The following is a 72,089-nucleotide window of genomic DNA, read 5'->3' on the forward strand; positions in this document are numbered from 1 at the left end:
CGAATGCCCAACCGAACACAAACCCACTCGGTCCATTTAGTGGACTCGAGACCATGAGAAAACCCATGTGGGGTTTCGGCCCACATCCCTTGTACGCATATATATACACATGCACATTATAGGGTTTTAGTTTTTACAATCTTTGCAACCACACACACACAAGCTCTCTCTCTCTCGAATCGGAACCAAGAACCGCCGAACACCTATTCAAGCTTTTGGATTCAGAATCCTTCTCTCCTTGTTTCGGTTAGTATCAAGTTAATGAATTCGTGCTTACATGATCTTGCTAGAATTCGAATTTGCATGATAGTAATCTAGGGTTGCTTGATGTACGTTTGATTTACAAGTTTGATAGTGTTTAAACGATTCTTGAATGCATATCGGGTATGATGTTGTTAACCGGCTAGATACTTGTGATCATTGGATATATAGATGTATGATGGATCGGCTGAATTGATTGTGCTTGTAACCGGCCATGTGTGTATGTGACTTAATCGGATTAATTGATTTATCTTGGCTATATGGTTGTATAAATTGCTATGATTTCTGCTCTTATGTAAAGACGTGTTCATATATGTTTCGGTTAGGGTTCTTGTTAAGAACATGTGAATTATGCTCGTTTGATCGGATACTGATCATGATAGAAACTGTTAATTGATATGGTCAAACTTGGAAACTGATAATGTGAATTGATTTGCATAAATGCGTATAACTAAATTGCATGAAATCAGGAAAAACTGTTACACACGGTTGCGACTCGGTATCACTCGTTGCGAGTCGGAACCCCACTCGAGACCACTAACAGCACCAGCCGAGACCACGGTTGCGAGTCCCGTTGCGACTCGTAACCAGACCATGATGAACCGAGATCACCATTGCGACTCGCAACCAGCTGTTGCGACTCGTAATCTCCGGTTGCGACTCGAGATCTCCGTTGCGACTCGAGACCATCATTTACACGCACACTGTTTGGGCCTCCACTGTCACGGGCCCAACCTTATAACTGTTATGCTATTGGACTTGTTTACATAGTTGCTAATTGGACTGCTTATGTTAATTGGGCCGACTACTTGGACTCGTTACTTGATATGAACTGCTGATACGTTTATGTGATTTGCCATGATCATACTTGATACCACACGTGCTACAAACGTGCTACATACGAACCTAACTTGCATAGTAACCATGATAGGACGTGGTTGATTCCTTACTTGTATACTTGAGCATTATACTGTCTGCCGAGCAAACCCAGGTGAGTTCACACTCCTACTAAGGCATGGGATTCCCGGGTCGTGGGAATGGGTTAAAGGTTACAATTGACTAAGAACGTACATATGCTTTTCCTAGACTATCACCTACCATGATCCTCGGATGTCAGGACGGTTCCGTAGGTTAGGATAACACCTACGTGGTCATATGCCAATTACTGCCTCGGATGTCAGGCACGCACGTAAAACCTACGTGTACGCATTACTTACTTCTATCCTCGGTACAAAGGATACGTACGTGAAACCCACGTACACCCCCGCGTTTCCTATCCTCGGTTATGAAGGATACGTACGTAAGACCTACGTACACCCCATACGCGCTACTGTTCTCGGAAGAAGAACATGGATGATACGAGTAGTTGATACGAATAGTCTAGTGGTCACATAACATGGGAAGCCCCCACCTATATAACTTGCTATCGGCCCAGTAGTGCCACCCGTTACTTACTGTTACGCACTTACTTACTGTGAACTCGCTCAACTAGTTTGTTGATCATTCTGTTACATGCCTTGCAGATCGTTAGGTACATGGAGCTTGCACAAGGAGGAGCCGGTCGTTGTGGACAAGGATCGTACTACCTTGATTTGACACTTATGACATTTCAGTATTTTAACTTGGGTTTATAACAATGCTTCCGCTACTTAAAAATGCTTGGTTTTGAAACATCGATCATGTCATGATGAACTACTTTAATGACTTTTAATATTATTAAATGCTATGTTTGATATGATTGATGGCTTGATCCTGGTCAGTCACGCTCCCAAGCGGTGGTACTCCGCGTGTGGATTTTGGGGGTGTGACATGAAAGACATTCACAAAGACGCATGAGGAACAATTATAAGATAGTAAATTAGAGTAAAGTATGTAAACACATCAAGCCAAAAATAATTAGGTCTCTTACTTTAATTTAAACCACCAAGTATATTACCAAAACTGAGATATTACCGATTATCAACAAACATTCATCACAAACCCGGGTAGAAAAATATCTAGCCAAGAATCATAATCAAGAACAAGAAACAAATATCAAACCATAAAAAATCCATAGTATCAAGTTTAAAAAACACAAAGTAAAAACAAACTGAATAACTAACGGATTGTAGTTGACCCGATTCTTCGATAAAGCTTGATTCTTGATCCGTATGATTTTTCCCTCCTAAATCGCCCTTTGTAGCTTTCTGCTCGTAACAGCCGCTGCTGTCAAAAAAAATCTCCTGGAGCCGTCATCTGATGTGACTAAAACACAATTTTTTTCCATGTGGGCTTCATCTAGCGAGTTTCAAAAACACATGATGCGGCCCAAAGCAACTGATGTCCAATTCTCCTTTATATATTCTGTTTTTTAATCTTGTCGCCCTAATTCAGAATTCACGTATGAATTCTTGTTTGCATGTGATGTTAGAATTAATTTGAAGTTTCATATAATGTGCACTTTAGCCCCCTTAAGTTTCATTAACTATTTTTTTAAAGAACTTTTCTTTAATTGCGATTTAGCCCTTCGTCTTTCATCTTCATTTAATATTTCTCGATTCTTCGTGCATTGATCGTTTAAGCTCGTTTTTTATTTCTTTTCGCACCGGGACCTGTAATAATGACAAATAATAAAAATATATGTCTAAATATTATAAAAATGACTCTAAACTATTAAAAGTATAATACAAAATACACGGGTAAATGACTGTGTTTTTCAACACATCAAATATCCCCACACTTAAACCTTTTTCGTCCCTGAAAAAGAATCTATGCATACGGAATCAGAGATGGATAAATACTCGGGTCAACAACTTATTTATACTTGTTAAGATCAAAACTTGTGTTAGCCGCGATTGCAAATATGCTTGTCCCTTTAAACCCAAACTCAGTTCTAAGCCCCTTATCATGCAAATTTAGTTCAAGTGCGGTCAATCTACCTAGGGTCTCACGCTAGAAGCTACGTTCCACCTAATCCCGCCTCAAGCTTATAGAACAAAAGGAACGATCACTGGACCAATTCCCAACCGTCTTATATCAAAACCAAGAGAATTTAAAATCAAATATTTTTTTCTTTTTTTTTTCCGCATTATTTTTTTTTTCTTTCTTTTCATTTTTTTTTCTTTTAATGAGCGTAGACGTTGTTTTCCCTAACCCAGAGGCATTCCGGCTGTAGAGTCGCTATCCCCAACTCGGATTACTTAGGCTTCGGTACTTTTTTATTTGCAAGCTCGAGTTCACACATCCTAGAGGTATTCCGGTTGTAAAGTCACTATCCCCAACCAAGATTACATAGGCCTGCGCTACTTTCATTCAGTTTCTAGCTCATTTTTTTTTCTATTTTTTTTTCTTTTTTCAAGATTAAAAATTCTAACGGTTTTAACTTATGACGGTGTTCCTTATACTCTTATTGGCGGTTTCAATTTCCCATTTTCCTAGATGAAAACTCACTAGTAGACCGACAATTAAGGTAATATTAACTCAAAGGGACCTAAAACCAAACCGGACCTATTCACATATCCCAAACTAGACACAAGCTCGACTTAATTAATCTCATATTATCATTATTTGAACCCGAACAAAAACCCGTCTTTTCTATCATTTCCCGTAATAATTTTGCAAACTTCTTTATTCAAAAGACATTTTTTGTATTTTTTTTTTTTGAAATTTAAATTTTGAATTTTTTTTTTTTATTTTTTAAATTTTTATGACTCAAGACTCACTAACTAAGACCTAAACGACAGTTTCCCATCTCCACACTTAAACTCTACATTACCCTCAATGTAGGATGGAAAGCGACTCAAAAGACTAAAAATAAATAAGAAATAAAAAGACTAAGCGCATAATTGGAAAGGGCTTAGCTGGTTTTATAACGCGTATGATCCATAACTCTCGTCCAATCCAGCTCGATCGTATAGCATTCCATTCGGGATCGGCTTTGACTCTAATTGGTATACTTGGAAAATGCATGATATTCGAAAAGCAGCTCCAAAATCACCCAAATGGAGATTGAGTACGGGTGGTACGATTCAAACCTGCATAAACAAAAAACAAGCAAAAACCAAAGCAATACCGACTCTAAACAAAAACTGACTGAAAAACTACAACTCTATACAAACTCTACAAAACCTCCCCACACTTAAACTTAATCAGGAGGTTTCTCCTTTATCCAACCTCGGTCTAACCCGTTCAATTTTAATTGTTCATCATTGTTTATTAAGAAATTAATGATGAAACTATAAAATATCTTAAGACATGCAAACGGGTCGCGCCACCAAAATTTAAATTTACCTGGACCAAACCTGATATGTGACATATAGTGAGGATGGTGGTTGTCTCCGCACTTCAATGTTCCATTATGCTTCCTTTTGTACCATCTCTGCACCCTCAGACTATGTTGGTCCAAGCTTCTCCGTTGCTTCTCCCGTGTTAGTAATTGTGGTGGTGATGTATCTTCTAACTTCTCCACTGGCCAACCATCAAATTCCTCAGCCACTTCATCTTCTTCTTCATCGTTTGGTGCTTGTTTGATCTCCATTGTTGGCTTCTCCACAAGTAAAGTCTCTAAATACATAATATCACCAACATGGTCAAATTCTTCTTCTACAAGTGTTGGTAAACCAACCAACTCATCACCAAACTCCTCCTCCCAAGATGGTATATGCATCTCTCTCTCATTCTCCATCTTGTCAAGTGGCTCTTTCACGTCTTCCCCACCACCATCATTCCAGAAGTCGTAATCAGTGGGTTCAGGACCATAATACCATGGCGTGGAATACCAATTAGGCGTCACGTCCTGTTGAACCGAAGGTGGGACTGAATCGTCCGTTGTCATCTCCAATTCTACATCTGACAACTCTGGATCACCGGGAAGCTCTTCTTTAACCTGTTCTTCCTCAACTTCTTCTTCCTTCACCCCTTCATAGCTCTCAAAGTCAATATTATCAGCATAGTAATCATCCCATGTAAAGCGTATTGTACTTTGATTTTTCTTCTGATTCACGTAAATCGGACAATCTTCGTACCGATGCGGTCCACCACAGTCCTCACACCTTGGATGTACGTGCTGATTCATGCTTTCCTTAATCATTTGACTCAGTGTCTCGATCATTCGCTGAAGAATTGTGAACATTTCGGGAAACCTCGGATCTCCTTGGTCCTGTGCTGTTGTCGTTATCTGAGCGAATATTTGACATGATTCCACGAACTCCCAAACATAGGGAGGGTACTCGCTATGATAACCTGCCATGAAGAAAGTAGCAAAAACAGCACAAAGTAGATAGAAGAAAGAAAAAAAAAACAAAGAGTAAACTGCCAAAATGGACCTTGAGGTTTGGTCACTTTTGCCACTTTAGTCCAAAACTCAAACCTTTTGAATTTGGGTCCCCGTGGTTTCAATTTTGTTGCCATTTTCATCCAAAATCAAAATCTGATCAGATTTTTCAGTTAACATCCAGTTTTTTTTTTTTTTTTTGTCTTTTTCTTCCCTTTTATTAAAAGGCAAAATGGTAAGATTTTTTAATTTGTTATAAAAAACGGTAAAAGCCCATTTTGCTCTTCATTAAAAGGGAGAAAAAAAAAGACAAAAAAGCTGGATGTTAACTGAAAAATCTGATCAGATTTTGATTTTTGATGAAAATAGAAACAATATTGAAACCATAGGGACCCAGATTCAAAATGTTTGAGTTTTGGACTAAAATGGCAAAAGTAACCAAACCTCAAGGACCATTTTGGCAGTTTACTCAAAAACAAATTATCTAATAAAAAAATTATTTACAAAAATAAAGACTCGACTCACTACTACTAGACACAAACTCTAGAACTCAAACCCTACAACCCAAATTACAAATTAAGACCAATTAAACAAATAAGATCAATCAAAGCTAATAACGCAATCGCCTAAGTGTCCCCGGCAACGGCGCCAAAAACTTGATGTGCAGAATGTGGTCTTTAAAAAACTACTAACCTAATCTAGACACCCTAGTTTTAAATTTATAAACTAAGACTCTCTAAATGCTAGACCACTGACAGGCAAGTGTACCTATCGTACGTAGTAAAGCCTAATGAAGTCCGAGTATCAAACCCACGAGACACTAGCTACGCTAACTAGACTCTGACTCAACTAATTACTTAAATGGTTTATTTGATTTGATTGGATTTTGGGGGTTTAACTAATTAATCTAAAGGAATTAACTAAGACGAACTAGACTACCTAGACGCAGGCTGAAGGCTACTAAGGTGAAATCAAGGATGAGAAAGTACTACCCAGGTTTGGAATCCTATTCGTGACTCTCAGTTTTCTCCCGGTAATGGTAACTATGATGGAACCAGGTTCTAATAATACGACACTCTAGACTAAAGATAAGATGAATCTCCTCCTGGTCTCATCAACTTCTCCTAAGGTCCTAAAGGTCAAATAAAGCTCACTAGTATGGGTTGGATCACCTCCCGGTCTCTCCAACAATACTAAAGTATCCAAAGACTAGATCTCCTCTCGGTCTCACTAATCACAATACACCCTAGAGTGCACGGGGTAACCTAAAAACACTTGACAAGACTTAGGAAAACAAATAATACTAGGGAACTTAGACAGATCTCCTCCCGGTCTCACTGCACCTAAATACCTAGCACCAAAGACAATCCTAACTATTTATCTCCTCCCGGTCTCAAGAATAGGTAGAACACTAAACTCCTCTAAATTATCAAACAAAGTTCCTATGGGTTACAAGCTCGGTAAACCATAAACTAGTTACAAACACAAAGTAGGTAACCTAACATGCATATGCATGAAAGACATTCACAAAGACGCATGAGGAACAATTATAAGATAGTAAATTAGAGTAAAGTATGCAAACACATCAAGCCAAAAATAATTAGGTCTCTTACTTTAATATTAAACCACCAAGTATATTACCAAAACTGAGATATTACCGATTATCAACAAACATTCATCACAAACCCGGGTAGAAAAATATCTAGCCAAGAATCATAATCAAGAACAAGAAACAAATATCAAACCATAAAAAATCCATAGTATCAAGTTTGAAAAACACAAAGTAAAAACAAACTGAATAACTAACGGATTGTAGTTGACCCGATTCTTCGATAAAGCTTGATTCTTGATCCGTATGATTTTTCCCTCCTAAATCGCCCTTTGTAGCTTTCTGCTCGTAACAGCCGCTGCTGTCAAAAAAAATCTCCTGGAGCCGTCATCTGATGTGACTAAAACACAATTTTTTTCCATGTGGGCTTCATCTAGCGGGTTTCAAAAAAACGTTTGGGCCATGGTAGCAACACATGATGCGGCCCAAAGCAACTGATGTCCAATTCTCCTTTATATATTCTGTTTTTTAATCTTGTCGCCCTAATTCAGAATTCACGTATGAATTCTTGTTTGCATGTGATGTTAGAATTAATTTGAAGTTTCATATAATGTGCACTTTAGCCCCCTTAAGTTTCATTAACTATTTTTTTAAAGAACTTTTCTTTAATTGCGATTTAGCCCTTCGTCTTTCATCTTCATTTAATATTTCTCGATTCTTCGTGCATTGATCGTTTAAGCTCGTTTTTTATTTCTTTTCGCCCCGGGACCTGTAATAATGACAAATAATAAAATATATGTCTAAATATTATAAAAATGACTCTAAACTATTAAAACTATAATACAAAATACACGGGTAAATGACTGTGTTTTTCAACACATCAGACTGTAACAGACTTGGCAATGGATTTAAACCTTTTTCTCAATTTAAAAATCAATAGCAATATATATGTATTTAAAATTCAAATACAGTTAAAATTCATTGTACAATTGCGATTTGAATCTCATGACAACTTGATTGTCAAAACCAATTGAAATCCCCCTGACTTGATATACCCCATCAAACACATAGCATGCCCAAAATTTACAACAAAATTAAATACTTTTAATTGAAACCCTAACTGTTATTACAGCACGGTTGATAGAGGATAAAAAAACATACCTCTGCATAGGGCTAAAGTGAGGATTGAAGAGATGAAGTGTCTGGCGGCAATGATTGGTCGTCTATTGATGTAGGGGTGGTTCATTTGTCATTCAGCCGCGATTCTTCACTGTTGTAGTGGTGAAAATTGATAGGGGGAGAAGGAAATCTGAGTATGAGAGGGAAGTTATAAAATTTTGGGGAAGTGGTCAAATGAGGAATTATGGGATACTAAAATTAAAGTAGTTATTATTATTATTATTATTATTATTATTATATATCTATACTACTTTAATAAGCATATAGGAAGGACAGAAATGGTCATTTGCCACTATACAACCATTTGAAGCACATTGTACAAACATCTCAAGCACAAATGTGTTGAAAGTACCTTTTCAACACATGCAGAACTCTTGGGCGGTATATCTAATTTGTGGGCGGGATTTCAAAATTCAAACACCGATTGTCAGATCTATCTTTTCTTCATCTAATCACGCCTCTCTCTCCTTTTCTCTTGCTTTTTCCTCTTTTCTCCTAAATCTCAGGCTTTTTCCCTTTTGTGTTGAACACCGATGATTTGAAGAAATCTCATTCGATTCGCAGCTCATGAACACTGATTTGAAGAAATCCCCACCGATTTGCAGGTTTGTTCTCGCACGTGGCACTTTCAGCACCGTCACCTCCTCTCAAATTTCACTTTCGGTACAGTTTCATCCAATTTTGATTCTTTGTTAAGATTAATCTTATAATTTATCACTAGGTTTCTCTTTTTGGTTTTCGTTACAAGGTTGAACAGCGGCAGTGACAATTAGGGTGTTAAGATATAGGGTTCCAACAAAAACGGAGATGGTTACCGCTGGATTTCATATAGATCTGGTGGCGATGACTAGATTATTGATGAGGTTTTGGTTGGAATTCGCGACTGCATGCTCAAGTTTAGGAAAACAAGGGTTTGGTAAGTAGAGATTCCGGAGATATATGGCATAAACAAGCTTTCTATAACAACAAGGTAAGAACCAACACCAGTAAATCATTTATTTTCTTCAATTTCAGGTAAAATAGGGGACTTTGGTTGCTGTTTTTTTTTTTCAGAAGTAGAAGGCGGAGGTGCTGCTAGGCCCCAACACCAGTAAATCATTTATTTTCTTCAATTTTGTGAAATTGATCTGGGTATTGTTATTGTTAGTCTACCTGTACAGAATCCGATTAGGTGTTGATGTTGAATTTGAATTGGGGGTAGTCTTTTTTTGTTTGTTTGATTGTTGATTATGATAGAATTATTAAATTTGCAAGTTGTTATGTTGTTATAGATTGTTTATTTTTTCTACTTTTTGATTAGATCTGTGAATTTAAAGTGTAAACTTTTATATATCTGCTCTGTTGTAGTTCATAAAACTACTTTTGATTGAGATTTTATTCCAAATAGTTGATCTGACTGCTCTTTTTGCTATTTTTATGTTTGTGTGTGTGTTTAGGTGTGTTTATGTGTGTTTCTTTTTGTTTCAAGTTGCTTAAGTTCTCTGTTAAGTTTTGTGACAACTCGTATTTCAGAATCTATCTTTGTGCTTATTGAAACTTGTATGAACGTTGCGTGACTAGTTGATATGTGTGATTGCGTTGAATGTTATAAATTTTATTATGTTACACGTTATCAAATTTGGGCCGCTGATGTGCTCTAAAATATACATATTTTATATAAATATTTCCTACACTTTTGAATAAGTTTTGAGTTAATTTTGATTGAATATTACTAGTAGTTGATTCATATTTAGAATGTGTAAGATAAATAAATATATGAAGTAAATTAGTTGAAATGAATTGAATCGTGTGAGTTTAATAGAAGTTAATTGTGTTAGTAGTGCTCATTGTATGAATTGATGATTCTTACGTGATGTTTGGAAGAAAAAAAAAGACATTAATGTGTTTTAATTAAGTGGTCTTGGGCTATATAATGAACTCATTTAAAAAAGGTTTTTGTGAGCTAAAAAAATGCAACTAAAATAGAAATGGCTTCCTATGTAGGTTATGGAGCTATAGAAATATGAGTTACGTGGATATGTCTTGGTGAAAAGTGGGCTCTACTAATCTTGTGGGCTAAGCCATTAAGCACAAAAAGAAAATTATAAAACAAGAGGAGCAACAGCAAGTGGAGGAGTTCTTTTGGAACGCTATTGATGGCATCGAAGGACAAGACCAGCCCACTTGTCCATTGAGCATGCAGCAAGAAAGATAAAGGCCCATTCGTAGAATTGTACTCCAATTATAATACCTAGTAGTGCACCAAACGAAAAAAACATACATCAGACGGCAATTTATTACAATGGAGTTGGACGGAGGACACAGCAACATCGACAGACGGCAGCACGCAAACAGTAAGGGAACAAGAGAAAGAAAAGAGTGGTTCGAGTGTTCAAGTCGTGATTAAGATTCTAGTCCGGGTTTGATATTTATTAGTATTCAATTTTGTTAAGACTTTGTGTTTCAGATATGATACTATGACGTATTTATTATTTGAGACTCGTTTCTTGTTCTTGAATATGATTCTTGGCTAACTTTTCATGCTACTGGGTTTAGATGAACTTGATGATTGTAATGCGATTTTGACATGATTATGGTTATTTGATGCGATTTACATAACTTTTCTTTGATATTGATCTTGATATTGCATGTTGATATGTTTTGGTTATTTTATTAGTCAATAAATTCAGCGGTTTAGGCACGAAGAAATTCCCCCTAGACTTAGGATTTAATTTAATTCGTTGATCTTAGGATTTTCGGGTTGAATATTGTGTTGAGAAATTGACCAAGTTGACTAATAATTGAAACCACTATATTAAAACTTGCATCCTCATCTTGTGACTCGAAAGACGATTAGGGTGAACTAGGTTATTAGCTAATTATTGGTGGGTAGATTGGGTGACCGATAGCTCGGGCTCGTTTATTGCATCTTAATTAAGGTTTCCTAGGATTTCCATTATCAAAGTTGGGTTTGCTTTGCGATTTTGGGATCTTCTCTTAACATAACTGTCTCTGAGGTCAAAAGGATTCTATTTTCGTAGGATTTGGTATCGATAGGTCGAGCCGGTTCGTTCTAGCACTTCGCATTTCGTCCTTATCTTTCGTTTGATACATCTCTAGCGGGGGGTTAATCGAGGGAGTAGGATATTTAACCATTGCATAGTCAAGATAGCGTTGCATGATTCTAGGGATTCGACACCTAGGTAGTCTTTTCTCATCATATTTGATTTACACCTAGCCCCCGAGTTCGTGTTTGTTTCACGTTGTTTGTCGTGTCTGCCATTTTCTTAGTCATTTAATTTAATTAGTTAAAACCTCAAATTCAAAACAAATTAAAACCAGTTAAGTAGTAGTTGAGTCAGAGTCTAGTTTAGCGTCGCTAGTGTCTCGTGGGTTCGATACTCGGACTTCATTAGGCTTTACTACGTACGATAGGTACACTTGCCTGTCAGTGGTCTAGCATTTAGAGAGTCTTAGTTTATAAATTTAAAACTAGGGTGTCTAGATTAGGTTAGTAGTTTTTTATAGACCATATTTGCACATCAGCCGCACACTTTGTTCTTGACCGCACATCTTTCTCTCGGCCCAACCCCACTCGCAAACCATGTACCCAACTCGAGACCTCAAGGGCGGCCCAATGATGGGTTCGGCCCACTTCAATTACACGCATAACACTAGGAGGTTGGGGTATACTCCTCATTGTTGCAAAACACTTTACACACACACAAACCCTAGGAGCTCTCTCTCTCTCTCGGACCCGACGGCAACACCTTCACCATCGAAGTTCTTTCGGATCACGGCTTCCATCTTGATCTAGTTAAACACTTCACACATCCGGTTAGTGTTTATGGTTAGTTGTTTTATACATGATATTGTGATATTTATACATGCTCTACATGATAATAGTATTATAAATTGTTAATGATGATGTGCTTGAAATCGGCTCATGTGTATATATCGGATAGTGTTTGTTTAACTCGAACGGATTGAAAAACATGTTAACAGATTTGATGAACACATAAAATAGGGTGCATGCTAATTTAGAATCGGCTGGTTTAAAGATCTGATTGTATGTTCTACATGATAATGGATTGATTGTTCTTGCTTAGATCATGATTAGGGTTGCTAAATGATTATGATTGTTGTTTTGATTCGTTTGAAAACATGATAGAAACTGTTGATTGATCTGATTTGAAACTGCCAAAACTGTTAGCAATTGTTACGGAAATCATGAGCTGCAAATCAGGAAATCGGTTACACTTCATAGTCTCGACAAGGGATTGCGAGTCGAGACCCCACTGTCTTGACTCGAGACCACAACACCGACATAAACAGCATAACTCGAGACCATGGTTGCGGGTCCGGTTGCGACTCGAGACCGTCTAGTCTCGAGTAGTACATGCATAACTCGAGACCTCCTTTGTTGCGACTCGAGAACTCCGGGACTACAACTCGAGACCGCACTGTCTCGACTCGAGATCTCTAGTCTCGACTCGAGACCATTTACACGGGCACACTGTTTTGGACTTTGCACACTGTTACGAGCCCAACCATTTGGGCCGCATACTTGGACTTGGTTTACGTGACTGTACTGTTGTTGAACTGCCATGATTATATTTGTATGCTATGATCGTTACTTGTGTACAATACGTGTAGAACATACATGCACTACTTGAATACGAACCTAACTCATATGGTAACCATGGTAGGACGTGGTTGACCACCATATAGCTTAATTGAACTTTTCTGTGTATCTGCCGAGCAAAACCAAGGTGAGTTCACACCCTTACTAAGGCATGGGTTCCCAGGGTCGGGAATGGGTTTGGAAGATCTCTTATACTTAAGTTATTATCGGGATTATGTACTTTGGGCCTCGGGAGAGGAAGGTTATTGATAGGTACTGCTAGACTAGTGATACAAATACTTCTCTTCGCGCACACGCCGGGAATGGCTGCGATAATAGAACTAACCTTCGCACACATGCCTGGAACGGCTGCGAACCATACACTAAACTTCGCATACATGCCGGGTGGGCTGCGATACAAATATAGCTAGTCTAGAAATACTTGGGAAACTCCCACTTGTCACACCCCCAAAATCCACTTGCGGAGTATCACCGCTTGGAGGCGTGACTGACCAGGATCCAGCCACCAATCATATTGAACAATATAAATTAAGTAAATAAAAGTCCAATCCAATCAATATAATTGGTGTCAAAACAATTCAACCAAGTTAAAGTTATCAGCGGAAGCATAAAGTTTAAAACCCAAAACATAAGTTAAAAGTTCATAAGTTTAACATGGAACTCAACAGTCCATGTCCCACAACGTCCACGCCTCCTCGTGCAAGCTCCTGAAATACCTAACTACCTGCAAGGCATGTAACAACGAGTCAACAACAAAGTTGAGCGAGTTCACAGTTGGTGTTTATTATTAAGTTGTTTCAAAACCAGGAGTTCATTTGTAAGTTGTAAGTAAATCCGTTTACCCTATTTCCCAAACATATCCATAGTTGGTGGGGGCTTCCCCATGTTAACCACTAGACCCGTTTACCATATCGACCACTGACTAAAGTAAGTTGGTGCCCTGACGTCAATGTCTATCATCATTGACTAGTGCCCATATCCATTAGTTCACGCCCGTCCTCTGCGGCACGGTGTGAGGCTTGTCAAACCTAAATAGCGCTATCTAACTAATGACCCGCTCGCCATTGGCCCGGCGATTAAGTCGATATAAAAGGAGGGACTTCATGATAGAGAGTTTTGGTCTAGTATCCGTGTTGTCACCCTTCAATACAGAGGGTGTGTACGAAATCCCCAAACCAGGAGATTACATAGGTTCCAAATTAATTCCTTATCACATGTTGTCACCCTTCAATAAAGAGGGTGTGTACGTGTTCCAAACCAGGAGATCACGCAGTTTCAGTTTAAATCCTTTACCCATTCCCAACCCTTGGGAATCCCATGCCTTGTGGAAAATGTGAACTCACCTTGGTTTGCTCGGCAGGTATTTCACTTGTTAAAATTCTTTAGTCAATCACGTCCTATTATAGTTACCATGTTTCGTTAGGTTCTAATAAAATACCAAGTTCCTACGCGTATTTAACACGTATTTGTCAAGTAGTGTACACAAATCCGCCAAGTAACAGTTTACACCAAGCATGCACGTATTTCACATTTATCACGTAGACCATAAGCACTGTACAAAAAATAGCCATCATGTATTTTATATCGTTATGTGTAGTATCACTTTCGCGTATCATTGCAGTAACAGTTAAACATAAATGCAATGAAGAGTAATTATGCCCGCATAGATTTAAATAAACATTCATACATTACCCTAAACCCATATATACTCATAGAAGCTTACATATACATCTTGTTTAACAGGTTCTACTTCTATAAGGAATTCTGTACACACCCCTAAACATGCACGCACAATCACCCATCCCACAATACTTATTCCCTTATACATACACCCACTTTTACTTATAAAATATATTGAACAACATATATACATATATATATTCGTTTACCTGCTTGCACAACATCACAAACCATATGCATCAACAACTAGATTTGTTTAACAGTAGCACCATAATCAACGAATATCCATTATCAACATAACCCTTACACTCAAATAAATCCTAGCCATCACTTACTCGAAAAACAAACAACATCCATTATTATTAATCTAATTCGATCCACTAACAAGTTTCCATGTAGAAATCGTGATCCAAGAATAACCAGACCCCAATTATCTTTTTCTTCACATGTGTTCGTATATATGTTCAATTTTTAAATCATTAAGCACTCTATAACTACCAAAGATCGACCAAAAATGATACCCATATCATCACATACAAAATCTCATGTTCATACCAAACATGTCGATCCGTATCCGCGTTCATATTAGTATGCCGAAGTCAAACTGAAACTATCATTCAAACCTACTCCCTAAGTTTTCTTTCGGATACAACATATGATATAGATATACGCAGTTAGTTACGTACACATGTATTACTAGGTTTCATGTACAATTTTTCATGGCTTTAAAACAAAGTCGACCGATATGAGTAAAGCGAACCCCGACATCATATATTTCACATGTATTACGTGCAAACTAAACACTTATCATCCATAACATCATGTATAACATCGAGTATAAACTGTTCATATACATGTCATCGCACAATACGTACTTTCCTATAGTTTCATCAAGCATGCACAATACATACACAGATCATCGAACAAGTATATATATTTTCATATAGTTTCATGAAATCATTCAATCACAGGCATCAAACGATGCTAAGGTTGGACCGAAACCGAGACAACACGTTCGAAACTAATAACGATATTTGCGGGGCTTACCGGTGATCGGTGACGGAGGAGTGGTGATGTGCTCCGGTTGCCGAGGGAGAGAGAGACGAGAGGTGATGTTCGTGAAGGTGAAGGAAGCAACCGTCGATCGCCGTAGGGTTCGGTGACATGCGTGAGGGCGTACGTACATGTATATGTATATATACTTTTGGCTGAATATTGGCGGTGGAATGCTTGTGTGGGCCGGTGTTAAGGTGGGCTGGGGGTTAGGGTTTTGCATTTGTTGTGTACGAAGTAGGTTATTGAAACTGTACGTATTATATTAGATTTCATGTTGGGCGATTTGAGTTTTCGGGCCGATAACACACAAAGAAACGAATATAAGGGGTGGAGGTTATGGGCCGTGAGGTGAAGTGTGGGCTGCAAAAAGAGATGGCAGCTATCCAACGATGTGCATGATATTGCTATTGTTGTTATTTTATTTTTTTTATTTTTTTTATATATAAATAACTAATAAAGATTTATAATAAATCAACTAACATGGATGTATAATATTTACGCTAAGGGTTCGGGCCTCAAAAGTTTCGAGTTAAACGAGTGGGTTGAATCTACAAGCGAGACATGTGCTTTGGTTTAAACGGTTCGGGTTGGTTCAATGCAATATGAATTTGGTTTCGACTACACGTTTGCACACTATAAAAGAAACCGTTTTCACCTCAAAGTTACGGGTTGTCACATCATCCCCAACTTGAAAGAAATTTCGTCCCGAAATTTAGCACGTAGTCACTGAGGAAGCTAGTTGTGTTGCGTCGTTCCTGGTTTTCCTGGGGTGTCACATCATCCCCCTGTTGATTTGGAATTTCGTCCCGAAATTCCGCAGAACGATAGGAATGAGGTTGATAGAAAAGGTCTGATTAGCAAGAACAAGATTGCAACCCTAAACTATGTGTGGCCTCTAGACCTTTTACCGCTTGCTAGTCCTACTATGTGCTTGGTGTTCAAAAGTGTTGGGGTACGATTAAGCATTTGACTAACTTTTAAAGACACGAAACTAGTATCGGCACCCAAATAAAATAAAACAGTAACACAAAAGTCGTCAAGTAGGAACTCACCTTGACCGATCACGAAGGCACGTCCCCTAGCACCATTGTCGTCGTTGTTACCCCCATTGTTGTTCCCATTTCCTTGGTTGTTGTTGTTCTGATTCTGATTCAGTTGGGGGCAGTTTCTTTTTAAATGGTCTTCAGCACCACACTGAAAGCATCCTTTGTTGTTACCCTGCTGCTGCTGGTTCTGTCGTCGCTGATTCGCAGGGTAGAGACTCCTGCAATCCTTGGCCGCATGGCCAGGTTTGTTACACCTCTGACAAGTGCCCTTAGTACACGGTCCGCTGTGATGGAAACCACATTGATTGCATTTGGGGTGGTTCCCTTTGTACCCACTCTGCCCTTGACTACCAGAAGACTGCTGACCAGGGCTCTTGTAGTCGTCAGTCTTTCGCTGCTGAGACTGAGACTGGGCTGATGTCGAACCCTTGCTAGAAGTTCCATCCCATTTTCGCTTGTTATCACTGGGAGTAGCGGAAGTAGTAGCACCGGTAGCACTGATACGTTTAGGCAGCCTGTCTTGTTCCACTGCCTGATCTGTGAGACGATGAGCAAGTCGCTGAATATCCTGGATGTTATTAAGATTGGCCGACGTCACGTGGCTTTGAATTTCTGGTGCCAGCCCCTTGAGATACAACTCTATACGCCTGATAGGAGGGTCCACCATAGTTGGACACAGCACGGCCAGCTCGTTTGACCTTTTAGTATAGGCTTCAATTTCCGACCCAGTCATCTTCAAATGAAAGAACTCCACCTCTAACTTGTGGATGTCGTCTCGCGTGCAGTATTCCCGTTTGATCAGCTCTTTGAAATCATTCCAAGGAGTGGCGTTAGCAGCTGCCAATCCTAAGAGTTGAACTTGCGCATTCCACCAAGTCAGCGCGATTCCTTCCAGTGTTCCAGTGGCGTACTTCACCCTGCGAGCCTCAGGGCATTCACACATTTCAAACACCGACTCGAGCTTTTCGAACCAGTGGAGGAGTCCTACTGCTCCCTCCGTGCCACTGAAGGTACTTGGACGACAGTCCATGAAATTCTTGAAGGTGCAGACAGGTGGCTGAGCATGTTGGCCTGCTTGTGCGGCTGCAAGCACCGCAGCAACCTGTTCGTTGATGAGAGCCGTCAACTGGGCTTGTATCAAGTTAATACGTCCAGCCATTGATCTTCATAACAAAGGCAACATAAGTGAGAAAAGTTCGCGAAAGTGTGATGACAGAAGAGAGCAAGCACATAAGTGTTTTCGAGCAATAGCATATAATAGGCAATGTAATCTAAGCATACCACAAGCAAAGTTCTATGTTATTCTAGCATGTAGGCAATAAACATAAACCATATTACCTAGGATGTTGAGTCTTGCACGTGGAGCGAAGCGTCGTTGTGGATCGTAGAGCACTGTTCTGGTTATAGTCTGATTTTAATAAAAACTTTTTCCCTTATTAAAACCAAGTTCACTATAACCAATGGCTCTGATACCAATCTGTCACACCCCCAAAATCCACTTGCGGAGTATCACCGCTTGGAGGCGTGACTGACCAGGATCCAGCCACCAATCATATTGAACAATATAAATTAAGTAAATAAAAGTCCAATCCAATCAATATAATTGGTGTCAAAACAATTCAACCAAGTTAAAGTTATCAGCGGAAGCATAAAGTTTAAAACCCAAAACATAAGTTAAAAGTTCATAAGTTTAACATGGAACTCAACAGTCCATGTCCCACAACGTCCACGCCTCCTCGTGCAAGCTCCTGAAATACCTAACTACCTGCAAGGCATGTAACAACGAGTCAACAACAAAGTTGAGCGAGTTCACAGTTGGTGTTTATTATTAAGTTGTTTCAAAACCAGGAGTTCATTTGTAAGTTGTAAGTAAATCCGTTTACCCTGTTTCCCAAACATATCCATAGTTGGTGGGGGCTTCCCCATGTTAACCACTAGACCCGTTTACCATATCGACCACTGACTAAAGTAAGTTGGTGCCCTGACGTCAATGTCTATCATCATTGACTAGTGCCCAGATCCATTAGTTCACGCCCGTCCTCTGCGGCACGGTGTGAGGCTTGTCAAACCTAAATAGCGCTATCTAACTAATGACCCGCTCGCCATTTGCCCGGCGATTAAGTCGATATAAAAGGAGGGACTTCATGATAGAGAGTTTTGGTCTAGTATCTGTGTTGTCACCCTTCAATACAGAGGGTGTGTACGAAATCCCCAAACCAGGAGATTACATAGGTTCCAAATTAATTCCTTATCACATGTTGTCACCCTTCAATAAAGAGGGTGTGTACGTGTTCCAAACCAGGAGATCACGCAGTTTCAGTTTAAATCCTTTACCCATTCCCAACCCTTGGGAATCCCATGCCTTGTGGAAAGTGTGAACTCACCTTGGTTTGCTCGGCAGGTATTTCACTTGTTAAAATTCTTTAGTCAATCACGTCCTATTATAGTTACCATGTTTCGTTAGGTTCTAATAAAATACCAAGTTCCTACGCGTATTTAACACGTATTTGTCAAGTAGTGTACACAAATCCGCCAAGTAACAGTTTACACCAAGCATGCACGTATTTCACATTTATCACGTAGACCATAAGCACTGTACAAAAAATAGCCATCATGTATTTTATATCGTTATGTGTAGTATCACTTTCGCGTATCATTGCAGTAACAGTTAAACATAAATGCAATGAAGAGTAATTATGCCCGCATAGATTTAAATAAACATTCATACATTACCCTAAACCCATATATACTCATAGAAGCTTACCTATACATCTTGTTTAACAGGTTCTACTTCTATAAGGAATTCTGTACACACCCCTAAACATGCACGCACAATCACCCATCCCACAATACTTATTCCCTTATACATACACCCACTTTTACTTATAAAATATATTGAACAACATATATACATATATATATTCGTTTACCTGCTTGCACAGCATCACAAACCATATGCATCAACAACTAGATTTGTTTAACAGTAGTACCATAATCAACGAATATCCATTATCAACATAACCCTTACACTCAAATAAATCCTAGCCATCACTTACTCGAAAAACAAACAACATCCATTATTATTAATCTAATTCGATCCACTAACAAGTTTCCATGTAGAAATCGTGATCCAAGAATAACCAGACCCCAATCATCTTTTTCTTCACATGTGTTCGTATATATGTTCAATTTTTAAATCATTAAGCACTCTATAACTACCAAAGATCGACGAAAAACGATACCCATATCATCACATACAAAATCTCATGTTCATACCAAACATGTCGATCCGTATCCGCATTCATATTAGTATGCCGAAGTCAAACTGAAACTATCATTCAAACCTACTCCCTAAGTTTTCTTTCGGATACAACATATGATATAGATATACGCAGTTAGTTACGTACACATGTATTACTAGGTTTCATGTACAATTTTTCATGGCTTTAAAACAAAGTCGACCGATATGAGTAAAGTGAACCCCGGCATCATATATTTCACATGTATTACGTGCAAACTAAACACTTATCATCCATAACATCATGTATAACATCGAGTATAAACTGTTCATATACATGTCATCGCACAATACGTACTTTCCTATAGTTTCATCAAGCATGAACAATACATACACAGATCATCGAACAAGTATATATATTTTCATATAGTTTCATGAAATCATTCAATCACAGGCATCAAACGATGCTAAGGTTGGACCGAAACCGAGACAACACGTTCGAAACTAATAACGATATTTGCGGGGCTTACCGGTGATCGGTGACGGAGGAGTGGTGATGTGCTCCGGTTGCCGAGGGAGAGAGAGACGAGAGGTGATGTTCGTGAAGGTGAAGGAAGCTACCGTCGATCGCCGTAGGGTTCGGTGACATGCGTGAGGGCGTACGTACATGTATATGTATATATACTTTTGGCTGAATATTGGCGGTGGAATGCTTGTGTGGGCCGGTGTTAAGGTGGGCTGGGGGTTAGGGTTTTGCATTTGTTGTGTACGAAGTAGGTTATTGAAACTGTACGTATTATATTAGATTTCATGTTGGGCGATTTGAGTTTTCGGGCCGATAACACACAAAGAAACGAATATAAGGGGTGGAGGTTATGGGCCGTGAGGTGAAGTGTGGGCTGCAAAAAGAGATGGCAGCTATCCAACGATGTGCATGATATTGCTATTGTTGTTATTTTATTTTTTTTATTTTTTTTTATATATAAATAACTAATAAAGATTTATAATAAATCAACTAACATGGATGTATAATATTTACGCTAAGGGTTCGGGCCTCAAAAGTTTCGAGTTAAACGAGTGGGTTGAATCTACAAGCGAGACATGTGCTTTGGTTTAAACGGTTCGGGTTGGTTCAATGCAATATGAATTTGGTTTCGACTACACGTTTGCACACTATAAAAGAAACCGTTTTCACCTCAAAGTTACGGGTTGTCACACCACTAATCTTCGCTCACATGCCTAGAGGGCTGCGATACAAAATGCATACGATATATGGATTACTAAACGAATATACGATTTACAATACAATTACTTTAACTGAACAAACCAATGTGAACTCGCTCAACTAGTTGTTGACTCTCTGTTACATGCCTTGCAGGACCTTTGGTATACATGGAGCTTGCACGGGAGGCACAGTCGTTGTGGACATGGATCGTGGACGTTTTGATAAACACTTATGACATTTGAAAACTTAATAATTCCGTTGGATTTTTATACTATGCTTCCGCTACTTAAACTATGTTATTTGAACACCTTTCATATTGTGGGTTGGTATACATTTACGTTTATTATTACTTATTATGTTCAATATGATTGGTGGCTTGATCCTGGTCATGTCACGCCTCCAAGCGGTGATACTCCGCGTGTGGATTTTGGGGGTGTGACAGATTGGCATCAGAGCCATTGGTTATAGAGAACTTGGTTTTAATGAGGGAAAAACGTTTTTATTAAAACCAGACTATAACCAGAACAGTGCTCTCAACGACCCACAATGACGCTTTGCTCCACGTGCAAGACTCAACATCCTAGGTAATATGGTTTATGTTATATTGCCTACTTGCTAGATTATATAGAACTTTGCTCCGGGTATGCTTAGATACACATAACCACTATTGCTTGAGAACACTTGTGTGCTTACTCTCTTCTGTCATCGCACTTTTCGCGAACCTCTCACTTATGTTACTTTTACTATGAAGATCATGTCTGGACGAATTAACATGACCCAAGCCTAGTTGACGGCTCTCATTAATGAACAAGTTGCTGCGGCACTTGCAACCGCACAGGAAGGAGGTATATCCTGCAGTCATAACTCACACTAGGGTCTTTAGATCCTACACTTCTAGACCAACTCTTGTGTTTAACTTTGTCCTATTCGTACACAATAGATCAACACGTTCAGCAACCTGTTTGCACATTCAAGAACTTTATGGACTGTCGTCCAAGCACGTTTAGTGGCACTGAAGGAGCAGTGGGACTCCTCCATTGGTTTGAGAAGCTCGAGTCGGTGTTTGAAATGTGTGAATGCCCTAGGCTCGCAGGGTGAAGTACGCCACTGGTACTTTGGAAGGAATTGCGCTGACTTGGTGGAACGCGCAAGTTCAGATATTAGGGTTGGCAGCTGCTAACGCCACCCCTTGGAACGATTTTAAGGAACTGATCAAGCGAGAATACTGCACACGTGATGACATCCACAAGTTGGAAGTGGAACTTTACCATCTGAAAATGACGGGATCGGAAATTGAAGCCTATACGAAACGGTCAAATGAACTGGCCATCTTGTGTCCAACCATGGTGGACCCTCCAATCAAGCGCATTGAGTTGTATCTCAAGGGCCTAGCGCCAGAAATCCAGAGCCACGTGACATCGGCTAATCTCGATAATATCCAGGATATTCAGCGACTCGCTCATCGCCTCACGGTCAAGCAGTGGAACAAGACAGGCTGCCTAAACGTATCGGCGCTACTACTATCACTACCACTTCTGCTACTCCTGCTACTCCCAATGACAATAAGCGGAAATGGGATGGGGATTCCAGCAAAGGTTCAGCTACCGTTCAGTCTCAAGCACAGCAACAGCGCAAGAATAATGATTACCAGAGCCCGGGTCAGCAAACCTCTGGTGGTCAGGGGCAGGGTGGATATCGGAGAATTCACCCACTATGTAATAGGTGCAACCGACACCACAGTGGTCAGTGCCGCAAGGGCCGCTGTCACAGATGTCTCAAGATAGGGCACAAAGCTAAAGATTGCAGGAGCTCACGACCTGCGAATCAGAACCAACAACAACCACCAGCTCCTCAGAACCAGTAGCAGCAGCAACAGCGAGGCAACAGAGGATGTTTTCAGTGTGGTGCTGAAGGTCACTTCAAGCGGGATTGCCCCCAGTTGAACCAGAATCGCAACAACAATAACAATCAGGGCAATAGCAACAACAACGGTGGAAACAACAACGGCAATGAAGCTAGGGGACGTGCATTTGTGCTGGGGTAGGGAGAAGCAAGGAATGATCCCAACGTAGTCATGGGTAAGTTTCTTCTCGACGACTTTTATGTTACTGTATTGTTTGATTCGGGTGCGGATACAAGTTATATGTCTCTAAAAGTTAACCAAATGTTAAAATGTGCACCAACTCCCTTAAACACCAAGCATGTCGTAGAGCTAGCTAACGGTAAAAGTCTTGAGGCCACACACATAGTTCAGGGTTGTAATCTTATCCTTGCTGGTCAGACTTTCTCGATCGATCTCATTCCCATAGCTCTGGGTAGTTTCGACATCGTCATTGGAATGGACTGGTTATCCCAACAGCACGCAGAGATCTTGTGCAAAGAGAAGATTGTTCGTATCCCTCGTTCCGGTCGGGAACCTCTCGAAATTCAAGGCGACAAGAGTGGTGCAGTGGTTGGCATCATCTCCTTTCTAAAGGCTCAGAAGTGTTTGCGTAAGGGCCACACTGCCATTCTAGCACTCGTTACCGATACATCAGCCAAAGAAAAGAAATTGGAAGATATTCCAGTTGTACGCGACTTTCCTCAGGTGTTCCCTAAAGATTTACCTGGTCTACCGCCTCATCGCGAGGTCGAGTTTCAAATCGAACTAGCACCAAGAGCAGCACTGATAGCACGTGCACCGTATCGCTTAGCTCCATCAAAATTGGAAGAACTATCGACACAACTACAAGAACTATTGGATAAGGGATTTATCCGACCTAGCTCTTCGCCTTGGGGAGCTCCAGCATTGTTTGTGAAAAAGAAGGACGGTACCTTCCGCATGTGCATTGACTACCGTGAACTGAACAAGGTGACAGTGAAGAACCGTTACCCTCTTCCACGTATTGATGACTTATTCGACCAGTTGCAAGGGTCGAGCTACTACTCCAAGATAGACCTGAGGTCAGGTTACCATCAGCTAAGAGTCCGGGATGAGGACGTCTCCAAAACAGCATTCAGAACTCGTTACGGCCACTACGAGTTTCTAGTCATGTCATTTGGGCTAACGAACGCACCGGCAGTCTTTATGGACCTTATGAACAGGGTGTGCAAGCCCTACCTAGATAAGTTTGTGATTGTATTCATCGACGACATCCTGATCTACTCCAAGAGTCGGGAGGAACACGAGCAGCATTTGCGACTTATTTTGCAGCTTCTTCGAACAGAACAGTTGTACGCCAAGTTTTCGAAATGCGACTTCTGGCTTCGTGAAGTCCACTTTCTAGGCCACGTGGTGAACAAGGATGGGACCCATGTTGATCCATCCAAGGTAGATTCGATCAGGAATTGGCATGCGCCACATACACCAACGGAAATACGCCAATTCTCGGGTTTGGCGGGTTATTACAGACGATTCATTAAAGATTTCTCAAAGATTGCACAACCGCTTACGCTACTGACACAGAAGGGTGTCACCTACCGTTGGGGTAATACTCAGGAAACCGCTTTTCAACACTTAAAGGATAGGCTCTGCAGCGCACCTATACTCTCATTGCCAGAGGGCACGGACGATTTTGTGGTCTATTGTGACGCATCGATACAGGGGCTTGGTTGTGTATTGATGCAACGGGATAAAGTTATTGCTTACGCTTCGCGCCAACTCAAGGTTCACGAACGGAACTACACGACGCACGATTTAGAGCTGGGAGCTGTTGTTTTCGCGCTTAAGATATGGCGACACTACTTGTACGTTACCAAGTGCACTATCTACACCAATCACAGGAGTCTCGAGCATATCTTCAAGTAGAAGGAATTGAACATGCGTCAACGTCGATGGGTTGAACTACTTAACGATTACGAATGCGCCATCAAGTACCATCCAGGCAAAGCCAACGTTGTGGCTGACGCTCTCAGTCGAAAAGACACTCTACCTAGACGCGTACGAGCACTACAACTTACTATTCAGTCTAGTCTTCCTGCACAGATACGAGATGCTCAAGTGGAAGCATTGAAACCAGAAAACGTCAGGGCATAAGCCTTACGCTGCTCAAGGCAACGATTAGAACAGAAGGAAGACGATGCCTACTACGTAACGGGGCGTATTTGGGTCCCACATTATGGAAACTTATGCGAGTTGGTAATGGACGAAGCTCATAAGTCTCGATACTCGGTACATCCAGGTTCGGATAAGATGTACCACGATATCAGAACAACGTATTGGTGGCCTAGCATGAAGGCCCACATAACAACTTACGTCGGCAAGTGTTTGACCTGCGCGAGGGTCAAGACGGAATACTAGAAACCATCAGGCCTACTTCAGCAACCCAAGATACCACAGTGGAAATGGGAGGAAATTTCCATGGATTTTGTTATTGGCCTGCCTAGATCACAGCGTGGGAACGATACTATCTGGGTGATCGTGGATCGACTCACAAAGTCTGCACACTTCCTGGCTATTAAGGAAACGGACAAGTTCTCCACTCTAGCAGACGTTTATCTCAAGGAAGTTGTCTCAAGGCATGGGGTGCCAACCTCTATTATTTCGGATCGTGATGCACGATTTACTTCAGAACTGTGGCAAGCAATGCACAAATCTTTTGGCCCTCGAAACTAATAACGATATTTGCGGGGCTTACCGGTGATCGGTGACGGAGGAGTGGTGATGTGCTCCGGTTGCCGAGGGAGAGAGAGACGAGAGGTGATGTTCGTGAAGGTGAAGGAAGCTACCGTCGATCGCCGTAGGGTTCGGTGACATGCGTGAGGGCGTACGTACATGTATATGTATATATACTTTTGGCTGAATATTGGCGGTGGAATGCTTGTGTGGGCCGGTGTTAAGGTGGGCTGGGGGTTAGGGTTTTGCATTTGTTGTGTACGAAGTAGGTTATTGAAACTGTACGTATTATATTAGATTTCATGTTGGGCGATTTGAGTTTTCGGGCCGATAACACACAAAGAAACGAATATAAGGGGTGGAGGTTATGGGCCGTGAGGTGAAGTGTGGGCTGCAAAAAGAGATGGCAGCTATCCAACGATGTGCATGATATTGCTATTGTTGTTATTTTATTTTTTTTATTTTTTTTTATATATAAATAACTAATAAAGATTTATAATAAATCAACTAACATGGATGTATAATATTTACGCTAAGGGTTCGGGCCTCAAAAGTTTCGAGTTAAACGAGTGGGTTGAATCTACAAGCGAGACATGTGCTTTGGTTTAAACGGTTCGGGTTGGTTCAATGCAATATGAATTTGGTTTCGACTACACGTTTGCACACTATAAAAGAAACCGTTTTCACCTCAAAGTTACGGGTTGTCACACCACTAATCTTCGCTCACATGCCTAGAGGGCTGCGATACAAAATGCATACGATATATGGATTACTAAACGAATATACGATTTACAATACAATTACTTTAACTGAACAAACCAATGTGAACTCGCTCAACTAGTTGTTGACTCTCTGTTACATGCCTTGCAGGACCTTTGGTATACATGGAGCTTGCACGGGAGGCACAGTCGTTGTGGACATGGATCGTGGACGTTTTGATAAACACTTATGACATTTGAAAACTTAATAATTCCGTTGGATTTTTATACTATGCTTCCGCTACTTAAACTATGTTATTTGAACACCTTTCATATTGTGGGTTGGTATACATTTACGTTTATTATTACTTATTATGTTCAATATGATTGGTGGCTTGATCCTGGTCATGTCACGCCTCCAAGCGGTGATACTCCGCGTGTGGATTTTGGGGGTGTGACAGATTGGCATCAGAGCCATTGGTTATAGAGAACTTGGTTTTAATGAGGGAAAAACGTTTTTATTAAAACCAGACTATAACCAGAACAGTGCTCTCAACGACCCACAATGACGCTTTGCTCCACGTGCAAGACTCAACATCCTAGGTAATATGGTTTATGTTATATTGCCTACTTGCTAGATTATATAGAACTTTGCTCCGGGTATGCTTAGATACACATAACCACTATTGCTTGAGAACACTTGTGTGCTTACTCTCTTCTGTCATCGCACTTTTCGCGAACCTCTCACTTATGTTACTTTTACTATGAAGATCATGTCTGGACGAATTAACATGACCCAAGCCTAGTTGACGGCTCTCATTAATGAACAAGTTGCTGCGGCACTTGCAACCGCACAGGAAGGAGGTATATCCTGCAGTCATAACTCACACTAGGGTCTTTAGATCCTACACTTCTAGACCAACTCTTGTGTTTAACTTTGTCCTATTCGTACACAATAGATCAACACGTTCAGCAACCTGTTTGCACATTCAAGAACTTTATGGACTGTCGTCCAAGCACGTTTAGTGGCACTGAAGGAGCAGTGGGACTCCTCCATTGGTTTGAGAAGCTCGAGTCGGTGTTTGAAATGTGTGAATGCCCTAGGCTCGCAGGGTGAAGTACGCCACTGGTACTTTGGAAGGAATTGCGCTGACTTGGTGGAACGCGCAAGTTCAGATATTAGGGTTGGCAGCTGCTAACGCCACCCCTTGGAACGATTTTAAGGAACTGATCAAGCGAGAATACTGCACACGTGATGACATCCACAAGTTGGAAGTGGAACTTTACCATCTGAAAATGACGGGATCGGAAATTGAAGCCTATACGAAACGGTCAAATGAACTGGCCATCTTGTGTCCAACCATGGTGGACCCTCCAATCAAGCGCATTGAGTTGTATCTCAAGGGCCTAGCGCCAGAAATCCAGAGCCACGTGACATCGGCTAATCTCGATAATATCCAGGATATTCAGCGACTCGCTCATCGCCTCACGGTCAAGCAGTGGAACAAGACAGGCTGCCTAAACGTATCGGCGCTACTACTATCACTACCACTTCTGCTACTCCTGCTACTCCCAATGACAATAAGCGGAAATGGGATGGGGATTCCAGCAAAGGTTCAGCTACCGTTCAGTCTCAAGCACAGCAACAGCGCAAGAATAATGATTACCAGAGCCCGGGTCAGCAAACCTCTGGTGGTCAGGGGCAGGGTGGATATCGGAGAATTCACCCACTATGTAATAGGTGCAACCGACACCACAGTGGTCAGTGCCGCAAGGGCCGCTGTCACAGATGTCTCAAGATAGGGCACAAAGCTAAAGATTGCAGGAGCTCACGACCTGCGAATCAGAACCAACAACAACCACCAGCTCCTCAGAACCAGTAGCAGCAGCAACAGCGAGGCAACAGAGGATGTTTTCAGTGTGGTGCTGAAGGTCACTTCAAGCGGGATTGCCCCCAGTTGAACCAGAATCGCAACAACAATAACAATCAGGGCAATAGCAACAACAACGGTGGAAACAACAACGGCAATGAAGCTAGGGGACGTGCATTTGTGCTGGGGTAGGGAGAAGCAAGGAATGATCCCAACGTAGTCATGGGTAAGTTTCTTCTCGACGACTTTTATGTTACTGTATTGTTTGATTCGGGTGCGGATACAAGTTATATGTCTCTAAAAGTTAACCAAATGTTAAAATGTGCACCAACTCCCTTAAACACCAAGCATGTCGTAGAGCTAGCTAACGGTAAAAGTCTTGAGGCCACACACATAGTTCAGGGTTGTAATCTTATCCTTGCTGGTCAGACTTTCTCGATCGATCTCATTCCCATAGCTCTGGGTAGTTTCGACATCGTCATTGGAATGGACTGGTTATCCCAACAGCACGCAGAGATCTTGTGCAAAGAGAAGATTGTTCGTATCCCTCGTTCCGGTCGGGAACCTCTCGAAATTCAAGGCGACAAGAGTGGTGCAGTGGTTGGCATCATCTCCTTTCTAAAGGCTCAGAAGTGTTTGCGTAAGGGCCACACTGCCATTCTAGCACTCGTTACCGATACATCAGCCAAAGAAAAGAAATTGGAAGATATTCCAGTTGTACGCGACTTTCCTCAGGTGTTCCCTAAAGATTTACCTGGTCTACCGCCTCATCGCGAGGTCGAGTTTCAAATCGAACTAGCACCAAGAGCAGCACTGATAGCACGTGCACCGTATCGCTTAGCTCCATCAAAATTGGAAGAACTATCGACACAACTACAAGAACTATTGGATAAGGGATTTATCCGACCTAGCTCTTCGCCTTGGGGAGCTCCAGCATTGTTTGTGAAAAAGAAGGACGGTACCTTCCGCATGTGCATTGACTACCGTGAACTGAACAAGGTGACAGTGAAGAACCGTTACCCTCTTCCACGTATTGATGACTTATTCGACCAGTTGCAAGGGTCGAGCTACTACTCCAAGATAGACCTGAGGTCAGGTTACCATCAGCTAAGAGTCCGGGATGAGGACGTCTCCAAAACAGCATTCAGAACTCGTTACGGCCACTACGAGTTTCTAGTCATGTCATTTGGGCTAACGAACGCACCGGCAGTCTTTATGGACCTTATGAACAGGGTGTGCAAGCCCTACCTAGATAAGTTTGTGATTGTATTCATCGACGACATCCTGATCTACTCCAAGAGTCGGGAGGAACACGAGCAGCATTTGCGACTTATTTTGCAGCTTCTTCGAACAGAACAGTTGTACGCCAAGTTTTCGAAATGCGACTTCTGGCTTCGTGAAGTCCACTTTCTAGGCCACGTGGTGAACAAGGATGGGACCCATGTTGATCCATCCAAGGTAGATTCGATCAGGAATTGGCATGCGCCACATACACCAACGGAAATACGCCAATTCTCGGGTTTGGCGGGTTATTACAGACGATTCATTAAAGATTTCTCAAAGATTGCACAACCGCTTACGCTACTGACACAGAAGGGTGTCACCTACCGTTGGGGTAATACTCAGGAAACCGCTTTTCAACACTTAAAGGATAGGCTCTGCAGCGCACCTATACTCTCATTGCCAGAGGGCACGGACGATTTTGTGGTCTATTGTGACGCATCGATACAGGGGCTTGGTTGTGTATTGATGCAACGGGATAAAGTTATTGCTTACGCTTCGCGCCAACTCAAGGTTCACGAACGGAACTACACGACGCACGATTTAGAGCTGGGAGCTGTTGTTTTCGCGCTTAAGATATGGCGACACTACTTGTACGTTACCAAGTGCACTATCTACACCAATCACAGGAGTCTCGAGCATATCTTCAAGTAGAAGGAATTGAACATGCGTCAACGTCGATGGGTTGAACTACTTAACGATTACGAATGCGCCATCAAGTACCATCCAGGCAAAGCCAACGTTGTGGCTGACGCTCTCAGTCGAAAAGACACTCTACCTAGACGCGTACGAGCACTACAACTTACTATTCAGTCTAGTCTTCCTGCACAGATACGAGATGCTCAAGTGGAAGCATTGAAACCAGAAAACGTCAGGGCATAAGCCTTACGCTGCTCAAGGCAACGATTAGAACAGAAGGAAGACGATGCCTACTACGTAACGGGGCGTATTTGGGTCCCACATTATGGAAACTTATGCGAGTTGGTAATGGACGAAGCTCATAAGTCTCGATACTCGGTACATCCAGGTTCGGATAAGATGTACCACGATATCAGAACAACGTATTGGTGGCCTAGCATGAAGGCCCACATAACAACTTACGTCGGCAAGTGTTTGACCTGCGCGAGGGTCAAGACGGAATACTAGAAACCATCAGGCCTACTTCAGCAACCCAAGATACCACAGTGGAAATGGGAGGAAATTTCCATGGATTTTGTTATTGGCCTGCCTAGATCACAGCGTGGGAACGATACTATCTGGGTGATCGTGGATCGACTCACAAAGTCTGCACACTTCCTGGCTATTAAGGAAACGGACAAGTTCTCCACTCTAGCAGACGTTTATCTCAAGGAAGTTGTCTCAAGGCATGGGGTGCCAACCTCTATTATTTCGGATCGTGATGCACGATTTACTTCAGAACTGTGGCAAGCAATGCACAAATCTTTTGGCCCTCGAAACTAATAACGATATTTGCGGGGCTTACCGGTGATCGGTGACGGAGGAGTGGTGATGTGCTCCGGTTGCCGAGGGAGAGAGAGACGAGAGGTGATGTTCGTGAAGGTGAAGGAAGCTACCGTCGATCGCCGTAGGGTTCGGTGACATGCGTGAGGGCGTACGTACATGTATATGTATATATACTTTTGGCTGAATATTGGCGGTGGAATGCTTGTGTGGGCCGGTGTTAAGGTGGGCTGGGGGTTAGGGTTTTGCATTTGTTGTGTACGAAGTAGGTTATTGAAACTGTACGTATTATATTAGATTTCATGTTGGGCGATTTGAGTTTTCGGGCCGATAACACACAAAGAAACGAATATAAGGGGTGGAGGTTATGGGCCGTGAGGTGAAGTGTGGGCTGCAAAAAGAGATGGCAGCTATCCAACGATGTGCATGATATTGCTATTGTTGTTATTTTATTTTTTTTATTTTTTTTATATATAAATAACTAATAAAGATTTATAATAAATCAACTAACATGGATGTATAATATTTACGCTAAGGGTTCGGGCCTCAAAAGTTTCGAGTTAAACGAGTGGGTTGAATCTACAAGCGAGACATGTGCTTTGGTTTAAACGGTTCGGGTTGGTTCAATGCAATATGAATTTGGTTTCGACTACACGTTTGCACACTATAAAAGAAACCGTTTTCACCTCAAAGTTACGGGTTGTCACACCACGAATCTTCGCACACATGCCTAGAGGGCTGCGATACAAATGCATACGATATATGGATTACTAAACGAGCATACGATTTACAATACGATTACTTTAACTGAACAAACCAATGTGAACTCGCTCAACTAGTTGTTGACTCTCTGTTACATGCCTTGCAGGACCTTAGGTATACATGGAGCTTGCACGGGAGGCACAGTCGTTGTGGACATGGATCGTGGACGTTTTGATAAACACTTATGACATTTGAAAACTTAATAATTCCATTGGATTTTTATACTATGCTTCCGCTACTTAAACTATGTTATTTGAACACCTTTCGTATTGTGGGTTGGTATACATTTACGTTTATTATTACTTATTATGTTCAATATGATTGGTGGCTTGATCCTGGTCATGTCACGCCTCCAAGCGGTGATACTCCGCGTGTGGATTTTGGGGGTGTGACAAGTTTGTACAATAAAAAGAATCTTTTGATCATAATCGAAACAAATACGAACAAATAAATCTTTAAAAGACCATTTTGAAGATAAAGTTTGATACTTTAATGTTCATTATGTTTAGTTTAGTTGTCTGTTGTTCATAAATCTGTATTTTAGTCTCATGGTGTTCGTTTCATAGTTTTCGGGCCTTAAAGCTGAATATTTTAAGCCTAAGAAGATTAGATATGATTTTGATTATTACTCTTATCAGAACTAATCTGGTTCTATTAGATAAATCATGAATGATGTGATTTCTAAGTTGATTTTGTGTTTTTTTCAGGATAGAAGGTATATTCGCTTGACGGTTGATGATCCTGTGAGTAATTAAGGTGGTATTAATTGCATACTTTCTTGATTTGGGTTCATTGTGATCCATGGGGATCTTCGAAGAAATGGGATTTAAACGGAAATCTTGATTTCCTTTCGGCTCCCAACTGCGATGGAGAACGGGCTCCTGAAACCGAACAAGACGCACCCATGGAGGAAGATTACAGTGAGAAGAAATGGACGTTGATGAGCTCGAAAGGAGGATGCGGCGAGACCGGATGCTTTTAAGGTGGCTCAAAGATCAAAGCAAAGGTAAAGACGTCGATAACACCAAACAACGTCAGTCTCAAGAACAAGCGCGACGCAAGAAGATGTCGTGTGCCCAAGATGGGATCTTGAAGTACATGCTTAAAATGATGGAAGTTTGCAAGGCTCAAGGGTTTGTTTACGGAATCATTCTGGAAAACTGGAAGCCCGTTAGCGGGGCGTCTGATAATCTCCGGGCCTGGTGGGAGGAAAAAATCTAGCATTTGATCGTATGATTAGATACTCTTATCTAGCATTTGCCCTTTATATTAAACATGCTCAGCTTCACCCTATCGTATGATTAGATACTCTTACGGAATCAGTTTTTCTCTTTTGATCGTATGATTAGATACTCTTATCTAGCATTTGCCCTTTATATTAAACATGCTCAACTGTTCGTTGTTTTTTGATAGGGAGAAGCTGAGCTAATCTCATCTATTGTTACATTTTTCAAGTGGATTGGGATAACTGCTAAAGATGTTGGCTTCAAGATATCTAGCAGAAAGGTGTCAGATTGTCTTCATTTATTTGGCTGTAATTATGACATTTTTATTGAATCTGTTTTGTTTCTTTCACCACAGGTTCTACAGGAAGTGCTAAGTTTGTATTCTGTACCAGAAGCTTCGTTTGCCAAAGCTTGCATCATCATAGATAAGGTCAGCACTTAAATGCAGAACTGGATCCGCTTTTGTATGTTTTTGTTTTTAAATGATTTATTTTAATTGGAAAAAGATGGGGAAAATACCCATGGAGGAGATCAAGAAAGAGCTGAAGTTGGTTGATTTATCAAATGAAGCTATTGAGGATCTATTGCAAGTTCTTTCCATGAAGTCTTTAACGGAGTTGGAAGGTACTTTTTGTTGCTAAATAGCAAGTAGGGGTGAACAAATAAGTGAATAACCGAATTAACCAAATTGTAGCTGACTTAACCGGATCGAACTTCTAACCGATGGTTCGGTTAAGTCACAACAGATTAACTGAAAGTTATGACTTATGGTTTTGGTGTGTGGCATAGCCGCATAGCTGAATTAACCGAACCGAACCAATTATACATATAGCCCAACTGTTTAACAAATTACTTATGAATCGCTTGAATTTAAGAGTTAAATTTCTTAGTTTAAAAATTTTAAAATGTTGTTGGTTAACTGAACATAAAACCGACCGTGTGTTAAAAGCCAAAAACCGATGGTTAATAAGTAACTAATAACCGAAAATTTCGCTTTCGGTTTTGGTGGGGTCTTAAAACTGAACCAAACCATCCCATGCACATCTCTATTAATAGGGGTGGCAATTCTTGTTGGGTCTGGGTTTGTATCGGTGTAGCACTGAACTTGAACACGACCCGTTTAGTTAGATGTGTTAAAAACTCAAAACCCTAAACTGGACACCCTTAGCCACTGTCTGTAACCTGCAAACAACCTGTGTAATTCGTTTAATTCTAATTATAAACGGATTGGTTGCTTGACATAGTTTATGGTGGTTCTGGAGCGGAGCTTTATCAGCATTATCGCAGACCTGCTGTTCTGTCTCATGAAGAGCTTCTTTGTGTGGTAGTCAAGGTGTGTATGTTATTTAGTTTATTGTTATTATTTTTTAGTTTTGGTACAACAAAGTAAGGTCAGAATAGCTGGAAACTGGAAGTTAACAAACCTTGAGATTTAAAAAAAAACAAATTAAAAACAGTTCTTTAGATCTTCATAGTCCAACTTTAGTTATATCTTGAGAGAAAAATTTGACTTTTTGGGAATAGAAAAAAAGTGTTAAGTTTTCATTGGTTATTTTTTCATGTAGATGATTTTACATCAATGATCTGGGATTTGGGGACTAAAGATATAGCGCGGGCCAGTTAAAGTACACCTGACCATACTTGATTGAACTCGTGTACTTAGACGGCATTCAAATATCAAATCTTACTCTGATCGATTCTCCTTCGTGGAATGTTCATCCAATATATAGCAGGTATGGCCGAAATGCTTTAATCGCGTGTCGTTTGTGGTTTTCGTTTATAGAATATAATCATTTAGTCCTGTTGATGCAGCAATATAATCATTCAGGAAATTACCATTCATGCACCAGTTAGATCTCGGAATACTGATGGAATCAACCTCGGTAATGACTTATGTATACTTTGACTTTTTAAGTTAAACTTAACTTAGCTTTAATTGAAATATGTTATGCATTTGATCTCAAATGTCACCTGATCAGATATTTTTAGAGATGTCTATGACGCGTAGACTACGCATCTCCTTTTCTGAAATTTTGATCGAGTTAACTCGGATTATCTTTGAAGTCAAACTCAGTACGTTTGACTTGAATAATGCTTTCACTTTCGAGATTAAAAAATATGATCTTGGTAAAGTTTGCGACAAATATTTTTAATAATTATCTAACTAAATTATTTTTCTTAAAGTAATGTAAATTAACTAAGCTTAATTTCAAAGTCAAAGAGTAATATGTTTGACTTGAATGAACTTCTATTCTTCCAGATTCTTGCACAAATACACGAATCGAGGACTGTTACATTGTGTCCGGGGACGATTGTGTAGCCGTGAAGAGCGGTTGGGATGAGTACAGGATCGCATACGGTATGCAGACCCAACAACTTGTAATCCGACGGCTCACGTGCATTTCACCAACGACTGCGGTCATTGCTTTAGGAAGTGAAATGTCGGGCGGCATTCAAGACGTCCGAGCCGAAGAAGTAGCCATCAACTCCAAGTCAGGAGTCCGGATCAAAACCGGTGTCGGAAGAGGAGGGTTCGTGAAGGACATATACGTAAAAGGGTTCACCATGCACACAATGAAATGGCCGTTTTGGATGATGGGTAACTACGGGTCCCACCTTGATGACAATTGGGACCCGAATGCGATCCCCGTTATCTAAAACATAAACTACCGAGACATGGTGGCGGAAAATGTCACCATGGCGGCTAGATTGGAGGAAAAGTTGCCGAAGATGTTAAAGTTCATATGTGTTATTACAAACCAAACTACAATTTGAAATGTAAACTTTTGATTTCAGTATAATGAATTTGATCGTCATTAATCCGTTTGATCAGTTTGATGTAACTTGTGCATTAGACCTTGGGGGTTAAAACCTTGTACTTTGTACCTCAGGGTCAAAATGATTTAGCACCTGGTAAATATTTTCAACAGTGAAAGGGAAAAAAAGGTGATCAACCGAATTGGTGCGACTGGCCGACACGTATTTAAAATCACTTGTTACGATCAAACTCATTCTGACTCGAGCCTGTTTCAAATCGCTATCCAATCTTAGGCTACTTGGTGTGGGAGGAGGCAAGTCCTTCGAGGATACCCTCCTTCAAGCTTGTTTCAAACCACCACGAATCCTAGATAAATGTTGTTGCCCATGGCGCAATGGTTTGACGGTTTAAAGGAATGGTCATCACTTCCTTCCACAGGGAAGGACTTGGACTGTTAGTCAACTTCAACTTCGGTTTGAACCCAACCGATCTGAAAACTCATCATTTTTATTACAAAAGTAATAATAATGCAGTATGGCTTGGTATGAATGTATGATTTCTTTTATTTCAACTTCATTTTAATCAAAATTTGAATTTAGATAAAGATGGTTGAAACTAAAATGTGATGAAGTACATTCGATTATAAAATTCATTCTCAAAGCTACAAGTTACATAACCAAACAATAGTTGCTTATGACTAAGTGTTGTGTTTTCCGTTGCATCATGAACTTGGTTTTGATTATGGCTCAAAACCGAACCGCCCCGTACATAGCCCTAAACTCACCAACCTAAGTGATATGTTTCCCGCCGCATCGCGCGGGTAAACGACTAGTTATATATAAATATAATTTAATTATATAAAAACATATATAAAGAAACTACAAATTGTAAAAATTATTAAACGTTAATATAAAATTTGATTTAGATATCTTAGTTATAAATACAAATATTTTCAACCTGTGTGTACATATATATTATATATTATTTAGGTATAACAAGGATAACTAGTAGGAATTACTAGCGATTTGTATCAGTTTAGTTCAGTTCGTTACACATAAGAATTCAATTGGTATTATGTGACACATGTGCCTCTGCGACCATCAAACAAATAAAAAATTAGTGAAATACTGTGTTTCATACTTGGGATTTGTAAAAATATGTGTATCGTTTGCACATATCAGTTCTTGTTCGATTTCAAGCTTTAAATCGCTTTCTGGAAGGTTATACGCGATCTGATGCGTAAACATAACCAGTTTAATGCAACAAACACTCCGGAACAGTGACATAGGCTTAACATACCTTAAATAACCTTTACATAACTTAGAAATAAGTTTTGGAAGGTTTGGTATGGCGAAATCAAGTTTATTCGCTTACAGGGACTAATTTCGACAAACTGTGAAAGTATGTCGATTTGTACTGTAACGAACATTCCGGAACTTGACCATAATTTAAATATGCCCTAAATATCCTTTACATAGCTTAGAAATAGGCTTTGAGGTGTTTGGTGTGCAAAAATAAACTTTCTTGATCAATAGGGACTAAAAGCGTCAAAAAGTGCATAAGTTTGCATTTTCGCTCATATCTTACGTTCTGAATATATCCAGACATCCAAAAATTTAAGTAATCATTAAAATATTTTATTTTAGTGATTGGCATGATAAAATTCCATTCGTCGCGTAATTTGGATCGTTTTTCGCGTCCGTTCGTGTTTCGTTGTAATTAACCGAACAACGCAATCGTACGACTAAACGAACCGACATCCGAGATATTTTTAAGCACATTTCAAGTTCCCTATACTTTAACTCCATTTTAGAGCCTTGAAATGAGGTTAACGGGGCTTAAACTTGTCAAAAATGCTTGAAAATCAAGTTTGGAGTAACAGGGGCCTGTTCTGTCAATTTTTGAAAGTTGCTGGTCTGCAGACCACATAGGGTCCGTAAGCAAGGGACCATACAGTCCGTAAGCCTTACCAGTAACAGCAAAATTGCAGAAACATTGAATCTGGCCTGTTCCAGCTGTTTTGATGGTTTTAATCCCTTGTTTTCAATACCATTTGATGGTTTTCATGTTCCCATTTTATTCTAATACCTTGGGCCCAAGTGGAGGGTTGAGATTCAAGCTTGGTTTACGAGGAACGATCTTAAAGGTGGACCGAAATCTATAAATACCCACACCTCCATTCCTTGCAATTCACAAATCTGATTCTTTTGCTCTAAGTTGGGGCTTAGCACCACATAATTGAGCAATTTGAATCATGATTACCTTGCTTGGACCCTTTGTAAGTATTCTTTCGTTCTTTTATCGCTTTTCGAGCGTGAAAGTCAAATAGTGTTTGACTTTCTGCTTTGACCAGTCAATGGTCAACACGAAGTTCGTTTGAACTTCGCAACATGAGCGTAATCACGATGGTTATAGTCCCTAGTGACTATACCTACTGATTACCACGTTGATTAGGAGTAGTGACGAGTCATAGTTTCGGCCAAAATGCGTATTTAAGCGTATTTTGTAACCAAACTATTCTTGGGTATCAAAACCGTTTGTTTTGATATCTAACTTGTTTTCAAACCTTGTTAAACATGTTTAGCTCGTCACTTTTAGATTAATGCTTATGTAGAGTCGTAAGTTAAGCGGTCTAAACAACCGCTTAGACTTTCGAACTAGACCTGTTTGGTCGATCATTAGGATCCGACCAAACATGTTTTGTGACCATAGTTGTATAGGGAATGACCTTCCGAGGTTATACCTTATGGTCCCTTCGTTTAAGTGGTTATATGACAGGTAGTTTATATGCCTTAGGAAAATGACCAAAATGCCCTTTTTATGCATAATTGATATTTATGCATATGTAACCCAAACTTTTGTCACTTAACTGATTATGCAACATAATTAAACATGTTTAGGCATATAATACTTGTCATAGGACTAGTTAGGCGTTCCGAACGCGTTTTACGCGAATGACGCGTTAAAGTAGCATAAGCTACCTAAACGGGTTGTAATGGGTCGTAAGCACTTAGGTTAGGTTTCATTTTAGTATGTAGGCTTTGTTAGACCATATCATATGAGTTCCAATACTCATTTGGTTTACGAAACCTCATACTATCCGATCTTCCGATTTAGGTCTGTTTATTAACTTAGTTACCTATATTAGGTGTCGTTTCATTTCCGTGATCCCTCTAGCTTTGCTTGGTTGTTAGTCAAGACTTCTAAGCATCCTCAAGTGAGTACATAGTCCCCTCTTTTACTGTTTTTCAAACGTTTTGGGGTGAAACACATGTGCCTACTTGTTACTTTCATGCTTTCCATGTTTTCATATCATATACTTGCTATGTTCATTAGTACACTATTAGTACATGATTTCATTATGTTTTGCTATGTATGTTCACTTAACATGCTAGCCCATTGTTTTACATTTTGAACTGTTCGAACCATTTGTAACCATTTGATGTATGTGAACCATTGGTAATCATTTGATATATGTGAACCATTTGTAACCATTTGATTGATGTGAACCATTTGTAACCATTTGATATATGTGAACCATTTGTAACCATTTGATATATGTGAACCATTTGTAACTGTTTGAACCGTTGGGTTAGGGAAGTGATTAGGTAACGGGGCGGGTGTAATGTGTTAAAAGCATGGTGGATACGCCGCTGGTACTTCCTATATATAAGTGCTTTTAACACATTATATATCGTTGCGTTATTTTTGAAACGATGTCACACAATGATGTTTTCTGAATAATATAAACCATACGAGTTTTATTAACGAGTTTCTACGAGATGTTTTACAATTTGATTTAATAAAACAATTGTTTTGGAGTTAAGAATCATGGCTACGAGATTTTATAAATCATATCCAACTTGATTTGAGTTGGTTAATTACATCGCAATACTATACTTTTCAAAATAAGGTTTTTAAATAAGTATTACAACATGTAAAACGAGCCATGAATCTGACACTCATATAAAACCTATGTACTCGCCGGCATTTTTATGCTGACGTATTTTCACATGTGTTTCAGGTACCATAGTTGATGATGTTTGATGATGATATTTGTGTACGCTCACATAGGAATGGACGAGGCCTTAGTGACTTAATAACAATGAAAGTCTATTTGTTCATGTTTTGTTTCTAATTCCAATGTAATATAATACATTTAATTCAATAAAACGAAACTATTTAATCCATAGTTGTGAAACAATGATTCTGTTACAACACTCCCCGACGTTTCCGCCACGTTTTGTTGTTTTACGTGGTCGGGGTGTGACATATTAGTTCGATTCCATACCACATCGTACGGTTTTGGCATTCATAGCGCCTCAAAAAGATATCCAAAATATGGAGTATGATATGTCTGAAATGATATCCACATACTTTTTTCATTGATCAGAAACAATCTTTATGAAATACAACTGCCAATATTGAGAAGAACTGTAAAAATAACTATATACTTAAGTTAGCGAAAGCAAGTTATTATTATTGTTAATCGGTGTTCCTTTTAATACATATTCTAATAATCCATAAAAATATATTTTGTTTTAGTAAAGTACGTTCAAACTTATTTTGAATAAAGTAGATATTGTAATAATAAGTAATTATATGGATCATATGTTTAGCATTGGTAGTTACTAGTGGGAGACCCGCGCGTTGCGGCGGAGTCGATAATACCGGGCATGAATATATCACCAAGTCGAGAGGGTGAAGGTTAAAAGGGTTGTGGGAGTATTACGAAAGTTTCGCATAACTCACCTGGATTACCGAGTTTGCCAGAGACAGCCATGTAATCATCTTCTGTGATGGTTGTATTGAACGCAAGACTGATGACAAACCAAATGTTCTGTTCATCTACACCCTAACTTAAATTCATATTTGACACACATTTCTCTTTATAGTTTATACTCTCTCTTTTTTTGGTTTCTTTCTTATCTTTATCAAATCTATTATGATCTTACATAGTAATAGAACACGGCCATCTTTACGTTACACCAAAATTTTCCGTTCACACGGAATCCCAGTTTATAAAACCCCCAAATGTATTCAACTCCAGTGGGGGTTTTCAGTAAAATGTAGCCTCTGTTACCAGCATCAGTCAGCATACGGTTCAATCATAACACAGGATGCAATATAATGGTTCTTTGACCATTTTTCCTGCAGAATGAGCATACAAACAAAAATATTCATAAAAAAGTTTAAAAAAAATCCCAGCAATTACGGGTTTTACTATTACGGTTCTACCTTCACGGGTTAAGTTATTCTACAAAGACTTCTAATTGTAAGAAGTGTAAGAAGGATTTATAGAGTGACATGTGTCCAATAACCTAAACTAAACCCACTACATCACCACCCAAAACCTAAACACCCACCCCCACCACCACCCAAAAACCTAACCCCCACTCCCACCACCACCCAAAAACCTAACCCCCCCCCCACCCCCACCCCCCGGTAAAAAAAAAAATAGGGGGTGAGTGATGGGGGAGGGGGTGGGGGTTTAGGGTTTTGGTGGTGGTGGATGTTTAATTTTTTTTTTTTTTTTTTTTTGTGTAGTGGGTTTTTTTAGGTTATTAGACACTTGTCACTTTATAAATCCTTCTTACACTTCTTACAATAAGGATCCTTTGTATTTGATCCTAATCCCTACCTTCACATGGGTACTCGGGAAGGCGGATGTTCTCAAGGTTTCTTGTGTCTCGTCCATTATTTTACGCTCGGGAAACTCAAAATGAACGCTGCTTGATCAGGTGTGGCAGCCATAGATGGTATCCTGTACCCACTCTCCCATCTACGATGTATTCCTTCACTTGGGTAAAGAAAATCAAGTTCTACAACCTGTTGTTAATTGCCAAAATATTAACGAAGTACATTCAAATTTGCGGATTTAACATTCTGTTATAACTTTTTTAGAGGCTCAATGAAAGAACGTAATATTACCCGGTGAAAGAACGTAATATTACCTAGTCGAAAAATCCTGCGTTTCTTGACATCACGACACCCCAACGACTGCCAGCTGTAGTCATTGAAGTGACGTGAAACCCTTCTTTCCATTTTTTACTGATCCATTTATACGGAAATGATTCACTCACTTTATACGATTGTTGAGTATAAGGTGTTCCTAAAAAATACATAAATATAAAGATATGTAAAAAAAGTAGAAAAGTAACCATTTCCTTCCATAAAAAGGTTCTAAAACACTTAAAAGTACAGTTTAGTAGGGCTGCAAACGGACCAAACATTCAGCGAAGGGTTCGTGAACCGTTCGATGGGAAGAACGTTTGTGTTCGTTCGCTTAGTAAATGAAGGAGCACGAACAAGAAATTTCATTTGTTTAGTTAAATGAACGATCATGAACAGAGGTCGCGTTCATTCATTTATGTTCGTGAACGTTCAGTAACGTGTTCGTTTATGTTCATTTGTTTTCAATAGTCCGTTAGTGTTTTTATTTTTAAGAGTTAATTACTGTTTTCGTCCCGACGGTTTGTCAAAAATCACTATTTCAGTCCATTAATTTAAAAATTGCGAGAATAACAAACTCGGTAAACTGACTCGGAGACACCAAGATCAATGCAGCAAAGCCGGAGCCAAATAATGGAAGCCAAAGTCGGATATGAAGTACGGAAATCACAAACCCGGAATAAGAGAACCTGAATGAACAAACAAACAGCATTGCGGCCTAACCAGTTGATCCTGCAGATCTCCGTAATACCATCAGTCGTTTTTACCATTTTTACCCCTGCATGACACACTTACTTAACAGCACCATATCCAACTGCTTCAGCCGTCTGCTCAAGCTCCTCAGCAGTCCACTCAGTCACCTTACCTAATGAAGTTAAACTTAACAAACCTTATCAGTTTCTTGACTGACTTCACATGAATAAACCAATTTATGGTTATACCTTGTTCCACAAGAGCTGCTTAGCTTCATCGAATAAATCAACCAACTTTACCACTTCGGTACTACGAGTTCTAAATCTCTTTCCATCGTCACCAAGAACAAGACCAAACCCTACATGACTTGTTTTAGGGTATTTGCTTTCATCAGCTGGAAGCCACCCTGCACTTTTAGCAGCCTGAAAAAAAAAGTATTAAATTTCATCATTTTTTTCTTGATTGTTATGTTGTGTGAAGCTGCTGACTTACAGCGAAGATCTTTTTAAAATGCTCTCTCTGACCAACATCAGTGACATATATTATCCAATCGGCTTTTTCCTCATTAAGCCGATACCTGCATATAGCAACACACACAAAAAATAATTCAAAAAAATCTATCCTAACAAATAAATATTTAAGAAAACCAACCAGAGAGCTGCAAGATCTGTTGAAGCATAGTTGTAACCACCATCTGTCTTCGTAACTATAAGAGGTGGCACCTTATTTCCTTCAATAATTTTTATCACCTTAGCGTCTTCGTCATCTTCAATCAAACCCTTATCATTGAGCTCCTTTAGAGCCAGAGGAATGCAGGGATTATAAAAGCTTTCACCCTGAAAGCAACAGAATTAAAATCTAACACATAAACTCCATCAAGAGAAAGAAAAAAAAAAAAGAATATACCATTTCTTCCAAGTGAACCCCCAGACGCTGATACACTTTCTCGAAACCCCTTCGACTTATTTCACAGATTTGTGCCCATGCCTTCTGGTACTTTTCTTCCTTGCCACTCTAATTTGATATTCATTACTTACAGATAAGAAAAAAATGACCAGACAATATTATATATATATATATATATATAGGGTAAGGTTATTGTAAAAAAGACCAAAAGTGTGAGAAAGGTAAGAAAGAATCTCAGCCATTAGATCTAAATTAATTGAAAAGGGTAAACAAGTAATTTTATAATTAATTCAATTAATTAAAAACTTCCCATAACCGCCACCTTAATTATAGGAAGTATATAACACCATTTAGTAAGTATATAACACCATTCAACAAGTATATAACACCATTCAGCATTCAGTAAGTATATAACACCATTCAGTAAGTATATAACACCATTCAACAAGTATATAACACCATTCAGCAAGTATATAACACCATTCAGTAAGTATATAAACCATTCAGCAAGTATATAACACCATTCAGCAAGTATATAACACCATTCATTGACTAAACATCTGATCGAAACATATTTTTTTCTCTATATAAGTATAGCAATATGGTACTCATATTAAAGATAAAAAAAACGCTCGTTATTATAGTGTAATTTTTTTTTAAAAAAAAAGTTACGTATAAAAAGTTATTGACGTATAAAAAGTTATTAACCTTCTGGGGTAGCCCAGTTGGCCAGCCTCACCCAGCCTCTTCTTGAGGTCACCGGTTCGATTCCCGGCAATGCCCTTATGGGGTGTTGGGGCTCTTCACCGTGGGTAATCACCGCCAGGCAGCTATGGGGCTAAGCTAGCTTGCGGAGTTGCAATACTCCGGCGGATGGGAGGTCCGTGCAACTACCCCCCCCCCCCCCACGTTTAAAAAAGACGGAGGGAAGCTACATGTGCATTACCTAATTTCTTGTGGGTTTAAAAGACTGTATTGCCCCTAGATATTTCAAATCAATCCAAATTAATGAAAATATTTTACAATTTAGTCTCTATTGATCTCAACCATTAGATCAAAAGATCTAATGGCTGAGATTCTTTCTTACCCTTCTCACACTTTAGGCATTTTTTACAGGATCTTCTACCTATATATATATATATATACTGAATAATGTGGGCCATATAACCATTTAAAATTCACCTGGAGAGCAACAACTGCCTTTTGGGCTCTCTCTTTGAATTCATCATCACTATCAAATCTCTGTTTTGATGCCTTATAGAACAACTACCAATTGAGAATGTATGTAATTAGAAGCATTCACATGACAATGAGATTCCACAAGTGGTGTATATGAAATTAAGAGTAACTATGCTCACCTCTAGTTATCCTGATCAGTAACCTCCCCATCTGGGAACTTCTCAAAGAGAAACTCAATCAACATTCCAAACTGCATTATTTATAATAGCATATATTGTGCCATTATTAGTGTTTTGATTATTCGGCAATGATTTGTAAATTGATTTGTATTCATTATGTCCATATTTAGGAGATTATATTGTAACTATATAAGGATATCATTATCAATGAATGAGATCATCTTGAATCATTCTCTCACATGGTATCAAGACTATCCTAATTCCTCTCCTCCCATCACTTTTCTCCTTCTCTCCCCTGTTTTGTTTTTACCCGATCTGCTTCTCCCCATGGATAACAAATTGCACCCAGCCATGACAGTCTCCAACATCAAGAATTTCATTCCCATCACCCTCGAGGTCGAAACCGATCACTTTACTACATGGGCTGAACTCTTTCAAGTTCATTGTAGTGCCTATCAAGTGTCGGACCACCTCAAACCCAAAGCCGCACTGGCTACCTCCACTGATGCCGATGGCAAAATCACCACCGTTCCTACCGACCCCGCCTGGTCACGTTTGGATGCCATAGTCCGACAATGGATTTATGGCACCATCTCAAATGACCTTCTTCTTACCATTATCGTACCCGGTCAGACTGCGTACGAAGCCTGGAACACGCTGGGCAACCTCTTTAAAGACACGGGCACCTATCCTATGATGCAATAGCACGGACGACCTATACCCGCTTAGCTCTTCCATTTTCAGCAATGTCAAATCTCATTCCAGTTTTGCAGCTATTTCTCAGGATCTGTGGCGTCAACGCCTTGGACACCCTGGAAATAATTTACTTCAGTCAGTCTTTGAAATCTACTTCTTGTATTGATTTTAATAAACTTAATAAAATTTTTGTCAACCTTGTGTGTTTGGTAAAAGTATTAAATTACCTTTTCGTGATTCTATTAATTCCACTTTATTACCTTTTGACATCATCCAAAGTGACCTATGGACATCACTGATCCTTAGCACTGGTGGTCATAAATACTACATTTTATTTCTAGATGACCACACCGACTTTCTGTGGACTTTCCCACTTAGCAATAAATCTCAAGCCTATTCTTCTTTCCTCACCCTTTACAATCACATTCACGCTCAATTTGAACGAAACATAAAACAATTTCAATGTGATAACGGACGTGAGTATGAAAACAAACAATTTCAAAATTTTTGCAAACAACACGGCATGACATTTCGTTTCTCTTTCCCATACACTTCTTCTCAGAATGGGAAGGCGGAGCGAAAAATGCATACAATTAATAATATGATTCGCACGCTTCTCTCCCAAGCCTCCTTACCTACCAACTTTTGGCATCACGCGCTTGAAGTTGCTACCTACCTTCTCAACATTCTACCCAACAAAAACCGCCAATTTCTCTCCCCAACCTCCCTTCTCTACTATTGTAATCCCGAATACGACCACTTGTGCGTCTTCGGGTGTCTATGCTATCCCCTTCTACCAAGCACCACCATTCATAAATTAGCAAATCGCTCCAAACCTTATGTTTTCCTTGGTTACCCACCAAACCATCATGGATACAAGTGTCTAGACCTTACTACCCACACAATCTTTGTTTCTCGACATGTTCTTTTCGAAGAATCCATTTTCCCCTATAGCATCCGTCTACCCACCTCACCTACCTCATATGATTTTCTTCACACCCCCCTACATCCTCTCTAGTGGAACCATCTCAGCCAGCCCACACCTTCCTCTTCCCCTCCTAATCCACCTATGCCTCATACTACACACAGTCCTACCCACACATCTTCACCTTCGGCCCAACACTCACCTTCCGCCCCTTCTACGGCCCTCCTTCTCAATCGGCCCAACAACACACTCCTGCCCACCACACAAACAGCCCTCCCGGCCCATCCTTTTCGCTTCCAACCTCCTACCCAATATCACATCCCACTCACCCAGCCCAAAGCCCTCCCATTCTTACCTACTCCAGACGGCCAAAACATCCGGCCCAACCTACTGTGCCAAACCCACCCGACACCCCCTCCTCCACCACAACCGGTCCCTCCACCATCACGTTCCATGAGAACGCGTTCCATGGAGGGTATTTCCAAACCTCGCCAACTATTTGACCTTCACACTTCTACCATCGTCCCCATACCCAAGACCCCTCAAACTGCTTTGTCCACGCCGGAATGGTATAATGCCATGAATGATGAGTTTGGTGCTTTAATTAAGAACAAGACCTGGGAAATTGTCCCAAGAACACCAGACATGAATATTATCAGGTGTATGTGGCTCTTTAAGCACATGTTCAAATCAGACGGCAGTTTGGAACGTTATAAGGCACGTCTCGTCTGTGATGGTTGCAAACAACAAGTGGGCATTAACTGTGGCGAAACATTTAGCCCAGTGGTTAAACCAAACACCATCCGGACTGTCTTATCCCTGGATCTCTCTCAGTCATGGTCCATACATCAACTAGATGTAACCAATGCTTTTCCTCATGGTCATCTGGATGAAACTGTGTACATGTATCAGCCTATGGGGTTTCGACATCGCGACTTCCCAGATCATGTGTGCCGCTTAAAGAAGTCTCTCTATGGACTTAAGAAGGCTCCCCGGGCCTGGTATCAATGTTTCACTGACTTTATTCTTTTGCAGGGTTTTAAGCAGAGCAAGTCTGACAACTCGTTATTCATATATCATAATGGTTCCCAAGTTACATATTTATTAATCTACGTGGATGACATCATTTTGATCACTTCCTCAGACAGTCTTCGAAAACAGTTAATGACTGTTCTTGCAGGAGAGTTTGCAATGAAAGACCTTGGACCCTTGATATATTTTATGGGCATCCACGTCACTCGCACTAGGGACACCATGTTCCTATCTCAGCAGTCTTTTGCGAAGGATATCATACAACGTGCAGGAATGGAATCTTGCAAATGTCACACCCCAACCGATGGCGGCATCATCGGGGCATGGCACTGAGCGAAACAGATCGTCCAGAAGTTTCCATAACAATTATCATCACTATTCAGTTTAAATGACACGTCCCATACCGTGTCCGAAATAACAAACAAATTATTATAGATAACAACTAGTCAAATATTCTGTTCCGACAACTCAGATTTAAAATAAAACATATAAATATTGTTCAAATGCTCCTAAAGACCTAGCCTGACAAGATCTACAGACAACTATGCTCTAGTTGCTTTTTCCTGACAAGCAACTATTTGTCGGGCCTCTAGAGCTTTATTCTAGCCTCGCTTTCCTAGCAAGCAAACATCTTAAACACCTGTCACATACGTTAAAATAAAGTCAATACATATAATGTAAAGGTGAGCATACAAGTTTGATAATAGCATATAGAGTTCGAAATAGTTTACGCATAACCAGCACGTACACAGAGGAAAACGAAGCATGTTAATTATCGACATGGACCTATCGATACCAATGACTGCGGGTTGACTGTCCGAGACGGTTCACAATACATGATTACCACCGTAATCCATGCAAGTAATTGTCCTTAACAACCCCCGTGTGAACGGGTGCTGAGTCCAAACTATAGTACTACGTCGTTAAGGCAGGTAGACAGCATTCCACGTGTAAACACAATAAACAAGCATTCATTTAGTCACGTAATACATGCGAATCGGTTAGCGTTCAAATAATTGAGTAGTGTGTTCGATAGTGTTTTGATATAAGTAATGTATGTAACACCCAAAAGTGCTAAAAGCAAAAAGGGATCGAGTATACTCACAGCGATTGATTGATGGATTGAAGGGAGCGCTTGAGAGTAGGGTTAGCCTGAACAGTTCGATAGCATAACGGTGAATAGCATTCTACGTGTTACAGGTTAACAAGTGATGAAAAGGGGTCGAACAGCCTGGTCGATCGAACAGTAGGTTCGATCGAACGGGTTGTTTGTTCGGCTGGACAGTTCGTTCGGACAGTCCGTTCGATCGGCCGGTAGGCTCGATCGGCCAGTGAACGGTTCGGGATGGCAGTTTAACGTTTAACCCGAAGTCGGTGAACCTCATAGATAGAATCCGAATCTTGAACCACTCATCCACTGGAATGTTTTGGTGAGTTGACTCAAGCTCCGTTTCTACCGGTTTGGAATGCATTGAGTGTAAAAGAGTTGAAAGAAAGTTGGAATTCCTTCTTTCAATTCTTCACATCATGTAAATGTTTAGATCTTTGGTAGATCTTAGCTTGTTTATGTAGAAATCGGTTAGATCCGAGCTATTCATGGTGGATTGAAGCCAAAACATGATGTTCTTGAAGAACACCATGATGACATCATCCAAGAATGCTTAGATCTTGGTGATTTCACAGTTAGAAATCAAGATTTGAAAGATAGAAAGGTGTAGGAGCATGTTTTGATCAAGAAAGTACAAGATTTAGGATGAAAACTTACCGGAATCGGAAGAAATCTGAGAAAAGGTGAGGAGCACGAGCTGGTCGGTCAGAGAGTTTCCAAAAGTGGAAAGAATGACAATGACAGCCCTATTTATAGGCTCCAAAAGAGGAAAGGGCTGGCCGATCGGCCAGGCATCCCGATCGGACAGCCTGCTCGATCAGACAGTCTGTCCGATTGGCTCGGCTGACAGCCTGATCGATCAACAGCCTGGTTCGAGTGTTCGGTGCGACGATTTTCGATGTTTTGATTTCGATTAAAGACGATACGAGTACGATAGAGTTTCCTATTCAAATTACTTTCATTCCCAACTACTATATCTAACATACAATCATCTATATCTCACCCTATCCCGACGTTACCATTCGTCGTAATTCGATTCCGATTGCCTTCGATTTAAGATTCAAGTTTCGGTTTGAGTTTCGATTGATTTGATTGAATACCACACAAAACATAAAATAAGCACGCACAGGTAACACGTAAGGCACACACACAAGTAATATAACACCAAATTCGCATAGTTCGAGATTCGAGTTCGATTGATGATTTGATTAGCCTGATTATTGATTGATTAACTTTATCGCATTGTTACTTCATACTATTCACAGTCGTAAGTCGGTTCGCGTCGATCAAACATTCGATTACTTTGATTCTTTCTTGATTACAACACTTACTCCACATAATACAAATAAAACATAAAATAGACTAATTATAGTTAAAGAAAGTCAAAGTTGACTTGGACTTTGACTTTGACTTTGACATTCGAAAACACGGGATGTTACAGCCTCCCCTTGTTTAGGGAATTTCGTCCCGAAATTAGGCTCGAAGCTGCACAGCACCGTGAATTACCAATTTGACGCTTCAGATCTTCATTTGAATAACTACGGGTACTTAGCCTTCATGTCGCTTTCGAGTTCCCAAGTGAACTCCGCGCCTCGTTTGCCTTCCCATCGGACTTTCTGTTGGTGCACTAAATGTCTGTTAACTACGTTTGTATCGAGTCTTAGGTCTAGATAGGTTAGATTGGAGCACGGAAGTCAAATTAGGATTTTAGATGTTAATTTCGCTCCTAATGACATGTGGGTCATTAGAAGCGAAATCAGGAATAAGTTAATTTCGCTCCTGAGTACTTGTTTGTTAATTTTACTCCAACTGAACCTGGTGATTTTGCTCCTGATGAAATCATGGGGTTTTGCTCCTGTCATTTGGAGCGAAACCAGAAGCCTATAAATACTAGATCATGATTTTGCTTCTGCAACTTTGGAGCGAAATCTGAGTCAAGGTGCTGCCGGATTTTTGTCATATTTGTTGTAAAACGACTCATAAAGTGATTATATAACAGGAAATTAAGAGGAATAGTTGTGTAACTTCATTTACATTGATTCCGCCTTTGTATCTGAAGATGAACTGCCTTATACTGACTGTTTAGGGTCACGACAACGGTCCAACAAGTGGTATCAGAGCTCAGGACGAGGAGTTCACACTACTACAGCTTGATTCTACCAGATTCTCTTACTTCTACTCACTTCTTCTCATACTTTTCTGATTTGAACTAGTTCCTACGGTTGAAATGGTCTGAATTTCGAGTATATTGTGTAAAACATACAATTAACAAACCCTAGAAAGAATCAGGTTAAAATACGGATTAAAAATGGTAAAAATCCACTAAAAACCTGATTTCGCTCCAAAACACATCGAAGGTTTCGCTTGTAATTGCTTGATTTCGCTCGAAGAGTCACTTGGCCATTAGAAGCGAAATATCTGATTTCGCTCGTAGATACAACAAAAGTTGATTTCGCTCGTGTGATATAATCTGTCTCCGCTCGTAATCAGTCAAAGTCTGATTTCGCTCAAAACGTATCACCTAATTTCGCTCGAAATCAGAACATATCTGATTTCGCTCGAACTCATTTTGTTTGATTTCGCTCATAAAGATTGATTTCGCTCGAAATCACAGGTTTTTCAAAATTTCGAAAATTTCTCTAAGTGTTTGCTGATTTTTCAGGTACGTTCAAGATGGATGATATTTTCATGAACCCGTTTAGTGACATGTATGCTTTTGCTGGAAATTCGGGAGACGATACATCTTCAAACAACAACAATGAGAATCCGCCAAATGCAAAGAAGAAATTATCGGATGCTTTGGAGGTTGAAAGTGCTTTCGGAACTTACAACAAACCACCGAAGTTGACGGCTATCGAGGAGTATAGTCGATGGGCAAAGAAATTCGAGGATTGGTTAATGGCTTTTGCATTTCCTAGTTGGAAGAGTCTCAAAAATGGATACGATGCTGGAGGCAAAAAGGGTGAAACTTTATCAACATCTGAAGAGATAGAATCGTTTGTTGCTGAGTAGAAATGTGTTGTGTTGCTGTTTCAATCTGTTCGTGAAGATATAATTTCGTTGATCGAGTACAGCAGTGCTAAAGATCTCTGGGAAAAGTTGAAAGACAAATGTTTAGGGAGTGCAGAAATAGTGAAAAACAAAAAGAAACTACTTAAAAAAGAGTTTGATTTGTTTGGGTGTTTAAAGAATGAGTCAGTCTGTAAAATGATTGAGAGGTTTGGGCATCTGAAACTGGAACTAGCGAGACATGGAATTTCTTATCCTCAAGATGAGCTAGTTGACAAATTGTTCGATTCGTTACCGGATGAAATGGATTGGCAGTACTATGCGTTGATGCTGAAGAATACGATCAAGCCTGCAGATCTTACTGTGGATTTGTTGATTGAGAGACTTGAAAGTCATGAGCTGGAATTAAAGAAGACATACAAAGTCAATCATTCATCATACCAGCAGAATTTGGATTTGTATTATCCAAAGAGCATGATGCCAAAGAACAATTCTCCCAAGACTGCGTATTCTGCTGAAAATGTTTCCACAATAAGCAAAGAAAGTCAAAGTAGTGGTTATCACAATGGATATCACAGTGGGTCTTCATCAAATTCAAACCAGTCTGATGCAAAGAACTTGTTTCACTGCAACATCGCTGTAGACATGAAAAATGCTCAGAATTTCAGCGAGGAGTCGGCAAAGCAGCAGATGGTTTTCCTTGCGTCGGTATTGGAATCTTATGAAAGTCTTGTGGCTGGGAAGATTGGCAACACCAACCTAACAAAAGAGGATTATGATCAAATAGATCCTGAAGAAATGGAACTGATTGATATAAGGTGGTGCATGGCTAGTGCTATTCGTCGAGCACAGCGTTTCATGGAGATAACCGGGAGGAAGTCAATTGGTGGACTATCTACCAAGTTGGGGCTTGACAAGTCCAAGGTGACATGCTTCAAGTGCAAGCAGAAAGGTCACTTCAAGCGTGAATGCAGAAACGCATATGCTGATGAGTCTGAGAATCCGTTCAGAGAAGATTACTACAAGAAGGCGATATATCATCAGAACAAATCGGAGCCGCCAAGAATGAAGCAGATTGAAGAGAACAAAGAAAAATCTAGAGCTCTTGCGGTGATTTATGATGATGAAGGTTACGACTGGAGTGAGTTGCTACCGGAGGAAGATGCGGTTGGATACGCTTTCATGGCAAAGAATGAACCTGTTCCTAGGAAAGACAACAGAACTGAAGAACAGAAGTATAATTACAGAAGGTTGTTGGCCACGAACAGAATGATCAGAATATCTGGTATCTTTTCGGAAGCAAAAAGAGCAAATAGATGGGATCCAGATAGGGAGTGTTATCTTGATCCATATGGAAACATTGCTAGTGACCATAACACTGTTGATTTAGAGGCCATAATCAAAGAGTTAAAAGATGATGATGATTATTGGCAGAATAAATGGTGGGGAAGTGGAGATGAGAAGGAGAAAGAAGAGAAAGAGAAGAAGGGGAAAGAAGAGAAAGAGAAGTCAAAGAAGGTTGATACTGGAATCATTGACACTACTCAGGAGTTGAATGCAGAAAACCTTGGAAAGATGGCTGACAAGGTGTTGGCAGCTAAGGCGATTGAGGTAGATTCTAAATCCGTCTCTGAGTCTAAAAGCCAGGTCAGTTCAAACATGTCAACGACTGAATCAGGTAAGAAAGTCAATGGGGATGTTGATTGCAAAAATTGCATCAAAGAATGCAAATTTTGTAATACAGTCACGTATCTCAACGGAAAGAAGGTTGATGATCTGACAGCAAAAGTCAGAAACGTTGAAGATCAAATTCTTGATCGTGACAAGATGGTTAAAGCTTCAACTGAAAGGTTAAAAGAGTTAACTAACAAAATTGAAAACGATAAAACTGATCATGAAAGGATTAGGCAAGAAAATAAAAAGTTAGTTCTTGAAAACCGTCAAATTACTGAGAAATTTGAGAAGCTGAAAAACACAATGAAAGATAATGATGATCGAAATGGTAAAACTTATAAAGAAAATATTCAACTAAAAACTGTGCTTAGGTTAAAAGAAGAATCAATCAACCAACAACTGGATGTAATCGCTAAATTGAAACTTAAAGTTCAAGAGGCTGAAATTGAAAATGAGCGAATCCAGTTGAAGCTTAAGAGTTACAACTCCGCAAGCTTTGTTTTGCAACAAATTGTTCCCAAACCCATCGGGAAAAATAAAGCAGGCGAAGATGTGTACTCTGATGGAACAGGGGTGGGTTTTAATCAAGTTCCACCACCAGTTCTTGACAATTATTCGAGAAAACAATCTGGGCTGGTTGAAATTGAAGAAGAGAATGAAGTGAAACTTCCTGATTCAACTGATGTTACATTTTCTTCTTCATCATCTGATGATAGTGTTCAGACAGAGATTGTTAAAAGCACAGCTGAAAGTGTTTTGATGTCTGATTCAGCTGAAGATGATGGATGTTTCTTGGACAAATACATTCCGAAACAAAAGTCCAAAAACAACTTAAATGATGAACCTACTCTTGTCATGTACAAGATGTCGGGATCTGATAAGTTGTTTTCGGATTCTGAGTTTCCAATTGAGAATGTGAATGTGAAAAAATTAACAAATGTTTTCAAGTTGGTCGAAGTTGAGTTGTCAGAAGTGAACAGTTTGAGTCAAACAAAGAGACAAATGAATTTTGAAAAAGATAAATCATACTACAAGAAACCTGTTATTTCACCGCGATTTTGTAATAACAACCAAAACAATTGGTCGGGTGGTTATCAGGGTGGTAAGAATTATCAGAGAAGAAATGTTCAAAACAAGAGGTTCGTTGAAAAGAAAAAGTTTGTGAACAGTTCGACTTCACTTGCTGATGAAGAGAAAGATATTTTTTCAAAATCAAATGAAGAGTTCTTTGAGAAGAGAGCTTCATAGTCTCAGTCTGAAGGCACGAGTCGATTAGCTGATACTCGAACATGTTTTAGATGTAATCAAGTTGGTCATATTGCACGAAAGTGTACCAACGTGAAGCCTAAGACTGAAGCTGTGAAGACTCAAAAGAAGAAAGTTGACGTGAAGGGTAAAGCACAAGTGGTTGTTGAGAAAAAGAGTTTGAAAAGTGACAACATCAAAGTAAAAAATGAACCTGTAAAGAAAGTGGTAACTAAAAATGACAAGTTTTACAAATGGGTAGCATTATCTCAACAAGTTTGGAAACCTAAAACTGAGAAAAAGATTTCACCTTCTGAGGATTCAATTCAGATTGAATATGATGCAAATTTTCCACCTCTTAAGGCTGAAAACTTTAAAATTCAAGTTGCGAGAGTCAAAAGTACCAAGGTTACACCCAAGACTGTTGAGGCTTGGGTGGACACGATGTTTGACTAAGCAGTTTGAATTGCTGGAGCTTCCTTGATCGCGAAGCATGAATCGGCATCTTTATTGAAGTATTTGAATCATGTTTGTGATATGTGCAGGATCTTCCGAGATTAGTCTCACGCTGGATTATGGCCAGTGGAGCGTCTCGACATATGACAGGCAAGACTGCATTGTTGTATGATGTGAAGAATATCAATGGAGGTTATGTTGGTTTCGCGGGTAATCAAGGAGGAAGGATTATTGGTGAAGGAACGTTATCCAACGGGATTGTGACGTTTGAAAGAGTTAACTACATTGCTGAACTGGAGAACAATCTACTGAGTATTTCGCAGATTTGTGACAGGATGTATACCACTCACTTCACTGATAAAGAATGTTTGATCTTGAAGCCAGGATTTGTTATCCCTGAGGAATGGATTATCATGAGGGCACCAAGAGTTAATGATCTGTACGTGTTGGATATGAGCGTAGCTACTACAACCACAGGTCAGGCTCATTGTTTTGTGTCCAGAGCAACTGAGAAAAAATCGAGATTGTGGCACTGGAAGATGGGACATATACATCTTAGAAAAATGAATCACTTGGTGCACAATGATTTGGTTATAGGAGTTCATGTCAAAGGTTTTCATCTGGAAGGGGAGTGCATTAGTTGTGTTAAAGGCAAGCAGAAGAAAAAGTCACACCCTTCAAAGCAAGTCAATTCAGTCTCAAGACCCCTGGAGAGACTTCACATGGATTTGTTTGGTCCAGTGAATGTCAAGAGTATTACGGGAGACAAATATTGTCTTGTGGTTACTTATGATTATTCCAGATTTTCATGGGTTTCTTTTTTGAAACCGAAAGATGAAACATTTGATAGTTTGATGGCGTTGTTCAAAATAATTGAGAATCTGTACCAGAGGCGTATCAAAAGAATTCGAAGTGATAATGGTACTGAGTTCAAGAATAGCAAGATGGAAGAATTTTGTGATGAACGAGGTATTTTGCATGAGTTTAGTGCTCCGTACACTCCGCAGCAGAATGGAGTCGCAGAACGCAAAAATCGGACACTTATCGAGATGGCTAGAACTATGCTCGCAGATTCAAAGTTACCGATAAATTTTTGGGCTGAAGTTGTTTCCGCCGCATGCTATACGCTCAACAGAGTTCTCACTGTCAAAAAGTTCAACAAAACATGCTTTGAGTTGATCAATAACCGCAAACCTAATTTGAAGTATCTTGAATCGTTCGGGTCACCCTGTACTGTTCTAGAGCCTTATGGAAAGTTTGGTCCGAAGTGCATTGAGGGTATATTTGTTGGTTATTCAAGTCCTACACGACGTGTCTTCGTTCCAAGTGAGAAGCGGATTATTGAAGCTGCAAATGTTGAATGTCAAGGTTATACAATGCCGCCGCAGAATCCTGGAGATTCATGGCGATATCATTATGACAAGTTGTGGGATTCGTTTGATATGAGAGAAGAAGAAGAACAACAACAAGATTTCTTTGATGAGTTGGATATTTTGCGAGAGTACGAGTCACATCAAAGGTTCCCAGCTGAATATTCTAGAAGACCAAGGGAAACTTCAAATGATGATGAAGCAGGTCCTAGTAATGCTGGTGAACATGATGATGTTCAACAAGATGAAGTTGCTCCTGGTAATCAGTCGACAGAGGATGATGATCAAGAAGCTGAGAACATGCCAGTATTTGACCATAGTGATTCAGATTCTAAGGGGGAGCAGATCCAGTTCTCAAGTCAAACAAACCAAGTCGGTGAACAAGATGCAGATCAAAATGTTACTAATCTGGAAGGCGATGTGGATGTTCCAAGTGAAGCAATGCCACGAACTCTTTCATACCATCCAGAGGAGTTGATCATAGGAGAATTGCAATCGGGCGTTCGCACAAGACGTCAAATTGACCAGGGCTTTACATGTTTTTATTCTACAGTAGCACCTTTACAAACTGATTTTTCATTAAGTTGTTTTATCTCGTAGATCGAACCGAGAACATATAAAGAGGCACTTACTGAAGATTCTTGGGTCAATGCGATGCAAGAAGAATTAAGTCAGTTTGAAAAGTTGGGTGTGTGGAAGCTAGTGGATTTGCCGGATGGTCATAGAAAATCAATACGAAATGGGTATTTAAATGTAAGAGAAACGACAGAGGAGTTGTTGTATGGAACAAAGCTCGACTCGTTGTTCAGGGCTTTAGTCAACAGGAGGGGATTGATTTTATAGAAGTCTATGCTCCTGTGGCATGACTAAAGGCTATCAGAATTTTCCTTGCATTTGCGTCTTGGAAGAACTTCAAAGTATATCAGTTAGATGTAAAATCGGCGTTTCTTTATGGGAAGGTCAAAGAGGAGGTATATGTCGGACAGCCACCAGGCTTTACCGATCCAATCCACAAGAACAAGGTCTACTTGCTGGATAAAGCGCTGTATGGTTTACACCAGGTCCCGAGAGCTTGGTACGAGACTTTGTCTCAACACCTACTAGCCAACAGCTTCATACGTGGAAAAGTGGATGCCACTCTCTTCACTAAAGAGGTCGACGGACATCTTCTGATAGTTCAGATTTATGTGGATGATATAATTTTTGGGTCGACAAATGAGAATCTGTGCAAAGATTTCGAACAGGTGATGAAGCAAAAATTTGAAATGTTATCAATGGAGGAGATGAAATTCTTTTTGGGACTACAAGTTAAACAACTACCTGAGGGAATTTTCATTCACCAGACGAAGTATGTGCATGATATTCTAGAGAAATTTGGGATGTCAAGTTCTACTCCAGCTGCTACCCCACTTGCAACAAATCATGGGATTCACCCAGATCTCACCGGAGACAGGGCTGATGAAACGTTCTATCGTTCCATGATAGGTTCTTTGATGTACTTAACAGCTTCACGGCCTGATATCATGTACCCAACGTGCCTCGCAGCAAGATATCAATCTAACCCGAGAGCTTCGCATATGATTATTGTGAAGAGGATATTACGCTACCTGAAGGGAACTCCTACATTGGGGTTGTGGTATCCTAGAACAGGTGACTTTATGCTCGAAGGGTATTCCGATTCGGATTTCGGATGCTGCAAAGTCAATGCAAAATCAACAACTGCAGGATGCCAGCTCTTTGGACCTAGATTGGTTACCTGGCAGTGTAAGAAACAAACGTCTGTGGCGCTATCTACATGTGAAGCGGAGTACGTGTCTGCTAGCAGTTGCTGCTCTCAGATCCTGTGGATACAGCAACAGATGCGCGACTACGGTTTGCAGTTTCTTAACACACCTCTTTTTGTTAATAATGGGGCCGCAATAAATATAACAAAGAATCCAGTACATCACGCTAAAACTAAACATATAGAAATTCGTCATCACTTTATTCGCGACTGTTTCGAGAAAAAGTTGATACGAATTGAGAAAATCCACACTGACGAACAGAAAGCTGATTTACATACCAAAGCTTTTGATAAAACAAGGTTTAAATATCTGTTAAAACTGAACGGTATGAAGCTTCTGTAGGTGGCGGATGGCATTATTGGCGTCGATGAGAGTACTGTTGCGGATGAAGATGAGAAACAATCTGCAATGGTTTGTCGATTTTTTACCTGTTTTGGTATTTAGGGGGAGTAGATATCTTTTAAAAAATTCAAAAATACAAAAACATGATAAAATTTTCAAAATCCAAAAACAATAGAAAACTGAAAAAGAGCTTGTGTAAAAAGGGAAAATGATAGTACATCAGCTAGACAGTTACAGTATGCTAAAGAATTGTAAAGTTTAGATTAGTTAAACAGTCTCACTGATGATGTGTCGATAGGTTTTCGCACATTTAGTAGATTTATTCGGGATATAAACCTAAAATTTCAAACTTGCGAAATTCGTGGGGAACACTTCTTGGATATATAGGTAACCCCTGAAATCTCGTTGAAAGGTCCCTTATTCTGAGATACTAGGTCTTTATGCTCAGTGATATCTGGGGTATTATTCCGGGACTTCTGCTGAATGGAAGTTCTGACCTAGTCCCCGAATAATACTTTCCGCATTGCTTGAAATATAGCACCACCCTCAGCAAAAAAAACGATGAAACATTGCAAAATGCTAATCGTGTGCTGTTGTAACTAAAAGATCCTCTAAAGGGGACACACCGAAAAGTCAAAGCCGTCATCTCTCTGCGTATACGGAAGTATCGACCTGAGCTCTCACGGCCCTCGCATTTAACCCCTAACAGATATCATCTGTGGTATACTCACCTGTAAGACTGAATATTGGGATTCTGGATACGGGAGTATATTCAAGAGGTGGGACACATGAATGAGCTAAGTTCATAAGACATCTAAATCGTATCCTGAATAGATTGAAATTTGTGTGAGAATTTAAAATGGATCAGTATATCGACAATCTACGTGAATTGTTTAAGTCTGAGTATGAAATGAAGCTTAACAGTACTTGTAATTTGTCTGATAAGCTGATATGATTCCCTGACACGCTCACCAAAAATAAGTTTGTAAATAGTTTACTTTGTTTACTTTCTGCAATTTAAGCTTCTGTATTTCATTTCTTAGTTTAGAACACTTTATTAAAATCCAAAAAGATTTTTCATTTCTGCTTTATTTTTGACAAACCAAAGTGGAGAGTTAATCGGTGGATTCTTGAAGATTGAAGCAGATGCAGGAAAAGTTCTGAGCCGAAGAATGAGGAGAGCTTATTTTGTTAAAGATTGAGTTGATGAAAAGTTAGAACAAGTTCATTAATTTTATGCTTGTTATTTTCAGAAAATGTTTGAAAATATTTAATAAAATCAGTCTGTATTGTCAAAAGATCAACCAAGGTCATTAAATTGGACATGGTAGATTAATTGAGTAATCAGGGTCATTAACTTGGACCTGAATACTTGAGTGGATTTCTAGAACTGATAGACTGTGTGTTTTTGTGAAAAGATAAGTTTGTAATGTTTGATGTTCGAGACACAGGTTACGGACTTCATCATTCCCACGGCAACGAAGTATTAAAGATTGAACCAGATCAAGATCTCAGATTCCAGTATACTGAGAGGGGGAGTCTGGATCAACAGTCAAAGGGGAGTCTGAAGATGGAGCTAGGAAGTGATCCTGATCCTATGAAGATAGAAGTTTTGTTGGTGCATTTCATCTGTTGATTTCGTCTTGGATCAAGTCTTTGTCTTAGAATGTTATTTTTGGGCTCATTGTACAAGAAAACAGGAGATTGTAGGTGTTTAGTGTGTTAGGTTCGCTTATATGACCATATGATAGGAGGTCCGCTTATACGGACATAGGAGGTCCTCTTTTATGTCAGGTCCTCTTTTATGTCAGGTCCGCTTTTATGTCAGGTCCGCTTATACGGACATATCCATATAAGCGAACCCACCATGACTATATATAGGGGATACATGAGCGAATCTAGTAGTAGTGAAGGTGATGGTCTTGTAAGGTACGGCGAAGCCCTGCCATTTTGTCTCCGGAGCTTGTAATTTGTCAATAGATCAATAAACGAGACGTTAAATAGTGAAATCAAGCTACACGAAGACAGAATCAATGAATTCCGCCTCTGATTCTGTCTAAGCACTCTTCTGATCGACTCGTCAGGTCGTCAAACGTTCCTACATGTGGTATCAGAGCACAGGAGGAAGAGTTCTCACCGTTTAGCTCGATTTTCACTCAAAATTCTGATTTCTACACCTTCTTTCATCAGTTCAGGGAATTTTATCGGATAAAATCGAACGAAAATCTCACAGACGGTGTATTATTGAACAAAGACAAACCCTTGAAAGTTTTGGACTGAAATACGGACTAAAAATGGGTCAAAACTGCTTCGAACTTAGGTCCGCTTATGCGGACAGTGGATAGGTTCGCTCAACAGATCCGCTTTTAGATACGTTTTGAGGATAGGTCCGCTCCAAAATTGCACCTAGGTTCGCTCGAAGGTACAATCATCTGGTTCGCTTTTAGGGTATTGTCAGGTTCGCTCTCGGTTATTAATCTGGTCTGCTCATAGATCAACACATTAGGTTCGCTCCAAATGCTAAAATAGGGTCCGCTCAAAATGTCATCAGTGGTCCGCTTATAAGTTTCCATAGTGGTTCGCTTTTGTGTCATCATCTTCACGTGGTGGTTCAGATCGTGTATAAGTTGTCGGATAGTTAGTGTTTGGTTTTGATTGCACCGCCCCATTAACTCAAGTTGGCCCAATCACAATTGATGTTTAAGTGTGTTGTCGGCTAAGTGTGGTTTGTTTCTTTTGCACGTGAAGTGAGGCCCAATCACAAGTCTTTGTGAATATTTGACTTGTGAATATTTGTGAACTGGTTTTTGTTATTGTCTGCACATGTAGCCACTAAACAAGGCCCAAGGTAGAGTATTTTTGCACCGACCCATTTGTCTGTTGTGTGATTTAGTTGTCCATGTTGCACCGCCCACTTGTATAAATAAGGTCAAATGAGCATGTAACTGTGATAAGCAATGTCGGCTATTTTTAGACATTACATGTGATTGTCATAAGTATGAAGAGAGGCCCAATAAAAAGAAATCATAGTGCAGTCATGTGATTGGTTGTTTTAAACGGCCTAATCTTTTGTCATTTTAAGTGAATTTGTCGGCATTCAGTTTGTCGTTTATTAGTGAAGGTGGGCGGCCCAAAAGACAAATAGTTTATCGGCCCAAGAAAGTGTTTTGTCGACTTAGTGGTGCGTGTGTTCTTGAGGGGTGATCAATTTGGTCAAATATTAGAGTGCAAGTGAATTTGAGAAACTTTGAAGATCAAAACATGGAGTTTGAGGAATTGTTGGCATATGTGTATCATGAATCTCAACAGTATTTTCCAATAAAGCAAGAAGAAGAAACAGTCTCAGCAAAAGAAGTTGTTGAAAAAGTTCCGATTTTTGACCATTCGTCTGATGAAGAAAGTGACAATTATGAAGAGAAAATCCGGAAGCTTGAATATCTTAAACAACAACTTCCATCTGATCAACGTAGTGGAAAGTTATTTTATGCCGATAAAATTGAAAAATTGAAAGAAAAACAAGATGCAAAAAGAAAGATTCAAAAGGCAGTCATTGTTAAAGAAAAAATCAGAGCTGAGAAGATTAAACAAGTTCCATCGGTCAAGATTGAGAAAGTAGAATCTGAAAAACCTGTATCTGTGAATCCTGAATCAGAGTTAAAGAAAGAGATTGCAGAAAACGCACCTATCTTTGATCATTCATCGGAAGAAGGAGCTTTAAAGGCTGAAGAATCTGTGAAGAATGAAACAGGTTGCTCAAAATGTGACAACTTCAAGACTGAGAATGACAAACTCTTGAAAGATGCGGAAAGTTTGACATCTGAAGTCAAGAAGTTGAACAATGAGAAACAAACTGATGAAAAACAGATTCTGGTGTTGCAGGGAAATTGTGAGAAACTGAAAGTTGAAAATGACAAACTGTTAAGTAATTTGAACAGTTTGACTTTTGAAAACAAGAAGTTGAAAGAAAAAGAAAAAGATTTTGAAAGCAAAAAGAAATCTTCAGAAAATGAAGATTTCTGGATAAAACTGGAGAACAAAAATTTGAAAACAAATGAAACAAAATTTCAAGAACAGGTAAAAGTTTTGAACAATGAAAAATCTGTTCTTGAAAACATTAAAATAGAAAATGAAAAAATTATCAAGTCTCATCTTGAAAGAATATCTCAGCTTGAAAATGAAGCTGAGAATTCAAGAAACAAAATTGATGAACTTGAAAAGAAATTGAAAGGTTTTGTGACATCATCTGAGTTTTTGAATATCCCCTGTCCAAAACCTATCAATTCAGTTCCAATAAGTGACGATGTCACAAACTTTGACAATGTCAAAGTTGAAGATTGCGATGAAAAATCTGATGATGTAAATGAAAAATTAGAAAAACAAAAATTGTTTTTAAAATTAAAAGAAAAATTTCAGAAAATTGTTCTACAATCAACTGAAAAAGGTGAATGTTCTAAACAAAGATCTTTGAAGAAGAAAGTGGAACAGAAACAAAAAGATAATAAAAGTTCATCAGATCGATCATCCAATCGCAATGAAAAGTTACAAAAAATAAAAAATGAAAACTCAAAAATTGTTGGTAATAAGTGGTGCAGGTCGGACCACAGTGCTCAAAAGCCAAATCCAGCAAACTTGAGGAAGGAATATAACCAAGCCAGACAATGCTATGATCTGAGCGTTTGGTGTGAAGGTGGTATACGGTACAATAACAGAGTGTGTTACCGATGCGGTTATCAAGGACACATTGTTGTTAACTGCCGGAATTGGAGTTATGAGACCAGAAGATGCTACGATTGTCAGATCAAAGGTCATATTGCCAGAGATTGCCCAAGGAGATCAAATGAAAGATCGAGGGCTGTATCTCAGAAAGTGGCAAGAATTCCAGTCAAGGTCAAACCCAAAGAACTGAAAGTTCAAGAACCAAAAGTTCAAAAACCAAAAGTTCAAGAACAGAAAGTTCAAGAGACGAAAGTGAAGCTTTCGCAGGGGCAGAAAGACCGACTGAGGAAGAAGAGGAAGAAAGCTAGAGAGTATCTAGAGAAGATTTTGTCCTCGGGTTCTTCTGTTGATAAAAATAAAAGTTCTGATGAATCGACTTCTTCGAATGCCAAGTCAAGCAAGGCGAATTCATCAGATACAAATCTGAGGACGAAAGAGGAAAAGAAGAAGATGAAAGGTGTCGGCGATGAATCTGGCTCATCTAAGTCAGACAAGCCACACTCAGGCAATGATTCTGGTTCGACAAAACCAGAGGAGCCAGTGGTTGAGGTAAAAAAGGAGAATTCAGGTTTAACAATGGATGATGCAAATTTTCCACCATTGTTGAACAAGAATTCAAAATCACCCAAGGACCGTCAGGCTTGGGTGAATCTGTTTAAATGAAAAACCTGACTTGCCGGAGTTCCCAGGTTGGTAAGCGTGGAGCATGAATCGACATCTTTCTAAAATTCGTATTCGGTAACGTCATTCATTCAAAAGGTAAAAGGTTTGTTTGTGATTGATTCAAGTGGTTCAGATTTTGAATCAGATCAATTCTACAAGTGGTTAATCAAGGTCATTAAATTGAACTTGAGTTAACTACATGATTTGATCCCCAGAATCTACAAATGATTGGTAAACAAACTAAGTTTTCCGGAAAAACCATTTTGATTAAAACAAACTTAAGTGTTTTGAGATCATAATGGGAAAATAGTTTGTTGAGAGGGGGAGTTCTGATTGTTTACGCCATGTGGATGGAGAATTGATGCGATTCTCATCAAGTTGTCAAATTTTGTACAAATCGTTTCAAATTTTCCCAAAAAATCAAAATTGAAATATATTTTGATTTTAGGGGGAGTAAAATTTTAAAAAAAAATTTGAAAATTTGAAAATGTCAAAAACATCGAAAAATTAAAAATGAGTTTTGGTGCGAATAGGGGAAATGATAGTACATCAGCTAGACTGGCACAGTACGCTAAAAATTTGTAATGTATAAATGCAATTAAGCAGTCTCGTTAAAGATGTGTCGATAGGTTTTCACAGAATTAGTAGATCAGTTTGGGATATAAACATAAATTTCACTTACGTCTACGTGGGGAACACCTCCAGGATATATAGGTAACCCCTGAAATCCTGTTTGAAGGGTCCCGTATTCTGAGATACTAGGTCTTTATGCTCAGTGATATCTGGGGTATTATCCCGGGACTTCTGCTGTATGGAAGTACTGACCTAGTCCCCGGATAATACTTTCTGCAAAAAGCTTTGAAATATAAGCTAGCCCTCAGCAATCTGATTAAACAATAAAATTAATAATCTTTGCTGTTGTAAAAAAAGATCCTCTAAAGGGGACCCACCTTAAAGTCGAAGCCGTCATCTCTCTGCGTATATGGAAGTATCGACCTGAGCTCTCACGGCCCTCGCACCTACCCCTTTACATATATCAGCTGTGGTATACTCACCTGTAAGACTGAATACTGGGGTCTGGATACGGGAGTATATACTGAGGTGGGACACATGTAGATGTTTAAGTTCTAAAACACTAAATCTGTATCCCGAACAGGTTGAACATTTTGTGAGAATTTAAGTGGATCAATATATCGACAATCAACGCGAACTGTTTAAAAGCTTAAAATGAAATAACAGCTTAACGGTGCTAGTGTCTAGTCAGCAGCTGATATGATCCTCTTGCGCGAACTCACAAAAATATGTTTGTACATATTTCATTTTTGCATTTTAATTGATGTTATTGCATTTGTGTTTCATATTTGAAAAATCCAAAAAGATTTTCGACAACTGATGTTGGAGAGCTGAAATTCAAAATCTCAAAGGCTAAACAAGATGAATAGTTGGTTTGGTTAAAGTGATTTGAAATGGTTAATCGGATTTTGGAAAGTTTAATAAATTGTTAAATGTGAAAAACTCTTGAATATTCTTAAATGATTAGTTGATTCATTAAGTTGAATCACAATTGTGTTTGTTTGTGATAGATTGTTTGAGTTGTGCAGGTTTCTGATTCTGTTGCTACGGAAAGCCAGGAGATACATCAGAACCTGAGAAGAAGTTTAAACTGATAAAGCCAGGAGTTGATTTCAATGGTGATAACGATTTCCGGACGGCGATCCCAGCATGATGATAGGGGGAGTCTGATGAAAGTTAGAGCCAGAGAAAGATCCAGGTACTTAATTCCAGGAAGAGTTCCTGAAGAAGACCAACCAAGATTGAAGAGCCCTAGAGATTGTTCAAGACTAAAGAAGTACAGACATGAAGTTGCCAAAGACTTGATGAACGACTCCATCAACATCTGAGGGGAGTCTGTTGGTGCATTTCATCTGTTGATTTCGTCTTGGATCAAGTCTTTGTCTTAGAATGTTATTTTTGGGCTCATTGTACAAGAAAACAGGAGATTGTAGGTGTTTAGTGTGTTAGGTTCGCTTATATGACCATATGATAGGAGGTCCGCTTATACGGACATAGGAGGTCCTCTTTTATGTCAGGTCCTCTTTTATGTCAGGTCCGCTTTTATGTCAGGTCCGCTTATACGGACATGTCCATATAAGCGAACCCACCATGACTATATATAGGGGACACATGAGCGAATCTAGTAGTAGTGAAGGTGATGGTCTTGTAAGGTACGGCGAAGCCCTGCCATTTTGTCTCCAGAGCTTGTAATTTGTCAATAGATCAATAAACGAGACGTTAAATAGTGAAATCAAGCTACACGAAGACAGAATCAATGAATTCCGCCTCTGATTCTATCTAAGCACTCTTCTGATCGACTCGTCAGGTCGTCAAACGTTCCTACAAGTTTTTACGATGAGAAGACAAAGTTGGAGAAAAGACCAAGACTGAAGACTCGGAGCCAAAGACTTCGTCAACATCCAAGGGGGAGTCTGTTGGTGCTCTAAATGTCTGTTAACTACGTCTGTATCGAGTCTTAGGTCTAGATAGGTTAGATTGGAGCACGGAAGTCAAATTAGGATTTTAGATGTTAATTTTGCTCCTAATAACATGTGGGTCATTAGAAGCGAAATCAGGAATAAGTTAATTTCGCTCCTGAGTGCTTGTTATTAATTTCACTCCAACTGAACCTGGTGATTTCGCTCCTGATGAAATCATGGGGTTTCGCTCCTGTTATTTGGAGCGAAACCAGAAGCCTATAAATACTAGATCATGATTTCGCTTCTGCAACTTTGGAGCGATATCTTCTGCCGGATTTTTGTCAGATTTGTTGTAAAACGACTCAGAAAGTGATTATATAAGAGGAAATTAAGAGGAATAGCTGTGTAACTTCATTTACATTGATTCCGCCTTTGTATCTGAAGATGAACTGCCTTATACTGACTGTTTAGGGTCACGACAACGGTCCAACACTTTCACGATAGGGATGCGCGAGCGCCTGAGTTGCTTGGTTTGGCGATCCATGATTTCAACAGGCTTTTCCACGAAGTGTAGCGTTTCGTTGACCTGACGATCGTCGAGGGGTACAATCAGATCATGGTCAGCTAGGCATTTTCGGAGGTTTGACACATGGAAAGTCGGGTGGACGTTACTGAGTTCCTCCGGTAGTTCGAGTTTGTAGGCGACTTTTCCGATCCTTTCCAGAATCTTAAAAGGTCCAACATATCGAGGCGCTTGTTTCCCTTTCTTGCCGAATCTGACCACACCCTTCCAAGGTGACACCTTTAGGAGTACGTAGTTGCCAACGTCAAATTCAAGGGGCTTGCGTCTTCTATCGGCGTAACTCTTCTGTCTATCCCTAGCCTTTGCCAAGTTGTCTCGAATTTGGAGGATTTTGTCAGTCGTTTCTTGTAGTAACTCGGGACCGGTTAATTGCGAATGACCGATCTCGTGCCACACAATAGGCGAACGACATCTCCTTCCATATAAGGCCTCGAATGGTGCCATTTGTATGCTGGCATGATAGCTGTTGTTGTACGAGAATTCGACTAACGGTAGATATTTGTTCCAACTACCTCCGAAGTCTATGACACACGCGCGGAGCATGTCTTCAAGAGTACGGATCGTTCTTTCAGTCTGACCGTCAGTTTGAGGATGGAATGCAGTACTCAGGTTAAGCGATGTACCAAGGGCCGCTTGAAATGTTTCCCACAATCGCGAAGTAAACCGAGCATCACGGTCTAAAATGATGTCACGAGGCGTACCATGATTACAAATGATCTCGTCGGTGTAGATTCGGGCCAGTCGTTCTACCTTGTAGTCTTCCCGTATTGGCAAAAAGTGGGCTGATTTGGTCAGACGATCAACTATAACCCAAATGCTGTCGTGACCTGATGGCGTGGGTGGAAGTTTGGTTACGAAATCCATAGCTATACTCTCCCATTTCCATATGGGGATTGGAGGTTGTTCGAGTAAGCCAGAAGGTCGTTGATGTTCAGCCTTAACTCTCATACAAGTCAGGCAACTTCCAACATAGAGGGCAATATCCCGTTTCATACCCGGCCACCAGTACTTGTAACGAAGGTCCTGGTACATTTTATCGGCACCGGGATGAATAGAGTATCGGGATTTGTGGGCTTCGTTCATTATAATCTTTCGCAAATCGGTCCGCTTAGGGATCCAAATTCGGTCCAGATAATAGAAAATCCCATCTACTTTGCTTACAAGCTGAGCTCCATCGTGATAGATTCTCTCCTTCTTCAAAGTGCGTTCATTAAAACAAGCATGTTGGGCTTCGCGGATGAGAGCTTCGAGGTTGTGCTGGGCTTGGGTATTGCGGATACTGAGCAAATAACTCCGTTTGCTGAGTGCGTCGGCTACAACATTTGCCTTGCCCGGGTGATAACGAATCTCACAGTCGTAATCGTTAAGAAGTTCTACCCATCGGCGTTGACGCATGTTAAGTTCTTTCTGATTGAAGATGTGTTGTAAACTCCTGTGATCGGCGAAGATCGTACACTTGGTACCATACAGGTAGTGTCGCCATATCTTCAATGCAAAAACAACTGCGCCTAGCTCGAGATCATGGGTTGTATAGTTCTTCTCGTGGATTTTGAGCTGACGAGATGCGTAAGCTATAACCTTGTCTCATTGCATGAGAACACAGCCAAGACCAAGGTTGGAAGCATCACAGTAGACAATGAAATCGTCGTTTCCGTCCGGCAACGTGAGAACAGGAGCATTGCTGTGACAACTGGCAAATAACCAATAATTCCGTACAAACTAATCACTATTTTATTTACATAATCTCATGCATTTAGCGTAATTTAATTACGTAACTGTGTCGTAAAACAGATAACAGTGTTAGGACAGGAAAACAATGCTAAAACATATGTTGGTTTTCATCGTATTGCGAAACCAATCAAACAATGTCCTAAAAATTGTTGGTAGAAAGTGCCACGTGCACTATTCACGGTTACACTATTCATGCCAGCAAACCGTGAAATCAGACCGAAACACTGAAAAATGACACTCGGATAACATAACTGAGTCCATTTATATAAGAAAACATTATTATGAAAACACATCTTGCAAAGAAACAAGACTTTCCGGTGTAACGCCCTAATCTCAAAAATGTCTATTTTGGCTAAAAATATAGCACTTTTAACTTGTCCAAACCTATAACAAAGCATTTACGGGACTTCGGAATTATGGCACTTGATGAATAACACACTAAAACATTTTAAGAATATCATTGTAGTGTCCAAAATAACAAGCTTCCGGTATTATATCGCTATACACTTAACTAGTCCGTTATCGACCCGAAAAAAACTAGTAAGCAGTATTTTCGCCACAAAACAACCAAAGGAAGAAGCTAGTGAACTAGTTAAGCCTATTTTGGGACTCGGAATCACTTCATGCCTCGCTTGACGGTGAGATAACAACTTGCGGCAAAGTTTCGTCGGTACGAAATGAAAGTGCCGTTAACTAGCCGATGCCTAAACAGAAAGCATTTAAGGTATCAAAATACAACTTACACTAGTCTAGCGAACTAGTTAACCATATTTTGGCGTCGTAAGCATCTCAAATAAACGCCATAGCATCGATGGTAAATTAAAACCATAACTCCCGGTATTACATTATACCTTCCATATATCACCCGATATCGATCCAACGAGCGAACTAGTGGCATTCATACCATCCAAAATCAATACCCACTAAACTAATAGACTAGTTGTGCTTTATTTAAAATCCTAAACTACCATTAAACCTTAATTACCCTAACTAAACTAATAGCTAAAATATCTAGCAAATTAACAAATATTATCACATGTCTATTAAGTTTATTAAAAAAAAATAATACACATAACCTTTCACCCTTGCCTTTGACGGTTCAAGTGGGTCCCCTATGGACACCACTTGCTTGCTTGAATGAAAATTATGATGGATGGAGTATGGTTATTGAAGTTGGTATTGAATTGTAAGAAGTATGCTTATGAGACCATATCCTACTCCATATTTTTCCATCATTTATCATTTATCCAAAAATCAAACTCAAACCTCCTAGTCTCACTCTCATTCACGGCTCCAAGAGCCCAACACCAACCTCCAATTTTCATTTTATATCAAACCTAAATCAAGCACTTCTAAGCCATTTTAAGGATGATCTAAAAAGTTTCAAGCAAGGAGGAGCACTAGGGATTTTCTTTGGAGCTTATCTTCTTATTAATATTCTTATTTGGCTTGTGCAAAGTTGTAAGACTCCTAAACACCTTATTTAAGTTCATTATTATATATAGATTATTGATGTACAAGTTGATCATCTCAAAGATTAATAAAAATCATACCAAAAACCCTAATCTCAAAGCTAATAAACACTAAATATAACCATATTATGTGTTAATTTGTGTAGATTACTGCAACTAGTTAGTGTAATCTTGTTATTTATGTTGATTATGTTAAGACTAGTTGTATGAAAAATGATATTATGATGATCTTAATGCTTATATGTTGTAGTAATTTATAAGCATGATAATATGGTTATGTTGAACTTAAAAATATGATTTAAACATGGATATGTTTAAATCATAAAAGATCATCATCTTCATGTTCATGAGCCATGTATATAATTTTTGGAATACTTGGAAAAATAAGGGTTTAAATGAACTTAAAACCTAATTTTAGAAGATTAGTGAACTTGTTTTTTTAGGATGAGTTATACAAAATAATTGTTATAAAAGTTCATATTAAAAAGTCAAAATTTTTGCTACATGGAAAAGTGTATATATATATATACAAGCTCATGAAGTGTTGAGGTTAGATAATGAAAAGTGTAAGTTCGATGAATTAAGGATGATTTGGAAATTGATTGGTGATTTAAACGCGTTTTTATAACGTGGGAAAACGTCATAGTTTTAGGGGAAACTATGGCGAATTTTTCTAAAAATATAATCACGGTTAAAGAGGGGATTAAAGGGTGATTAAGAATGTTAAACGCGGTTAGTGGTCTACAAAACGTCATTGTGGAAGTCTTGATGAGAATAGTTAAGCCTTAATTATTCAAGAGTTCTTATGAACTCAAACTTATATTTTTACAAAAATAAATGGGGAAAAATATAACAATGTGTAAATATAATTTTTGGTAAAAAAATTATATATTTTTGGAAACTTGCTAAGTGCATGTGATGTGTGCTATATATGTGTATGTATTAGATTCCTATAGGGTGATCAAAATAAATATACATACATGTTCCTACATGGTCCAAGAAATGCTAGTAAAATCGGACAATTAAATAGAATGGTCGAAACGGAAATAGATAACACTTGATGACGACAAATTGGGCGTATCGACATCGTGAACAAATTACTACAAAGTCGAGTCTAAAATAACATATTTTAGACATTAAAACGAGCACATATCTAAACGATCGATAACAAGAATCCGGAAAGTCGAAAACTAAACAAATTACCAAGTATTTTTCATAGGAAAATGAACTTATTTAAAGTTTACTACTTGGTAACATTTTGGTAAAAATTTCAAGATCATGTTAATGGACTCATAAAGTTAGAATTGGGTGTATCAAAGCTAGTAATGGGCTAGGCCTAAATTCCTTAATACATGGGCTCGGCCCAATAACAATAAAACATGGGTTAGGCCCAATAACATAGATGACATGGGCTCGGCCCAATGACATGAGCAAAGGCTCAGTGACATGCGTGCACTGCACGAGAACGTGTGAAGAACGAAGCCGATCACACATAAGTCAATACACATAGAATACATGAATACGCTTATGAATTCAATATATATAGAATATATGTATATATATAACAATCGAGCGAGTAAACTATCAACGCTCTAAAATACAAAGTTGTTCCAAAGATAACAAATGAGAACATAATAAAGAATTCAAGATGAACAACTTGTACGAGGTCCGAAAGACCTAGTGTCTAACGAGATTAGTACACATGTAGGTTATTGACACGTACGGACGCTCACTTCAATATCATAGTACACGGAACGCAAACTTGTGAGTTCACGTCCCCCTTTTCTCTTAAATGTTTTTGAATTTATAACTCTCGGGGGTGAAATACATGTTACATATGTTTCAATGGTATGATTTGGCTATGAAATGAACTATTAGATCATGTGAGCATAGGCTGAAACTGAAATGCCAATAACTCTCATAAGAAACATGGACAAAGGTTAGATCTAACGGGTACGGCCGAGCCCCACTCATGGTCCATTTATGACTACTTAGAGTGCTTTTGTGTTCCAGTCGAGGTGATTCGACAACGGTTAAGGGGATTTGACACAGTCGAGGTGATTCGACACAGTCGGGGGGATTCGACACAGTCGGGAGGATTCGACACAGTCGAGGGGATTCGACACTAATAATAGCCCAC

At 39.5% G+C, this 72,089-nt stretch overlaps 3 protein-coding genes across 4 annotated transcripts; 1 reads left to right on the forward strand and 2 right to left on the reverse strand.

Moving 5' to 3' along the window:
• Window positions 1-4,085: 4,085 nt before the first annotated feature.
• On the reverse strand, window positions 4,086-5,534 carry LOC118486415. Its single transcript, XM_035982850.1, has 2 exons — window positions 4,272-5,534; window positions 4,086-4,236 (listed from the first exon to the last, which is right to left on the reverse strand). Exon 1 carries the CDS (start codon window positions 5,486-5,488, stop codon window positions 4,385-4,387), a length of 1,104 nt encoding a protein of 367 aa, XP_035838743.1. The 5' UTR covers window positions 5,489-5,534; the 3' UTR covers window positions 4,086-4,236; window positions 4,272-4,384.
• A 26,928-nt stretch (window positions 5,535-32,462) lies between these two features.
• LOC110908357 (probable polygalacturonase) lies at window positions 32,463-35,824 on the forward strand. 2 transcript variants are annotated; one of them, XM_022153289.2, is made up of 4 exons: window positions 32,463-32,782; window positions 33,358-33,432; window positions 33,509-33,626; window positions 35,263-35,824. In XM_022153289.2, the coding sequence occupies exons 3-4, from the start codon at window positions 33,509-33,511 to the stop codon at window positions 35,658-35,660; spliced, it is 516 nt and encodes a 171-aa protein (XP_022008981.1). In that variant the 5' UTR covers window positions 32,463-32,782; window positions 33,358-33,432; the 3' UTR covers window positions 35,661-35,824. The 2 variants fall into 2 exon arrangements, with proteins under 2 accessions (XP_022008981.1, XP_022008980.1); XM_022153288.2 differs by lacking the exon at window positions 32,463-32,782 and adding an exon at window positions 33,112-33,282.
• Window positions 35,825-40,668: 4,844 nt separating this feature from the next.
• LOC110906664 (arginine--tRNA ligase, chloroplastic/mitochondrial) lies at window positions 40,669-44,746 on the reverse strand. Its single transcript, XM_035982952.1, has 9 exons — window positions 44,693-44,746; window positions 44,494-44,577; window positions 43,312-43,419; window positions 43,057-43,241; window positions 42,898-42,982; window positions 42,654-42,827; window positions 41,715-42,577; window positions 41,402-41,589; window positions 40,669-40,911 (listed from the first exon to the last, which is right to left on the reverse strand). Exons 1-7 carry the CDS (start codon window positions 44,744-44,746, stop codon window positions 42,569-42,571), a joined length of 699 nt encoding a protein of 232 aa, XP_035838845.1. The 3' UTR covers window positions 40,669-40,911; window positions 41,402-41,589; window positions 41,715-42,568.
• Between the last annotated feature and the right edge of the window lie 27,343 nt (window positions 44,747-72,089).

The sequence above is a fragment of the Helianthus annuus genome, chromosome 14, assembly GCF_002127325.2.
Source record: "Helianthus annuus cultivar XRQ/B chromosome 14, HanXRQr2.0-SUNRISE, whole genome shotgun sequence".
Taxonomy (NCBI): domain Eukaryota; kingdom Viridiplantae; phylum Streptophyta; class Magnoliopsida; order Asterales; family Asteraceae; genus Helianthus; species Helianthus annuus.

Bases quoted from the DNA above. Each gene is read 5' to 3' on its own strand.
- LOC110908357 (XM_022153289.2), top strand. From the start codon at position 33,509: ATGGGGAAAATACCCATGGAGGAGATCAAGAAAGAGCTGAAGTTGGTT. The intron at 33,627-35,262 runs GTACTTTTTGTT...CTATTCTTCCAG, and splicing joins GTCTTTAACGGAGTTGGAAG to ATTCTTGCACAAATACACGA.
- LOC118486415 (XM_035982850.1), bottom strand. From the start codon at position 5,488: ATGGCAGGTTATCATAGCGAGTACCCTCCCTATGTTTGGGAGTTCGTG.
- LOC110906664 (XM_035982952.1), bottom strand. From the start codon at position 44,746: ATGCAGTTTGGAATGTTGATTGAGTTTCTCTTTGAGAAGTTCCCAGAT. The intron at 44,578-44,692 runs GTTACTGATCAG...CTCAATTGGTAG, and splicing joins AGAAGTTCCCAGATGGGGAG to TTGTTCTATAAGGCATCAAA. The intron at 43,420-44,493 runs GTGAATTTTAAA...ATATCAAATTAG, and splicing joins AGGCAGTTGTTGCTCTCCAG to AGTGGCAAGGAAGAAAAGTA.